The sequence below is a fragment of the Lytechinus variegatus genome, chromosome 3 (genome assembly GCF_018143015.1).
Source record: "Lytechinus variegatus isolate NC3 chromosome 3, Lvar_3.0, whole genome shotgun sequence".
Lineage (NCBI taxonomy): Eukaryota > Metazoa > Echinodermata > Echinoidea > Temnopleuroida > Toxopneustidae > Lytechinus > Lytechinus variegatus.
The window spans coordinates 32,607,446-32,679,534 of NC_054742.1; the positions used below are offsets into that span (position 1 = coordinate 32,607,446).

The window sequence follows — 72,089 nt, forward strand, 5'->3', positions numbered from 1 at the left end:
ACTTTCTTATTTCACATCCGATTTTGATGAAACTTTCAGTGTTATGCTTGATGGATTTTTCTCCTTTTAATTTTATTCAAATCAACTTTTTTGTTGGGGTGGACTTGTCCTTTAAACTTCGATCTTAAGGGCTACCCACCCCGATTCCCTGAAGGTCTTGGGGAATACACCACGAAAAGGTTTGAATACCAATTAAGGGAAAGAAAAAAAGTCACGAAGGAAAAGAAAAAGTTATTAAATATCACATAAAAATCTATTTAAAAAATCGATTTCGCCTCTAAAAAGGACATTTTTTTTGCTCGTAGATTTAAAAAAAAAATCAAATTCTGCCCTTCACACCTTTAGACTCGTAAACTCAGAGGTCCCTGCCCCTTCAACCAAAAGGGGGAAAAAAAACCCTCAGTCACAGTGGACAACATTTGTGTCCGTCATTCCCCACATAATTATGAACACGATCGACACCCACGCGCCTCGCTCGCACTCACTCCTTCCAGAATCCCATCTCCATCTCAATACTTTCTAAAGGGATATTAAACGTCTGGATAGTAATGGTTTGATCCTTGTGATAACTTTCCGACTTTACTCTGCCTCCTCTTTAGGAAGTGACACAAATAAATTAAGTTTTGTTTGTACTTGCATTTAACCCTATAAAATATAGAAAGGGTGAAATAAATGATATTCAATCGCGATCATTTCTAACATGCAGTTAATTTCTGAATATCCTGCATGGTTAAAAATACAATTTTTTTAAATACATAATTTTTTTTTCGCGAAGTGCAGGCTAAAAGTTGTGGATGAAATTATCTTGAATTGGGTAAATTTAAAGGACTATTTGGACATGACACGTATTATGTATTTCTATTAATTAATAATGAGAGCGCAAAGCGAAAGCTGGAATTTGGACAGATGGACATTGTAAACAATGATTTAACATGTCTCATTAATTAAACAAAATTGTAGCGCAATGCACGAGTCCGGGGGGGGGGGAGTCAAATGTATTTCATGTGTGACTAAATTATTTCTAAGCACCCCCGAAAAGAGTTTTTCTCTGTGTGAAAAATAACGTACCCCTAAACAAGTTTATCCGCGGGCTTCATTTACACATTTCGACCCCTAAACAAGCTGTCGCCAGAATATGACCCCCTATACCGAACACTTTTAAAAAAACGAGGAGGAAAAAGCCAGGGGGGAAAGGCTTGAGGGAAAAAATATACCCTAAACACGTTTGGCTAGTCTTAAAATATACTTTGTAAAAAAAAAACCATATCCGGTACGTTTGACCCTAGTCTGCTATGCAGACTCTGTGAATGGCTCGTGTGGGGGGGATCGCGCGCTGCAGCCTGTAAGGGTGAGCGAAATTAAATGAAATACTGATTTGATTTTTTTAAGGGGGCAAGTGTCCCCAAGCCCCCCCCCCCATCTTTATGCCAGTGGCAATATGCCTCCGTGCATTGGCGGCGGAAGCCAAAAATTTTAGGGGGGACCATCAAAATTTTTTTGACAAGCAAAAAAAAAGGGTTATCAACCAAAAATTTTAGGGAGGGAGACGCAGGAAACAAAATTGACAAGTAAAAAAAAAGTTATCAAAAAAAAAAGTAGGAGGGGACACGTCACCCGTCCCCCCGCCTATGCCTCCGTGCCCCCACCCTAAGTTTCTGGCCACTGCTGTTATTTTCTGTTTCTCCAGTCTACATCCCAATGTCTTGTGAGCTTCTGCCATGCATGGGGGGGGGGTACTCGACCCAAAAAAGTAGTAGGTATATGTGCGGCTCATTGTAGCAGATCAATACGGCCGGAACGGCGTAACGGACAATATGCGTAGCTTTGGAGCGAATTTTTTTTCTCGATAAGAAGAAAATGCTATGCTTTGGAGCGGCTTTCTTTGATTTTTTTTCTCCGAATAAGACAAAAATGCTATGCCTTGGAACGGAGAATTGAGCGCAAAAATGGGGGTCCCCTCTGTGGCACATACCCTCGAGTGCCCCCCTCCCACCGGGAGGGAGGGAGGGGGTTGTAAGATATAGATCTTCTTGGGGAATTTTTTTTTGAAGGAATTGATACTGAACAAAATAGTGAGCAAACAAACACATCACCATAGGCGGCGGAACTTCGCGGGGGGGGGGACAGGTCCCCAAAAAAATTTGAGGTGGGCTTCCGCCGCCAATGCACATCACCCCGGAAAAGGTAGAAGAGAAAAGGATGCGGGGTAGGGCCAGCGGCAGCGGCGCACCTAGGATTTTCCAAAAGGGGGCAAATTTTGTTGAGGATATATTTCGTCCGCTAAAATATTTGAGAAGCAAAAAAAAAAATCAAGCTAGATAAAAAAAGGGGCGTCTGTCTGTTTTTATTGCATTTTTACATTACACTTTTGTTTCTCAAAAGGGGGGCCCCGTCCCCTGGATCAGTTGTGACTTGTCAGGGGGCAAACAACTCATGGGGGGGAGTCTGCCCCCCCCCCCTTTGGTACGCTAGTGGGTAGGGGTACGGGGGTGGGGCTGAGGATATTTCGCACGGCGCGGCCCGAGCTAGCACTTGCGAGTGCAGTGAAATATCGGGTATCGGGTTGGCAATCATGTCGGCGACTACCGGAACAATCCCTCGACCGAGGTAAATAATATTGAGTAATTAATTAATTGAATTTACGAAGGTTGCTTTCTGGAAGATGTTGTGATGAGTGATGTATTCGAATAACTTTACTTAAAACTGGTATAAACTGTGAGAACGTGCTGTGCATTTAAGTTGAACGTTAGTACGTAGTTCAGTCCCACATGTATTATTCCGTGTGGGGCTTAACAATCATAGTAGGCCATAGACATAGTCGTAGCCCGGGGGGGGGGGGCACTCGACCAAAAAAGTGGTAGGGGTGTGCCGCGGGCGAGACAAAAAACGGGGGCCTTGAAGCGGGCTTAATGTAAAAAGGAGAGTCCTTGGAACGGGCTTCTGAACTACAATTTTGTGAAAACGGGGGTCTTTGGAACGGATCGCCAGCGTGTGAGCTGAGTACGTGAGTATGCACCTAGCCTCCGCCGGGTGCGCTCACGCAGAGACGATGGTCTGACAGCGCTCGGCGGCCACTTTTCACCAAAATTGCAGCAGATCAATGCGACCGGAACGGCGTAACGAAAAATATGCGAAGCTTTGGAGCGGATTTCTTCTTTTTTCTCGATAAGAACAAAATGCTATGCCTTGGAGCGGCTTTCTTTGTTTTTTTTTCTCAATAAGACAAAAATGCTATGCCTTGGAACGAAAATTTGGGTGTGAAAATGGGGGTCCCCTCCGCGGCACATACCTACTATGCACTATATACTGAGTGCCCCCCCCCCCCCCCCGGGGTCAGACTTATAGACATAGGCAGGCCAATTATAAACTTAGACCAAAAGCTTCAGTCTCTGTATTTTGGTTGTTTTGCTGAACTGCGTTGGCTCCACTCACCAGTACATAGACTGAAGAGTTGTTGGCCTGTACATACAGACAACGTAGCAGTAACGTTAGATCTAACATTAGGCGGAAACCCACTTGTTCACTGCTACCACCCTGCCTGTGGGGAATCTACTGGTAGGACTATGGTATGCCGATGTTGTACAGAGCACACACTTTAAAAAATCATTAAAATATCGCTTTTGTGACCAAAATTACTAATTTCCATACAGTTGCAATTTATTTTTCATTAGTAACTTGGGAATAATTTTTGTATTCACCAGAGTGCTTTTTTTGTACGCCCTCTATTGGTGGAAAGTAATATGGCAAGAAAATTTTCATTTTTTGATCTCTATTTTTAACTAAGAAAAAAATAATTTAAAAAATCAAATTTAATTAAGAGTCAAGTTGTATGAATAATAGGTGTATTGGAAACTGTCAGTGTAAAAAAATCAAGCATTTGCCCCAAAGAAAAAGAGAAAATAAGCCAAACATTGCCACCCTTATTTTGCCACACATGGAGATATAAGTGAGAACAAGGTTATATCATAACCTTGTTCTTGAATGAGTGCGGAAACCTTATTTTCGGATTGTTTGTTTTTACATAAAATGTCACATAAAAAAAGTACATCAAATTTCCCCAAAAATATAGAAAATTCAAAAATATAACTTAGACCGCAGTTACCGCTAATTCATTTCAAATGTTGATAAAAACATAGTCGTTACTTTCGTTGGTCAACGTAAGTTGTAATCTTGGATTACGTCATCATACCAGTCACTATTATGATATAACCTTGTTCTCAGTTACATCTCCATGTGTAGCAAAATAAAGGGTAGCAATTTTGGCTTATTTTCTCTTCTATGGGACAAATGCTTGATTTTCTTACACTGTTAGTTTCCAATACATCTATTCAACATAATAAAATAATTTTTTCTTAAATTAAAAATAAAGATTGAAAAATAAAAATTTTCTTGCCATATTACTTTCCACCAATAGAGGGTGTACACAAAAATATGCCCCAAATTAAAGTTTTTGAGCGCTCTGGTAAATACAAAAATTATTCCCAAGTTACTAATGAAAAATAAATTGCAACTGTATCAAAATTAGTAATTTTGGTCACAAAAGTGATATTTTAATGATTTTTTTTTAAAGTGTGTGCTATGTACAGCATTGGCATACCATAGTCCTACCTGTAGATTCCCCACAGGCAGGATGGTTGCAGTGAACAAGTGCACTATATCGTGATTTGTGCCGCTGCTTGTAAATGTGCATGTGTTTGGAACTTGTTGCTCCCATTGATTGGCCAGGATATTGAAAATTCTAATCGGAAAGCCTTGATAAAAGCACAACTCGTTGGAGGTAGAGGGCAGCAACATATGGCTGCCATTTTTTCCTCTAATAAATAGATCATCGAATAAATCAGAGGTAACATATATTTTCAACATTTTCTTGCAATATGTATAGTTTTATAAAGGAAGATTCTAACGATAATAGTTGGATTTCGTTCAAGATAATATAATGTAGGCATGTGACCAAAAAATAAAAATCATGGAATTACATTGTAACCTAGTCCATTGGAAAGGGCTGAAAAAAACCCATTTAAAATGGTATATTAACCATTACTCTGGGCCAAATAGTAAGAGAGTTATGATTTTGAATATTAAAAATATCTGATTTAATTATCGCCATTGTCTTACCGTTGCAACCATTCAAATGGCTTGCAAATGTGTCACCGACCGTGACCAAAAAAATGTTTTTTACAAAATTATACAAATTATTCATTTTACTCTATAAAACAGTAAAAACAGGTGATGAGAAAGGATATCAATATTTGTCTTAATTGATCAATGTATTAAATATTTAATTAGTAATAATTAATTAGTAAATTGATGTTAATTGTTCATAAACTCATTACCGAACATATACAAACTTATATAATTTCCTTATTGTTTGGAATTTTTACCGGAACTTCTGCAACAACACATCTTCTAAATTAAACTTTCAGAATGATAAAACGTTGAATACTTACAGAAAGATCTCAGTATTGTAGTATTTGATAAATGTATCGATTAGTAATTATCAATTAGCAAATTAATTAGTTATCTATTCAAATCTCACTGCTGCCAAAAAAAAAAATCCTGATTTGTTATATTTAAGTTTGCCTAAATAACTGATAAATGACATCCCAATTATCTTACAACAAAAGAATGAATATTCATCAAAGGATGTAATAACTAATAATATAAATATAAACAAGTAGACTCTTGATCTCAAAAGCAAATAATAATTCAATCAATGCGATGCACAAACTGCTAGCATAACCCCTCTGAGCCAGTGCACCCATGCCAGGGCTCCCGGCAACACTGCACTCATCATGATGGTTGCATAGCACGCAACTCTTGCGGCAGTTTGCTATTTCTGACAATCAATTTTTAGGAAGTAAAAAGTGAATGATGGGATGTTTAGATTCAATTTATATTCACCACACACCAAGAAAAATATATGAACAAGCTGTTAAAATAGGTGTAAAAACTGTCAAAACTTACCTTCAGGGCCGGTCACGATGGTAAAGACAACATTAGACTTTCACATAAGTCAAATCCAACTTCCATGCGTCCGATCTTCAAAATTTGACATCGAGGCAAAGGGGATTTTTCTCAGCTACGTCATCAGTGAAAATAAGCCAAATTGGCGAGAAACCGCCAAATCTAGACCCATTTAAATGCACCCCTTACAGAGCAACCCAAACTCGTTCTGAAACCGCTGCCGGTGCTGCGGTATTGAGATCACATCGCACGATACTCACATACCTATATAATGTAATTTAGAATTTAAATAAAAAATCATAAAGATGAGCAAGCAAATGCTTTTGCTATTAAGTTCAAGCAATCGCTAACTGACTGCTAGTATTTCCTTGACAATTAAGCTATTGCTAAAAAGTGTATGCATAAAGGGCACATTTTTCTTGTGCGTTTAAGAAGCTTGAGCGTTTGCTTCATCAGGGCGTTTGCGCTTTGAGAGAACTTGATGGTGTACAGTAGCCTACATGAATGTGTTTTCTTCGTAGTAGGTGCAAACCAACTGTCAAATACATAAATTTATTTGAAAGAAACAAGTTAGTTTGACGCCATGTCCAAGGAAAAGATGTTTAATGAAAGAAGCAGTAATTTGCACACTTCCCCCTCCTTTGCCTTCGAGTCCTGCCTTTTCTGTGAGTTGTGTTCTCACCAGCATGATGTGGTCTGCTAGCAATTACTTTCTGAAGGCAAGAACAGGGTTTAAACAAAAGCATGGGGTTATTTATGGGTACAAAATAAAGCAATGCTGAGGCATGATCTTTTCCTTGGCTAACACTTACTTGTGGTTAAAGCAAATGCTTACCAGCAATTGCTACTTTTTTTGCATCTGACCCAATGTCTGGAAATTGAAGTACCGTACATAGATCTATAGCAGTACAGTGTTTGGGGAAAATGAGAATCCTTCTAATTCTTGTGGCTACGCTTCCTACATAAAAATGGCTGTGTGTTTGATTCAACCTGAATATATTTTGAGTGTTACATTTAAAAATGAATGATTTATTTTGATTTTTTTTAGTATTAAGATTGGAGCAGGAGCGGTAGTGTGTGTAGAAGCAGAACTGAGAGGAGATATTACTATTGGTGAGCACTGCAACATACAATATACCTTATTGTTATAATTTTGAACCTTATACAAGTATGTTAAATGAATAATTTGGGAAAATCTAAATAGTTATTAAAACGTATATCTTCCTAAAGATTTAAGAAATCAAAAGGTTTGAATGGGCATCATGACATACTTGAATATTATGAAAAAAAATTAGAGGAATATTTGTACAGCACTGTTTATAAATTTATTACATTTTGAAACGATACTAGTTCTAATCGCTAGAGGGTATTCATTTGTCTCGCAATCTACTATGGTCAACAAGGAAATTCGTGATCACTCTCGAAAAAAGTGTTCACTAGCTTACAAGTTCACGAGCTTTCGAGTGCCGCTGCAACTCTTTATCAAGTGAACTTGTAAGCTAGTGAACACTTTTTGCGAGAGTGATCACGAATTTCCTAGAAAGCCAGTGAACACTTTTTGCGAGAGTGATCACAAATTTCCTTGTTGACCATAGTAGATTGCGAGACAAATGAATACCCTCTAGCGATTATTTCAATCCGCAATAATGAACCTATTTAGTATTATTGATATTAGTTCTTATGTGTAAATTGAATTTGCACCTTTCGGGCTGCCATTACTTAATCTGATTTCCTGTTGAAAATTTGAGAGGAAACTTATCCAGCTTTAATATCCAACACCAGCCAAAGATCAACTGGAGATACCTATCAACCCCCCAAAAAAACAAGAAAAAATAAATCCTCCATACTTATAGTGCAAGCCAATGCCTCGATGGCTTAATACTACCGGTACTAATTGCTATTCATATATTGTAGAAATAGCATGCAATATTCCTGCCTACTTATCTTCTGATTATTGGAATCACTAATTTTTACTGGCTAAACTTTTAACTACTTTATTATCCAGTTATATTTTTGCCTCCGAAGAAGATTCTGCTAGGATCGAAAGCTTAGGCCCCTTTTGACTCTCTAGTTATATTTTTCAATATTAAGTCCTTGTAATTGATTCAAGTCAACTCTAAGTGTCGATGATAGAATAACATTTTTTTTATATTGAGTAATTAGACCAATTCTTTCATATTTTATGGGGTTTATTATTCTTTTTACTGTCCAGGTCCAAGAACTGTTATCCATCCCCGAGCCAGGATAATTGCAGAAGCAGGCCCTATTGTCATAGGAGAGAGCAATTTAGTAGAAGACCAAGTAGTCATCATCAATAGGTGAATCATCTTTTGAAAAAAAGAAAGGAAGAAATTTCTGTGCTGTATCTTCAAAAAGGGTTTAGTAAAGTATTTTTGTAATGAATTGTAAAAAAAAATAATCATAGAACCATTTGAAGGTGAATCCAAATATGTCATGTGGCAAGCTATCGTAATTGTAAAAAAAAAAAAAAAAAAAATAGAAACATGTTAACCTTCACATTGAGATGCAGGAGAAGAAGTTTGAATAGATGAATATTCAGTTTTATGAGTTAACACTCTTCATCTTTTGGGTGTCATCTGTTCCTCATGTTCTATCCCCAAAATACTTAAAAGTGACACTGAAATAAAACAGCTTTAATAATGCAAGCCTGAAGAAATGTTCATGTGGCAACTTATTGTAATCATAAAGGTGTAAAAGTGATCTCTGAACTTTTCTGAAGTTGCTACATGTATGAATGGTTTGAAGAAGTCTTTGGTAAGGAATCGCAAGAGAAGAAAATCACCAAATGGCTGTAAACATACCGTGGTACTCAAAAAGTTAGTGAACCCTACCTGAAAATGAGCATAATTAAAGTGATCAAATTCTGCTATGTTTAAGATATTCAGTTGTGAAGTCAGGCGATAAAATATTACATGCAATAAAGTTTTTTTCTCTGGGCTTTCCTAGCATTGTTGTTGTTGTCTACATTCAACACTCAGCATGAAGGACTGTATTTTGTGATGGGATTCACTAATTTATGAACACGACTGTATACATGTATACGATTTAGTATCAGTTTCCATAAATACATTTGATCAATCTTTTTCATCAATCAATGCATTTATTTCTGTAGTGGTTACATTGCAGGTTCATACCCAGTGGGTGGGGGCATTGAGGGGCAGCACCCTCTACAGATAATTCAACAAAACCTTTTTTTCTGATTCATTAATTATTATACTTTTCCAGTTTTCCCCTGCATCCTTTCAGTAGCCCACTTTGTCCGCTTACCACGACCATGATGATTCAAACATTTCTCATCAGCAAATATTGAGCTTCAGGAATAATCTTTTTTAGTTTTTATAAAGTAATATACATGTGCTTGAAAGTGTCCGCATTTCACAGGGGAGCACATTCCCTCCCCATTACCTGCACCATACATTTCCAAATGTCTTCCACTACTTTGCCCCTCACTAATTATCTGATAATTTTATTTTTTTGCAAGCAGATGCAAGAGTAAACTTGGTGTATTAGTGTGATATAAGCCATTTCTGTTCTTTTAAATTTTGTGAGAGGGTTAATAATATCCCCCCATTGCTCCCATCCCTGTGCAGCCATCTTCTCTTTTTCTTTGGGCATTCAATATAGCTTTCTTTTTTAAAACACTAGTCAATCAGTCTTTTAGTATACACAAAACATATATTGAATTGGTGTATTGGTAGCCCATGCTGCATCTTCCACTTGGTCAAAACTCCTGCACTTCATGTTGAGGGTAAAGTTTTCTTTCAAGTCACTTATATTGTTTCCATGACATTTGCTCTGCTGTAAATTCCACACACTAATGAAATGATCAAATTCAACACAGGATTTAACAATATACCCAATCCTAAATCTAACATAAAACCCTATTGCAACCCAACCCTAACCCTACATGTTAGACAAAATAAAGCCCGGAGCAATTGTTGCCCGAGCAACTGTTGTGTCACCCTTAAATCACACAAAATTAAATTTAGTGAGAGTCAATAAAGGAACCATAGAGAGCAGTTCTTTTGCCTGAAATTTAAAGGGGTACTCCAGGCTGAAAATATATGAATTGAACAGATAAAAGAAAAATAAGACAACAAATACTGAAAATTCCATCAAAATCAAACGAGGAATAGCAACATTATGATGTTTTAAAGATTTTCATAATTTCAGTGAAACAGTTCTATGTATGTGTTCATTAAAAGACAATGATCAAATTGATGATATCATATCCCCACTTGTTTTTTTTTTGTATTTTTTTTGTAGGAAATTATGTTTACTCAGATTTGTCCTCCAAGAATTAAAAAAAAAATGGATTGACAACTGATTCAATGCATCAGATATTCATTGCTGCAACTTAGTTTTCTTATATGGGAGACATATCATACCCACATGTATGAAAATATGACATAACTATGACTTATGTAATAACATAAGAAAAAGGAAAGTGAGGGCATGATGTTATCAGCCCACCTTATGAATATTCATGACAAGGTGCATTTAACTTTTTTCATTAAAAAATTAAGCTCAATAACTTTATTGCATTTTGCTTTAGTGAATAATTATTTTAAGCCCAGAGTACCCCTAATAGTGGAGAGAACACAACATCCATCCCTGCATATCCCTAGGCATTTTGCACACTAAGCATGCTCACTACTTCCCCTTTAAAAGGGATATCCTCACTATGAACATGTTGAGTGAATAAGTACTGTGATCAGTACTTTCAATGTTTTTTTTTTCCCATTACTATTATCAATGCAATTTTTATTTTTGCTTGTCTATTTCAGAAAGCAGCCAGGGCAAGAGGCACCTGTCACCATGACGATAGGAGCAAACAATGTCTTTGAAGTCGGCTCACGTATCCTCAATCTTAAAGATTTTTTTAAATATTGCCATTTAATCCTACTCCCCTGTAATTAACGATATGAAACCTCATTGAGAACAATGAAATTAACCTGTTTTCTCACTAGATTGTTGATTCCATTTAATAGTTTTTGTAATGGTTAATTTCTCTGTTGAAACAGATATCATCGAAAGATGGTACATGGGTTTGCATGATTATGAGACTTGAACTCCCTCCCTCTGTAGATTTATTTTGTTTAAATATTTCAATGACAAAGAATCTGAAACCAACAATGATACCTATTCATGTATTTCAATAATAGAAAATACCTAAGAAATTATAATTATTTTCAAGTAAAATAATGCATGAGCTGACCCCAGCTGACTAGCTTTAATACTTCATATATCGACGTATTATCTTGGTATGTTTGGCATAAATTGACTATTTGTTTATATTCCTTAATGCATACATTTATTTTAACAGGGTCTGAAGCAATTCGTGTTGGTAACAATAATGTTGTAGAATCAAAAGGTATGTTACAGACATTTTTTTCATTTGAAACACTTATATAGGAAGAGGGAGACATTTAACCAGTAAGAGCTGCATGTTAGATGTGAAGTAGTGTGGAAAAAGAGTAAATGAAAAATTAAAAGGCAGAAATACACTCTCACTCTGACAGATGATTGAAGTACCTCTTTGTTTTTTTTGCCATATGCTTGTATTCAAATTTGTTTGTGTACACCCCTCAATATTTTATGTGATTAATTTGCATTTCAAAAAGTTTCTCTGACATTTCATAATTTGTTTTCTTTAAAGTCTTGCACAAAAGACAAAATTCGCCAGAATCGGGACCATGTTTCCAAAGTTACACAATTTTCAAGAAAGTGTCAAGCCAAAAATGCTCAAAAACACATGTGATTTCATTACCAAATGTGTTTTCAGCTAAAATTCATAATTGTGTGATTAATTTTGTTTTTACTGGTCAAACTTCTTTAGATTTATGCACTTAATGCTTGTAATAATGTCACCGATAAAAGTCATTAGAAAAGTTGATAGATTCAATTTCAATTCAATTCAATTTCAATTTATTTTCTCATAAAAATCCATACAAAAACACAACATATACAAAGCATCGTATTAACAAAATAGAAAAACAACAACAACAAATAGAAATAAACATTGGATTGAATATGAGAGGGACAGCAAGAAAGGAACGAGCCTTGTGATTAGCTGACCCTATAACATAATAATCATACAAAGACTTTAATAACAAAGAAAAAAAATCACTAAACTACAACATAAAGGGGGGGGGGTTGCCTAATATGCCTAAATTAAATTTATACAAACAAACTTTATGAATAACTATTTAAAATAATTTGCCTTGATTTTGACTTAAAAACATTTAATGAAACTGATTGCCTGATATCTACAGAAACAGAATTCCAGAGTTGTGGTCCTTGAAATAAAATTGAGTTTTTAAAAGATGAGAGTCTTGGCTTAGGTAGATGAAAATCCTTTGCATTTCTTGTGTTGTATCCATGGAAATCACTATTGAACTTAAAAAATGTTTTGATATAATCTGGCAAGAGGTTATTGTTACATAAATACATAAATATAAGAATTTGAAATGCATGAATATCATAAAATTTTAATACATTCAATTCGACAAATAGAGGATTCGTATGGGCAAGATAAGGAGCATGAGACATAATTCTTATTGCACGTTTTTGTAAAATATATAATCTATAAATGTGAATGCTACTTGCACTTCCCTAGGCTAGAATACCATAATTGAGGTATGGATATATAATAGCATAATACATCAGTTTTAATATCTCCTTGGGAAATGATCTTAATCTATACATAATCCCTATATTTTTGGCAAGCTTATTGCACAGATTATCAATATGATTTTTCCATGTAAACTTATTATCTATTGTTATTCCTAAAAATTTTACTGACGATACACACTTAATATCTGTATTGCACATTCTAATTGAAAGACTATCTGGTAAACATAAATTACTAAATATCATATAATTGGTTTTGGCAAGATTAATTATCATTCTGTTTGCATAAAACCACTCAGATATTAATTCAAGTTCAGAATTGAATAAATTGTGTAAAACATGATAGTTTGTGTGAGATAAAAACAGACTAGTGTCGTCAGCAAACATAATACAATGTAACAAGTTGGATACTTTACTAAGATCATTAATAAAGAGGAGAAACAACAGCGGTCCTAAAATAGAACCTTGAGGAACCCCACATGAGATAATCTGAAGCTGTGATTTGCATTTGGATATTTCAACATATTGTTTTCTGTTAGATAGATAACTTTTAAATAATTTAAGTACATTACCTCTTATGCCATACAATTCGAGTTTTTTCAATAAAATAGCGTGATCAACTGTATCGAAAGCCTTTTTCAAATCTAAAAACATTGCTATCAAATATTTCTTATCATCAAGTGCGTTGGTAACAGTATGGACAAAATCAATAAGAGCCGAAGATGTTGAATGACCAGCACGAAAACCGTATTGATGGAGAGATAATATATTGCACTTGTTAATAAAATCAAATAATCTATTATATATACACTTTTCTAAAATCTTAGAAAAAATTGGCAAGACTGATATGGGTCTGTAATTTGAAACGTTTTCACTTGGACCATTTTTATATACAGGAACAACACGAGCAATCTTTAATTCATCGGGAAATATACCGAGATCTAAATATTGATTGAATATTGCACAAAGGGGTTGACATAAAATATGTATTGATTTTTTTATAACCTTGATACTTATATCATCATACCCAGGACTGCAATCACTTTTTATGTTTGACACAATATCAATTATCTCAGTACAAGTGATTGGTTTGAAAAAACAAGTCCTTGGATTTCTATCCAAATATCTACAAAAATTCAAATTTAAATTATTACCCTGATCAACAGGAAAATTCATTTCAGTTACAATATTGATAAAATATTCATTGAATACATTACAAATATCAGAGGTATCATATAATACTTGATTATTACATTTCAAAAAATCAATATTGCAATTTTTATTTGCACGACCCATTGCACAATTAACAGTATTCCAAGTTTTTTTCATATTTCCTTTGGAATTTGCAAAACTTTCCAAGAAATAATGTTTTTTAGCTTCTTTAATCATATTACTGACTTTATTTCTACATTTTCTGTACACTTCTTTTCGATATGGTGATGGATTTTTTAGATAAAGTCGATATAAACGACATTTTTTCTTTGACAACTTTCGAATATCAAAATTAATCCATGGTTTATTCTTTTTAGGTTTTTTCTTCAAATATTCCAAGGGGAAACATGAATTATATACATTTAAAAACTTACCTAAAAATTGCACGTAATTTGCATTTGGATTATTATTGTGGCAAGACCAAATGACCATTAGAAGAGATCTTAAAAACACTTAATACTATTGTCATTGATTATTCGAAGCGGTTTATCCAAATTTTGCTGTGTGTTGATGTCGTTCCAGCTAATAGAGTATACAGGTAAATGATCACTGATGTCAGTTATTAGTATTCCCGATTCAACTTTGTCTGCATGTATATCATTGGTGATTATATTATCAAGTAAAGAGATTGTGTCATCCGTGATTCTGGTAGGATGGTCAATCAATGGATACATATGATGTGATAATAATAAATTAATGAAATTATCAACATATTGCACTTTACCCACATTTAATAAATTGATATTGTAATCACCTAATAAATAAACTATTTTATTTTCATTATTTACAATACTTAAAACATTTGAGCATCTCTCAAAAAAATCATCAATTGACTGATCTGGGGGCCTATAGATTGAACCAACAATAATACCAGAATTATTATTGACGATTTCCACAAATACACTTTCGATACAACTATCATTGTGTTCTACGTCGGAGCGTCTTATGTATTGCACACTATTATTTACAAAAATTCCAACTCCTCCCCCTCTTCTTGATAAACGGCTAACACCTTCAAAACTATATCCATCTATATTACACAAAGGGTGTATAGTGTGCTCCCGGAACCAGGTTTCCGTGACACAAATTACTGTAGGTTTAAGTTTCACACTGTTTAAAAATAAAATTATATTATCAAAATTATTGAGTAGACTTCTTGAATTCAAGTGGATACATGAAAAGGGATTTGTAGATTTTGCTCTACTCTCAATGTATGTGTTAAACTCATCAGGAGTGAAATATTTCTTACAAGGAGAAAATTCAAAATTATCAAGCGATAGAAATTCATGCAAGATGTTTAAGTCATGGTTGCAATTGTTTAGGCATTCTCTAAAAAAATTACACGTAGACATTTAACAACAACAAACAAAAAAATAAATAAAAAACATCAATATTCATAAAAGTACATTAGAATGTGAAAAAAGGCAATAGATGAAAAGGTAAAAGACATGTAAAACATAAGAAATTACAAAAACAATAGAAATTAATTTTGATAACCTTTTTTTTATAAGTGAATTTGTTAAGAACCATTGAAAAACTATCTAGGAAAAAAAATCAGTGCATTTGGGCATTCATGAAGATGAAAATAAACTATTTAACTCTTTTATGCATTTCCCATTCAATTTGTATGTGATGTCTCATGTACAAGGCAATTGTCCCATACTTGAGCACTTATGAATTAGTTATAAAATAAAAGTAATTAGATTTCAACACCTCGTTTTGTTTTTCAGAATCCAACTTGGTAATATAAAGAATTAGAACATCTAAAAATATGATTGGTCAATGTTTGATATTCAAAGAAAAACAAAAAAGTACTCAAATCCTTACGTAACGGGCACATGGTTCAAGAAAACAGTATAATTTGCATGATTAATGAGCTGAACTTGTCTTATCATATTGCAAATTAAACCAGACCTTAGTGGGTCCATATCTATAAAGGAATTAGTTTATAAAATATTTGAAACTGACTTTAGGTGAAGTGTCCCATACATAAGGTGCTATTTCAAATTATGCAAATGAAGCATCCATTTTTGCATGAATTTGCATAACTCCGCATTACTGGAAGTAGATTTTTTAAAACTCTTTGACTACAATATAACAATTGTTTTTACATGAAGTCAAGATGAATTTTGTTTACCTTGGACTTGCCCTACATAATCACCATGGTTACCACTATCATTATCATCACTAACCATCAACACTACCCATACTTAATCTGTCTTCATCATCTTTAATACTTAAATCATCATCATCGTCGTCATTATTATCTTTACCTCTACCACACCAACATTATTATCATCACCATTACCACCCACCGCCATCATCATCATTGCTCTACTATTACAGTTATGAAATAAACAAGCCTTTTGTTTATGGATCAATATTTCACTGGGTGAATAAGATTTTCTTCCATTAATAATTCTCTTATTTACAAGTTTGAATTTTTTCATGTGTAACACAACCATTGCTTAATATACAAAATTGATAGTGTACATATAACCTTCTCAGCGAATACAGTTTATACACAGACTCTGTTTCCCAAAACTTGATATTGGTAATAAACATGATGTAAAATTGTTCTTGAAAACTCAGTACCAACATATTGGTTTCTTCAATAATGGCATGTAATAAACTTGCCATTGTTAACAAAATTTCTTGAAACTTCAATCTGTTGCTTTTATGAGAACCCACATACTTGTGTTATATTTTGCAGCTTTTATTGGGAGAGATACCGAGATGAGCAATGGTTGTGTTATAGGAGCCTTCTGCAATATCACCAGCCATGAGAGACTACCAGAACACACTGTCATCTTTGGTGATGACTGCAGAAGAAGATTACAGGCTGATAAACCACAGGTATGATGGGTATGGTGGATGAATATTAGATAGGATGATACATTTAATCGGTTTAAAAGGAATAGGATTTGGAGAGGCAGGAAATTGAGATTTAGAAAATTGAAGAATTTGAAAGAAAAAAAACAATAATCTCTTCATCTTCAAAATTGGGTCTCATACATATTTCCATTAATATTTATTTGGGAGAATGGTAAAAGAAAATCTTCATTTTCAAATTTGTAGCATTTCTTTTTTACCCCTGTAGAATTTCCATTAATATTTATTTGGGAGAATGGTGAAAGAAAATCTTTAATTCTCAAGTTTGTAGCATTTCTTTTTAACTCAATAGAATTAGACGTGTGCTGAAAGAAGAAAATGAGTATGCAAATGTATAGATTGCAATGCTAACATTTTCCTTTTCCTCTTATTTTATATTTTGATTCTTATTTATATGTGTGCAAGCTTTGGGGAGCACTTTGACAAGCACAATTCTCTTTCAGATCATTGACAAAATAAAATGGTGGGAAAGCTACAACATTTTTATCTTGTATATATGCCAGGTTCCAGGTTTTGACAATTCAGTTCATGGTGAAATCATGGCTCTATCAGACCAGACAACATCTTGCTGTCATGACAATTGTGTCAATATTAACAAGATTTTGATGGAATAATTTCAATGATCAATATGGTTAATTGCCAAACATGGTTGCATCAGTTTACATGTAGTCATACTTTTCACACTGAGATTCTTGAGATCAACCTCAGTCATGATGAAAACCATCCTCTGTTTGGCTACAAGTCCCATCAGTGTTCATGCAAATAAGTGAGCTAATTCTAAGTCACGCCAGTGAAATACCCAAATTTACCATTGATGTACCATTGATAACTACATGATATATTTGACTTGTCTGAAGTCTGTTTGCTGAGCATGATCGTTGCATTAACTGCTCTAAATGTGAAGGGTCAAAAATAAACCAAAACAAAGAAATTCCATGATCAACTCCAATGGGTATATTAGGATTATCTTTTACGTGTAGTTCTGCAGGCTTATATTAATCACTCGGATTGCGTGCGCGTGTGAAATCACTTGGGTTTTGGATTTTGGGCATTTTTGGGGGGTCTTCAATTGGACATTGTCGGCAAGTCCGCAAGTGCCTTAAGTAAAATGTACTGGACTACTGTTTTAACATAACAAACAAGCAAATCAGCCATGTGGCTCAACTAACTTAGAATAGATCCAGATGTCTACTGTGTCTTATACGAGGACTCCGAGTGGGAACTTGCCATATCTGCCACATCGATATTATATCGTATCATTTCTATGCATATGCGGACATGCCTGCATGCAATGGCACCAAGGCGGGACTTGGCCGCAGTCAGACATGAGGTTATCGGTAGCATGGAGCAAGCTTACGTGAGTCGAGCAGAGGTAGATCCAACGTTACAGTGCCAGTCAGTCCGCAGCCCGTCCGAAAGTATTTTATTCAGCAGCCTGCATAGCCATCCGTGGTTTAATGCATATACGTAATGAGCTGTGAAGACAAATTTTCTGATCGGCGTTTTAAAATTTGGCTCTTAGAATTGTCCATTTCTCATAAAATTGGTCTTATATTTTATTGATAAAAGGGCCATATCATGTTTTAAGTAACTGGAGACCTAAAAGTTTCCCTTCCTAAATTCTCTTGTGTACCTTTGTGTACCTTTGCAAGTTGCAATAATGATTCCAATTAAACATGTAGGTAGAAATTACCAGTGCTGTAAGACTTTCCAACTCTAATGGGGGCTTGTGCTTCAGTTAGAACTATGGTCAAAAGCAGCAAATATTTTCTAATATGTTTTCTGAACTTTTGTTTAACTTAAACTGTGGTGTAAACTTTGTTTTTAGGGAAGCCAATTATGAAATAAATCTCTACTTGTACGTTAGGCCAACAAACTCTGACATTAAAATCATCACTGATACTTGGCTAAAATTGTATGAAATATGATTAAATACACAGTTAAATCAACATTTCTTACAAACAAGTGTAGTAAATTATAGAGGATCTCAATGTCATTGGAATTGTCTCAATTTTCAAGGTTTATTTGCTTTGCTTGAAGTGTTCATAGCTCAACTGGTATCCCAGCATTCAAGTCAAATGTGCTCAAAGATAAAGATGTAACCCATTTCTGCTATCTGCTAGTCCCTGATTGAAACTTTGATCATCAAGTGGTTCTCCACGCAAAGACTTGTATGGTGCACATTCAGACCCATCTTTTGAGGGTTTGCACAGCAGACTAGCTAGCTACTGCCAGTAGAGGCAATACAATGAATTACATTATATCCTACATAAATTAGATTCTGTATGCAGATTGGTTTAAATAGCATCATGTTACCAAACATATTCTCACTATTTTGCGATGTAGAAAATGAAACGCCCACTGAAGAAAATGTGCTATTCCGTGACGTCAGTGATGGAATAATAGACTATTCCATCATTGATGTCACAAATGCCGCAAGCACTAATACACGTTCCTTGCATTGAGCGCAGCGCGTAGCTAAGCGCTTCAGGAAAAGTAGGTCAGTCAGCGCAGCTGGTTTGGTTCAGATTTAAAAAAAGATGAACTGAAGAACTAGATTATCAAGATCTATTGCTCTATCTTATTAAAGTAGGATATAAAACAAATATACCAGGCCTTTATTCATTATAAAGGGAATTTTTCATCCTCAGTTGTACTGGCCAAATCGAGTTCAACCTGGGATGAATAATTCCCGCTGTACTTACTCAAGGCCTGGTATATTTGTATACTATACTGGCTCATCGTACCTAAATGTCAGCCACATGCTTTACTTGGTTTCAATTTCCCTCTCTCTATCTCTCTGACCTTGTTACACTTTTATTCTGGACAATTTCCCCAGACTTGTCTCCTTGATAATAATAATATCTCATATTTACCCTGGATAGCCACTTCAGCTCTTATGAAGCTTTGGGCCATGCATAACATAATGTTTTATTATTACCCATCTTCTAATATGCTGAGTGCCTAGCTTTATAGCAGAAGGTGACATTCCTATTTTCAAAAGTCTTCAAATTACTTGGCCAAGGATAGAACCCACGACCTCCCATGCATGAGGCAGATGCTCTACCACTGAGCTGCTATACGCTCTACTGAAAATATTGAATTGTCAATTCTTTATTTTCAATTTACTTTTAAATACTCTTTACATTTCGGCAGTATTATAGTTATTATACGTATGGAAGTGAAGGGTTTTCTTATTTTTTGCTGTACATGTAGTTGATTTTTTAAACACATTTGTCAATCTTTTTTTGTAAATATCAAATGTAAATTCTAGCTGTGATAACAATGTCAAAATAAGTTATATTTTTTCATACTCACATATTCAACTACTTTACTTGTCTTGTAATAAACATGTGAATATAATAAATAACAACATTGATAGTTCTCTACCTATATATAAGAATGATGAAAAATATTAATTTTTCTTTCTTAGCACAGAAGAAAGCTTTGCTGACATTAAGGCCTGGAAAAGAATATTAGCAAGAGATAGCAGTCTTATTCTAGGTAATAAATCTTTAAAAAAGCACCCGGGAAACTAGTGTTATGATATACATGTAGCTTGACGTATCTTGTTATCCTGACTAATCTATTTTTGAATAATTACTTATAAAACCCTGGGTTTGGTTTTAAGAAGCAAACAAGAGGATTTTAAGCACTTTTTTACACCACTTATGTTTTTTCCAAAACCAAAGTGTCTGTATATGAATGATTTAGTTGAGTGCTGGCTTATAATGGCTATATTTTTTTTGTAGGAATTTATGATGTGCCGTCAAACAAAATTTTAATGTGCAGAGAAACATCAGTACCGTACTTTGTTCAATACTGCCATCTTGTGGTCATTATGTGTACATTGAATAATCACTTTTCACTATGGAATATTCACTGTTCATATCACATGTGTGAAAGTCTAAGAGTTTTGCCTTATCTGTATGTAGCCTACTGTTTCACCAAATAATCTTCCTCTCTTCAATTTCTTTCCCCACATCATATTTTAAAAATTGGATAGTGACAAAATATTAGAGCTATTTGCATTTCTTTGTTTGATTAAGGCAGAAGATAATTAGATAACTGCCATGTATGTCCATATATTTCTCTGGTTTTCCTTAACAAAGTGATGAAAGTCTAATAATCCCCCCTTTTTTGTATCACATCATAGTCAATATTACTTTAATTATGGTAATGTAGAATCTAACATTGACAAGTCAAAATATGAATTTATGAAATTAAAAAGAATCAAACAGATGATGAGATTAGATCTTCATATGATTATTGATGAAAATTGGTAACAAAATGAAAATCACAATTTCATCAAAATGTTTCAAAGGTCCCTAGAAAATAAAACCTCAGCACATTCATGCATTACTCTGATTGTTTTGTACTATTTTATTTTTTTAAGATGATGGGAATATAATAATGTGTGTTGAGTATGAATGAATATTTTGCTCAGTGTTGTATTCCTTGTCCGATATTTCTATTTAGATCCATTGTTTGTTATATATATATTTTTTTAACATGTCCCTCAGATATTGAATATATTAGTATGAGAATCGTCTTTATTTTTTTATAGTACTAACATCGCAAAAGAGTCTTTTGATATAAAGTAGTTTAAAATGCTTGTAGAATGTCTATATTTCAGAACTCCTCAATACAGAAATTTGCAGGATTGCATTTCCTTAGAAGCAGATCGACTGAAATATCTACAGAAATAGTGGTAATATTCATTTTGATAGTTTAAGGCACGAGTCTCTCATTTGATTCTCATTATGCATTCAAATGGAAAGTGAAGTTGTGAAATGCAACTATGCGTCAATGATTTGAGTTGATTGTGGTAAGGCAACTTGATGTTATGAAAGAATTCTTTTTAACTGTGCCAGATGTAAATGAACATCAAAGTAATGAAAATGGTTTGATTTGAAGTACTCATGGCTGAAGCGATGAAATCTTTATATTTCTTTCCATGACCTTGCATGAGTGATCATGCCTTGTAGAGTGGTGGGTTTTATCCTGTGCATTGTGGATTTGAGGGCCATAATTTTTTCCCTATTAATAATACTCTGTATGATGAGTGCTGAGAAATAATTCTTTGTTTATTTGCTTCCTTTTACGTCTAATACCAGTTCATGTTTCTGTTAAATTTATGGGAGGATAAAAACACCAAAGCTTAATGACTTACACGTCCATTAATAGATGTTTGATGAAAGAATTTTTGCATGAGAAAGTTATTTTGATTTGTTTTTCATATATATGATATAAGTTTTAGACTTTAATTTCAATATCTTTGAAGAGACTTCAGTTTGCTTCTTTTTGCAATATTTTTGAGAGATTGTGATATGTAGAACCCCCCCCCAAAAAAAAAGATAGAGGTGATTATTTGAAAAAAAATGATTATGAAGGCAAGAAAACTGCAAACTACAGTGCGTATCAATAAAAACAGGACAGATTTGAAAAATCTAAGAAAAAATTGTTTCACATTATGTCTATAATTTTGGTGTTAATTGGTGTCATTAGTACTGTCCAGATTAGAAATTATGCACTATAAAATACATTATATGAAAATTGCTTGTTCTTTAATGAAAGGCTGTGAGAATATTATTCTTTCAGATCTAGCAGTAGGGTTAAATTGAACTTTGTTTATAAATGCATATGAGAGTGATGATCTGATTTTATAGATGTAAAAAATTGAGTTTGCCATACATTTCAGATCTGGCAATGACAGAAACAGAGAGTTTGAATGCTTGCAGTTCAGAATACATATTCCATGAGTTTGCTTTTATGGCCTAAATTCCACATATTTTTAAAACTTCACTTCCCTTCACTGTGTATAAAATAATCTTTAAATTTATTAGATTTGATTACTTCTCCACACATTCCCCTTCATTTGATAGTGCTCTTTGTGTAGGTAGTCAATATTTGAACAGACTCCTCCCCCTGCCAGTTTGGTTATTTGTGTTTGAAGGGTGCAATCACCCAAGTTCAGTTTCCCCCAGATAAATTTTACTTGAATGAATGACTACATTTAGGACTATGAGCATGATAGAGACTTTTGTAGTATGATTGAGTTTGATAGTAAAATCATTCTGCTATGACTTGAATTCTTACAAGCAAATGAAATGTGATAAAATATTTTCTAATGGAAATCTTTGCACACCGAAGTATTTTTGAGACACCTCAGTAGGAGCATGCAGAGCAATCGTAGCAAAATTTCTGCTTTTTTAATGAGGAGGTATGGAGAGTTGCTGTTAACAGTTTTATTTTTAAGTTTTGTCTCATAGGCTGAATAATGAAGCCATTCATTGGAGATTGCTAATGAGAAGATTTCAAATTCGTCCTGATATAAGTAGCATGTAATGTTCATTAACATTCTAAATGAACAGTTTTCACAGACCACTTTTATGTGTGTGCTGTGTGTGTTTGTACGTATATTTGATAATTAACTGTAAGAAATGATTTGTTATTGATTATTATTTCAGTGGTTGAAAATTAAACCCTTTGTTTGGTAAATGATCGTAAATCCCCCAGCCCCCCTCCCCCAATAATCTATTCGGTTATTTTATTTTTTATATCAACATGGGGCCTATATGCCCTAATCAATGAATGTAAAAAAACCCCTGATACACTAGTATAATTTGGTCTCATTGTTGAATCCCTACCAAAGCTTTCAAATTGGTTTTTAGCTCTGAACATTTTTATTTTGTGAAGTCAAGCAACCTTCAATGTTTCTTGACATTTTATTTCAATCAAACTTTCTGCTCATTTACTTTCATTTTATTATCATTTTTTCTTTATCAACCAGTGAAACTGCACTTCAAATTTCAAGGATTTTACATGTAAAATAAACCCATATTGTTTGTGAATAGTGACCAACCGAACTTTGGTTTTATTTTAATCCTAAGGATTTATTTGTAAATCACAGAGTATTTGAATTCATATCTTTTCTATATTCAAATTCACAAGGTTTGAATCTAAATAAAATGTTCAGCAAGTCACTATTACATGTAGGCCTAAAAATGTTGTGTTGGATGTGATTTCCTATAGTTAAATATTTCATATTTTTCTGAAAACTATTTTCAGTATTCCTGTACTACTTTAATCTCCATTTATTTTCATCTAACTTCAAAATTTCCCCAACATTGTAATTTAAAAAATGTACCAAATGTAAATATATTTCCATTATTCCCTAGAGTGAATCATGTAGACATTACTTCAAAATCATGAATAAGGCATTATCAGTACATCCAGGTTTCCTTTTCATAGAACAGAATCCACAACAAAATGAGCACATTGTCTTGTCAAGGAAAATCACATGTAGCTGTCTGTCACACTGACAATGATGCTTAACTGATTAAAAGAGATGGGTATTTGTTCTATTCTTTTACATACTATATTTCCTGGTGCTTGGTTTATTGTTCTTCTAGGACTCGGTAGTGAAAGTACTTTATATGAGGCATGAGGAGTGTCACACATCTTCATTGTAAATTTGATGAATTATGTCATTCACTTCCTCATTTGCAGATTCTGAAGAGCAAATAAAATAGGTGTGTAACATGCAACGCAATAATGATGTTTATTGCAGGTCTCAAACAAAGAAAACTCCAGCATTCTTGTATGTCTAAGAAGGCATGCCAAGTTTGTCTATCTCATTTTACAGTCTTGTGAATGCTGGCAAACTGTTCATACTTCATCATCAACATCATTGTTTTTCCAGTTTTATGTAGAAAATATTTCGTATATCTTTCTTTTTACTGGCCTTTTCTGTATATTCATTATTATTTTCTTTATTGCAACTTAATTTAGGTCAAATTAGCCACATTTTATAGTTAATGACTTTGGCATGACAGATTTAGGATGGAGATAGGAATCCCTCAATCACTTTAGTTCAAATTACTTAATGATCCCGTTATTTATCATCAGTTGATAACTTAACTTTCTTTTTGTTTGGTATGACCTTTATGATCATTTCAAATTCATACTCTTCTGATCTAATAAGAAAAAAATGTTGCCTCAGTGAATTTTCAAAATGTCAGTAAAAGACAATATAAAAATCTTCTATGTCTTCACACATGTCTTGGACACACATTAGATGTAGATGATGCTCAATTATATTTTTCATCAAGCTTCAGAGTGACATTCTTACAAGGGTTATTGTGTGCCATCATCTGCACAAAACAAAGTTTACATTGTATTAGTGTTGAAAAGGACAGCTTTGTATGATTACTAGCTTATAATGCTCTAGAGTAATCTTCTTCTTTCAGTGGTAGGAAACCATGAATTTTACCTAACTATGGCTTCATGAGTCCTCATAATATGATACATACTGTATACTAAACTTGAAATAGACAAAGAATCCCTTATTGAAATAATGGACAAAACACTGTCATCAAGCAGGAGGTATTATTAATTTCCAGGACAAGTCCACCCCAACACAAAGTTGATTTTGATATAAAGAGTAACGTCCAACAAGCATAACACTGAAAATTTCATCAAAATCAGATGTAAAATAAGACAGTTATGACATTTTTAAAGTTTTGCTTAATTTCACAAAACAGTGGGCTGGTATGCAAATGGGAGACTATGATGTCATCCACTCACCATTTCTTTTGTATTTTATGATATGAAATATTCTAATTTTCTTCTCATTGTCAAGTGATACAACAATTAATTCCTCCCTGAACATATGGAATTAGCATCGTTTAATGCTATATGGTTCGGTCAAGTTGGTCCTTATTGTAAAATCTATAAAAAATGAAATATTGTATAATTCAAAAAAAAAAAGAAATAGTGAGTGATGGACACCATAGACTGACTCACCTAGTTGTTTGATGAAATTTTCAGCACAATGCTAATTTGATTTTTCCCTTTTTATTCAAGTTAGCGTTTTTCCTGGGGTGGACTTGACCTTTTAAGAAATAACTGTTCACAGTGCCCATTTTTTAGCTCATCCGGCCCGAAGGGCAAGATGAGCTTATGCCGTGGCGTCCGTCATCCATCCACAATTTAAAAATGCTACTACTTCGCCATTTCAAGTCTAATTTCAATTCTGTTTGCTTTACATGATAGCATTAGGTGGGAGATTCAAAACTTCTACACAGAATTTTGAAATTCATTGAATATATGCTAATTTATGCGCATTTTTCAAAATTCACAAAAAATACATCTTCTTTATTTGTTGACCGATTTTGAATTTTTTGCTTCCATCTGGTACAGCTTCATGAGGTTCACCAAACTTCAACACAGAATTTTGAAATTTTGACTAGAACAATTTTTATGCTAATTTATGCGAAATTAATTTATGCTTCTTTATTTGTTCACCAAATTTGATTTTTTTTTCTTCCATCTGGTAGAGCTTCATGAGGTTCACCAATCTTCACAGAATTTTGAAATTTGGGCTAGAACAATTTTTATGCTAATTTATGCGAAATTAATTTATGCATATTTTTAACAATTCACATAAAGTGCTTTTTCTTCTTTACATGTTGACCAATTTTGAATTTTTTTCTTCCATCTGGTAGAGCTTCATGAGGTTCACCAATTTTCTTCACAGAATTTTGAAATTTAGACTGAACAATTTTTATGCTTAGTTATGGGAAATTCATTTATTCATATTTTAAAAATTCACATAATATGCTTTTTTGTCTCACCTGCGAAGCAAAGTGAGACTATAGGCGCCGCTTTTCCGACGGCGGCGGCGTCAACATCAAATCTTAACCTGAGGTTAAGTTTTTGAAATGACGTCATAACTTAGAAAGTATATGGACCTAGTTAATAAAACTTGGCCATAAGGTTAATCAAGTATTACTGAACATCCTATTAGAGTTTCATGTCACATGACCAAGGTCAAAGGTCATTTAGGGTCAATGAACTTCGGCCAAATTGGGGATATCTGTTGAATTCCCATCATAACTTTGAAAGTTTATGGATCTGATTCATGAAACTTGGACATAATAGTAATCAAGCATCACTGAAAATTTTGTGCAAGTTTCAGGTCTCATGATTAAGGTCAAAGGTCATTTAGGGTCAATGAACTTTGGCCGAATCGGGGGTATCTGTTGAATTACCATCATAACTTTGAAAGTTTATTGGTCTAGTTCATTAAACTTGGACATTAGAGTAATCAAGTATCACTGAACATCCTGTGCGCGTTTCAGGTCACATGACCAAGGTCAAAGGTCAATGAACTTTGGCCGAATTGGGTGTATCTGTTGAATTACCATCCTAACTTTGAAAGTTTATGGATCTGATTCATGAAACTTGTACATAAGAGTAATCAAGTATCACTGAACATCCTGTTCGAGTTTCAGGTCACATGATCAAGGTCAAAGGTCATGTAAGGTCAATGAACTTTGGCCATGTTGGGGTTTTTCGTTGAATAACCATCATATCTCTGTAAGTTTATTGGTCTAGTTCATAAAAAGTGGACATAAGAGTAACCATGTATCACTGAACATCTTGTGCGAGTTAGAGTAGTATTCAAAGTCAGCACTGCTGCTATATTGAACCGCGTGATGCAGGTGAGACGGCCAGAGGCATTCCACTTGTCTTTAATTGTTGACCGATTTTTACTTTTTTCTTCCATAGAGCTTTATGAGGTCCACCAAACTTCTCACAAAATTACAAAGAAATGTTTTTTTCTTCATTTGTTAATCAATTTCAATTTTGTTTGCTTTATATAATAGCTTGAGGTGGTGATACAAAATTTCAACATAGAATTTTGAATCTCATTAAATATGCTAATTCATTCATATATTTTCAAAACTCACAAAAAATACTTATTTATTTGTTGATTGACTTTGGTTATTTTTGTTCCATCTGAGAGCTACATTAGGTTCACCAAGGTTCTACACAGAGTTAAGAAACTCTGACAAGATAATAATTCATACTTAATTCATACTTAATTCATATGAAATTTATTCATAGATCACAAAAAATGCTTCTATGTCATTTCTGCATCAATTTCAATTCTATATCATCAATTTATGTCACCAATATAATTCACTACAGTGTCAACTGGGCTGAAATGAAAATTGTGTTAAATTGTGTTGTGAGATGCCAGATGAGCTCCACATCATTAATGTGCTAGTTTATAACCAGCATTTATTTTTAATGTATTCATCATTACAATGATGTCTTTGGTTTATTTCATTTATTACCTTGCAAGATAATATGTGCATGGAATTCTTTTAAGCATACTGTAATCCTTTCTTAAATCCTCTAGTGTAGTACATGATGTCTATTTTTCCATTCTAGGACTATTATGTACACTCTACCTTTCATTTTTTTTTTTCAATTTGAAAATTTATAGAATTCCTCATGTTGAATAGGAGTATTTTTCTCAACTGTTTGAAATGACAAACTCAAGTTATTGAGTGGTAATAAATGCATAATCCATTTATTCTTTTATTTTTATTTTCTTTATGAAGGCCTATATTTAGAATTTTATTAAAATTTGGGGGAAAGCAGGGCGGTAGGTGCAGGTGCACCCCGTGAAGTTTGAAAATATAATAAGCACCATGGACAATGCCTTAAAGATAAATTCCAGTTTTGGTAATGATCTCAAATTCTCAAAATGACTTTTTACAGAATCTTATATAATGACCACCCAAGTGTCTGTTTGTATGAATAAAAAATATGTGCCAAAGGATTCTGGAAGAATTTGTGCAGTTGCTGAGAAATCAGCAAATAAGTGCGGATTCGGTCACTTCTGTCGGGTCTTTATTCCAGCAATAATAATACACTGTCCCACGTGTGCCTATCTGTGTTGGTGATCTTCAGTGCAAACATTTTTCAGCGTAGATTTCAAGATTTCACAAAGTTCAGTTTATGTAACTGTACCAGATCTAGTTACATGATGATATGCTGACAATTAAGCCTGGTTTTACAGACTTTGTCATGAAATCAGTGTTTACTGCAACTACTGGCATTTCTCTTTAATTCACTTCCGATAAGTTTGATAAGTTTGCACGGGTCCCTTCAAAATCCGACTCTGGATCCAGGTTTTTGCATTCCACATGGAAATGCCTATCAAAGTCTAATTAGGATTGCTTCATATGCGCCTGGACCTTCATTAGCTTTCTTATGGCTTCAAAACTTCAAAATTATTGTATCCCCCGAACAGAGTTCGGAGGATATGGATTTGGCCTTGTCTCGTCTGCCACAGAGATTTCCTTGTGAGCACTCTATCAGCTGCATTTCTTGTCCGATCAACTTCAAATTTGGTATGAAGGTCAAGTAGGGTATAGCAAAGCCACCTATCGATTTTGGTGTGGGCGGAGGTCATAAGTTAAGGTCAAAGGTCATGTAAAGATCAACATTAAAGTTTACATGCAAGATTCTCGTATGACACCTAACTCCGCAACGGTAAGTCACTTTTCAACCAAACTTGGTTGGTAGACGGACTAGGGGTACCTGCATGTTATGCTGCAGTCAGAGGTCACATTGTAAAGTCAAAGGTAATTTTCATGTCAACGTTAAAGTTTACGTGCAAGACTCTCTTATGACACCTAACTCTGCAACTGTAAGTCACTTTTCAACCAAACTTGGATGGTAGATGGATTTGGGATACCTCCATGTTATGCTGCAGTTGGAGGTCACATGATAAGTTCAAAGGTTTTCAGGTCAATGTTAAAATTTTCATACAAGACTCTTATGACACCTAACTCCACAACTGTAAGTAGCTTTTCAACCAAACTTGGATGGTAGATGGACTAAGGAGACCTGCATGTTATGCTGCAGTCAGACTGTTTGGTCAAAGGTCATTTTCAGGTTAACGTTGAAGTTCACGTGCAAAACTCTCTTTCTCCACAACCATAAGTCACTTTTCAACCACACATGGATGGTAGATGGGCTTGGGGGAACTGCATGCTAGGGTCATTGTTGCCATAATAGTTGTATTTATTTGTCAAATTTTTGTGTGACCTCTATGGATGACGCGGTGGGTTCGGGGGATACATGTGCTCGGCTGCGCGACCCGCCGAGCATCTCTTGTTTATATCTCATTTATTTTGTATGTTATCCATCAAACTGGTAAACCCAGGATATGAATACATAGAATAAGAGACATTTTGATATTTGCTTTGATGTGAAAGTTTGAGTGTAGGTTTTTATGGTGTTTCATAAAGTTATTAAGTTATACACTACATTTTCTTATGACTAATGACTCTTTCTTGCATGGATTCTGAATCAAATTCTCAATAATTTGTATCCCATTATGTAAAGTAAATGCCTGTATTGCTTTATATACTACATGCTCAAAATGATGATCTTCTTAAAGGCTGTCAGTGTCTTAGCCATGGTACTGTAAAGGGGCAGTAATGTGAAACATACTTGAGTATCATCTAACAAATTACATTAGTCATGGATGTATGTAATACATTTTTTCCTATTAAATATTGCATTTTTTTCCTATTAAATATTGCATTTCTCCAGCAGTTTGGTGTTAGGTTAAAACCTAGCTCCTTTTTTAAGTGATGTTCTATTTTTATTGAGAATAGCTGTTTAAGCAACTACATATTAGTTATCAGATATAACAAAGCTACTGACATAGATTATATCTTGGAATTTTCAGCCCATTTTATGCCGGAGGTGTCTTATATGAATAAGATAAATGTACACAAATAGTTTATTTTGATCAGGCACCCAATAAAATTGAATTTTTATGTAAATCTGGTAAATTCGTCAGAGATTTTATGAACTGGCCTTCTGTTTTGGGGAAAAATTAGCAGCTTCTAAAATGCATTAATGTGCTTCATTTCAAATATTGAGGAAATAGAATGTATGCTTTAAATTAGTATAAATGAATGATCTGATTTCTTTCAAAGCGTGAAGTTATGAGGGTCTGAAAACATTCAAACTTTAAACGCGATTATCTCGAAATCATGTTTTGGAGACCAGCCGAGGTTTGAGCAAGTTCATAAAATTACTGATGAATTTATGCAATAAAACACATTTTTGGTCTATACCCTTCACACTACAACTGTTTTGGGACACATGCATTAATATAATCTAGTACTGAATTGGAAAAGGGACATGTACCTTTGGGGGATTTACCAAAACTAAAGATATGCTTTTTAGTCTCATCTTTGTAGATTAATATTCTCACTTTTTATAATCATTTTTATGGAACATATTTTTTAATATTTGATTACAGATACAAGAAATGCACTCCCATCATGTTAAGAAATGCAAATGTTTTTTTATATCTTATATAAGCAGCTTTTAAAAAAGACATTCCCCTATATATGCTTCATAAAGCTATAGATTCATAAAGTTCCTACTACAATTGTCTTTTAAGTTGTAAAATCGGAAGCACAATTTCTGTGGTAATTTCAACGGAGAATAGTGGTATTTCAGTTTGTTATTTGCAAATAATGAAATATTTCTGTGATTTTGATTAGTCCATAGCTGTTCGAACCGAACCTCTGTGATTGTTCAATAATTTGTTGGCGGTCATCCGAACCGTCGTATCACACATATGACGATGCAAACCTATTTCAGAGAAAATCGACTTCAAAGTTTTACCATAATTTTCACACTTAGTTCCCCAACCTTACAACATATTAATTGCTAGAAAGATACATGGTTGGAAAGACCAAAGACAATTGCTTGACAATGGTATCATTATTTTTACACAAACCAAGGATTTAGATCCTTGCTTGTAATTTTGTTTTGAGCGGTATAGATTTCCCCTGAACAAAAATGCCATATAGAATACCGCGATTTCAGTGATGTCTAAAAATTTAGTTATGAATAGAGTCGGACTTGTACTTTCATTTTCTGCAAAAAACTCAAAATCAATTTGTTAAAAACCAAAATTGACTGACGATGGTTCGGATGACCGCCGACGAATTATATTGTATTGAATGGCTCAGAATGGATTACCGGTACCAGAAATATTCCAAGAGTTCGGGAAAATATTGGCCATTACGAGTGTATACTGCACTATAATTTTGTCATCTATCCCATCCTCCCCCCAAGAGATCAATTTGATTTAACAAGTCATATCACTTACATGTATCACATTATGTCATTATCACTTCATACGATCTAGTTCATTATGACATCATTGAGTGTAGTTGTGCTCTGTGCTGCGCATCACATTGCTTTCATTGTTGTATGCATTGTATATTTCATGCATTCGTCCACATACCCTAGACTTTGGAATATGCTCTCATATTCAATAGCAAATTTTGTACAGGAGCCTATAGGATATTCGTTGGATTTTGGTCCTTTTTTTAATAGGGATATGCTCTGATTCTGGACGGGCAATTGATGCAGACAGAAATATACGTTTTAATGCTTTTTGCTAAATGTTCAATTTCAATTCATTTCATTCAAAATTAAGAACATTTACAAGGTAAAAATATATACAATAAAATAGCATGTGGAGACAGCTTGGAAGAATATTGAGTTCTTATTAAATGCTGCCACCAAATACATGTACAAACATTTAAAACTGAGTTATTTACAAGAACATTTGAAATAAATACTACAGACAAGACAAGATACAGATAAAGATAAACTTGAACATTTAACAACAAAACCTTACAAACCCAAAACAGACACAACATAATGTTATCAAGTATTATTGAACATCCTGCCTTGGTTTCAGGTCTCATGACTAAGGTCAAAAGTCATTTAGGGTCGATGAACTTTGGCCATGTTGGGGGTATTATTGAAGTGGCATAATAACTAAGAAAGTTTATGGATCGAGTTCATGAAACATATAGACATAAGGGTAATCAAGTATAAATTATTGTTGTGCACACATCTTAGATTATATGATCATTGTCAAAGGTCATTTTGGGTCAATGGACATAGTATTTTATTATCATAAGAATGTTTTCTTTGGTGAATAATTCAATAGCTGTTTTCAAAGTCAGCACTGCTGCTTTATCGAATCATGTAATGCAGGCGAGACTGCCAGAGGCGTTCCACTTGTTGAATACCCGGGGGGGGGGGGGGGGGGGGGGGGGGGGTTGGCCACTTACATTGACGAGTAGATACCATGCGTGACCAAAAAAAACATGTAAAAAGGATGTCTTTTTCAAGATAGGGCATGTTACGTACGTAACGTGATAAGGGTGTCAAAAACACAAAAATATTGAAAAAGGGTATCTATTTCGCTCGGAAAATTTAAATATTTCCTACGTGTTTAGGGTCAAATATGCAGGGATGATGAAACAAAATCAAAATGTTTTATAAAGGATGTCCTTTTTGCCCCAACACTACGTGTTTAGAGTCAGATTTGCGTGAGGTGTAGAAGGTGGGGCTTTACTAAACCAAAATAATGGTTTGTAAAGGTAAAACCGATGACCAACAGACCCGTGTCATAACAATATTGCTGTACTTGTTTAGGGGTTAATTTCAGGGAATACTTACCAAGAGTATCGTTTTGTTTCCAATACTTGTTAAGGGGTGCTTTTCAGAATATGGAAAATACATTGCCGTACTTGTTTAGGGGCTCAATTCTGGGAATACTTGCCAATAGTTTTTGTATCCAGTACTTGTTAAGGGTAGGATTTCACACGCCAATACTTGTTAAGGGGTGCATTTTCATATAGAAAATACTTGTTTAGGGTGCTTTTCAAGACCCCATGGTCGCGCATGGTATCCACTCGTCAATGGAAGTGGCACCTCCGGGTGAATATTAAATACATACAGCTGCATGTATCCATCTTTGCGTAACACATATGGTTTACTTTGCTTTGTATGTAAATTTATAAACTACATGCTAACCAGACTTAAGCCAGGTAGGGCATGGACTTAGATCTAAAAAAATGGCAATTGAATGGCAAAGATTGTCAAGCATTTTACTAAGCAAAATACTGAGTGAAACTCTTAAATTGTGGCTAAAGTATGGAATTGAATATTGGCCTTGATGTTCAAGCTTAGTTCCCATGTACATGTATTGAGCTGAATAGTATAGTGTTCCATCTCAAGGTTTGCATCCATATTGGTAAGATGAAAATGGAATCCTTGGGCAGTGATGTTTTTACCATGATGAGTTTGAGCTTCCACAACTTTGGATGATCTGCAAAATTTGCAGCAATGCCAAATGATTTCCTTGACTCTATCTAGACTCACTCTTTTGACATGCAATAAGACATTATCATCCACATAGTCATACTGTGTAGAGGTCATTGTCAGGTGGACACTGATGTGTTGAAAAAAGTGGGAGGTAGAAAATAACCTTGCAAGACTCCATTAATTAAATAGCTGCTGATATGGACTGCCCTGGCCTGGCCTGACTGGCCTTTTTCAGAATGAATCAACTGTTTTAGCATGGACCCATGGTTTTAGGTAATGCTGATTATGAACTGCACAATTGATGGCCCCATTGTACATGTATTTATCAGGAGAACAGAAACAAATAAATTCAACTGGCAATTCTGGGACAAAAGTTGTCAACAAAATACCTGTATACTGATATTTGGATCTGTAAACTAGAATAAAAGTTACAAAGATTCTTTTCATTTACTCATTGTGTTCATGATGTAGTCAGAAACATACATTTATGGGCAGGGCATTGAATGGGTCAGCTATCTTGGTACACTCATCCTTTGACATTCAGTGGACATCTTGCATGTAATGCAGGTAAAGAGCAGATAGGGATTCATAATAGATGCCTGCTTATCATGGTTATCCATATAAGATGAAATCACTGTGATAATGTAGGAGATTATCATCAGAAATGAACAGCATCATATCCCTGAGGATCATGAACTGTACCTATGAACAGTACTTTCAAAAATGTGTTGTTCATAATTCTTCTCTTCTCGTTTCTGAGATGGTCATGTGTATTTCATAGGTTGGTCACATCGGCCTGTATTCTGATGTCGGGTTTAACTTAAACTCAGGTTTAAAGTTGTGGTTTAAGTATGGATAGCCAATTGTTACATAAATCAATATCAGTAGAGATATGTATATCAGCTCGTTTGGCTCTCAAATTATTCTTAATTGTGTAGGAAGTATAAATAGATGATTTTCTTCACCATCGCTGAATCAGGAAAGAGCACAGTAAATATAAGAAACATACAACCTTTAAAAATTTTGACACTTTTGGCTTCCCATAATATTAGCACAGAGTTAAATAGACCATGGTCTAAATTAAACCTGACTTCAGAATACAGGCATTTGACTACTGTACTTTATTTGTATTCAGTTGATGCTGAGGGCCATTATAATGCATTGTGAAAGCCCCAAGCTCCATAGAGACAATTTTTACCTCAGTATTTTTTGTCTTTTCACTAGATGCTTATTTGTATACTTAAAGGTTATGATAGTACCTTCATGTTGGGAGTGGAACTGGTGCAATTTTAGAATTTTTAACAGAGTTGTACTTCCTTTTTTACCCCTTCATTACTTTAACATGTGTCTGAAGTAGTGATGCTTTGAGTTTCACTGTACTTGTTCGATAATCATCCATATCATGTTAGAGAAAAAAGTTGTTTGTTCTTTTCTTGTCATTTTTTTTTTCATTAATACTTGTTTATCTATCAATTTCATGTTCAGGAAAAATATTTCTGTTGTAAAATTCAAGCTACTGTTTCTTTTTGTTCATGTTTATAGCCATCTCATTTTTCTTCCTCATTTTCCAATATCCATATATCATACCAGGTCTTAGCATTAGTTATGATACCCTTTATATCACCATAGATCTTTTAGATGAAGTCTGATTTACATATAGATATTTTTTTCATCTTTCTCCTGTCTTTTTAATTTTGTCTTCACTTTTTTCGAAACATTGTAAATTGCACATGCTGTTCTAATGGAATATTACTCTGTAAGTATTCAAAGGCAAGTCCATCTCTCTTAATCCCGTCACAGGCTTACCATTGAATATTTCATTTCTCTCTGCATCAACGTCTCAAAATATAATCTATTTATTCATGAAAATGCCATACTGAGGCTCCTGATTTCTCTGTAATTTTCCTCTTATCCTCCCACTCAAGAGAAACCTATTTTGTTTTGCCGTGCACTCAGAGCAGTGGAATAGTTGTGCAGTTTACAAATCTGTTTCAAGTATTTATTGAGCTGTCTCTATGTTGTTGTTTGTTCTTTTGCTCCTTTTTTTTGTTTGTTGCTGGCATTTTTTGTTTGTAGTCTTGTTTGGCTGTAGACCTGTTTCTTAATTTCAGTTGCTATGCTTGAGACTTCTTGGTCACCATAATATTCAGAATTTCTTTATATATACATGTAATTTCTATCAGTCTGATATTGCTCATGATTTAGTCCATTATGATTTAATTTTTTTAAAGCTACATTTTGCCCAAGAAAGCTATGTGAAAGCATTTTTTGGCAATCCAGAATATACTATAAATGTTTTGCACTTAACAAAACATGTTCTGCCAATGTTTAATTCTTGTTTCATGTTGTTCTAGTTTATATCATGTGTCACAAACACTATTACATTTTTTTTATATATATGATAATTATATACATTATCAAATTAGAATGTTTTCAATTTGCATGCCTATTTTTTCACTTTTCAAATTGCTTCTTTGGATTGTTATGTTCATTTTACAATTTATGTAATATAATATTTGTAGTTTCACCTAAATTGGAACATTATCTATTTAGTAATGGAATTGACAATTTTTAACGCAAATTGATGTAAGCATGATTTTTCATTGAGTTATTTTTGTCAGAACTTGAATAAGGCAATTGGCTAATTGAAAATTACATCTTGGAATACAGCAAATTTTATTTTCCATTGCCTAGTATTAAACATATATTTTCCATTGTTTCAAACCAAAGAAATGAAAAGAATTAATAAATTATTCAATGTTTAACAAAATATATTATAAAAGACATGTGAGGTGGATTCCATTGCTGATATTCAAAACAGCATACTTTTAAGAACAGACATAATTTTCCTTAATTGACAAATAATATGGAGCTCCTGCATCCTAAAGTATGGATCCAGCTTCCTTTTACGATTAGAATGGCCTGCAGTCTATTTTACAATTATGTTATTGAAGACACATCTGTATATTAAGGGTAGCATTTAAAGCCTGTCTTTAGTTTTGGTAATCCCCCTCCCCCCCCAAAAAAAAAGGTGCATGTCACTATCCACTATATTTTGCATGTGCCCTAAAGTTGTTGTGGCGTGAAGGATGTAAACTAAAAATGGCTTTTTTCAAAATAAATTTTCCTGGTTTTACATCACATGTCCAATAAAAATGAAATATCTGTGTATTTTTGTCATAAAATACTTTCTCAAGCATGGAATGGACAGAACATTTCAGGGTGTAATGGTTGTCAGTAGCCTTCTAATATTCAGTTGTTAAATCTGTAGAGGAATTGCTCATATGGCAATTTTGAAATAAAATTAAAACATTATGGAGAGAGGGCGCTAGATTTAATTTAAATCCTAATGACCATGATATACAACCATATTTAAAGTCTAATTGGTAAAAAATGCATTCTTTGACTTAATAGTTAGGTGGTATTCAAGTATGGTTCTTATAACTACACCTTGACCAATGCTAATGACAGACTTTAAGAAGATCATCATTTTGAGTATGTAGTGTAAGCTATGTACATGTAGTGGCTGAGCTTTACAAATTCATCATATTATGATCATTCAGTTTGAGTTAAGTAGTTTCAGTAATGGAATAGTAATCATCATCATCCTTCTCATCTCCTCCTCCTCCTCATCATCACCATCTCTGTATCAACAATTAAATGTTTTAAAAAAATCAAAAACACAAGATGTAAGAACATTCAATCTTCATAAACTAATGTAAGATTTTCATTTTCATTGGCAGAGGACAACTTTCTCAAAACTCAAATTTATGATAGCCCTTGTATAGAAACTATATCAAATATGAGGATCGATGCCATCTATAAGTACAATTTCAATTTATTGTCAAGAGGGATAACGTTTTAAAAATGAAATCGTGTTTATTTTTATTATTGTTTTTTTAATAAATGTCTTTCCTGTTGAAAGACCTTGTTGATCAGTAGTTAGTTTTGTCTCTTAAGTAATTTTTTTCTTTACCTCAAAGCCCACTTTATTCTAAGTGCCTCACCCCTTGATGATCTTCAGCATATTTTTCATTTCATTTACTTTCATCTGTTTTATGGATTCATTATCATTTTCCTATTATTATAATTTGTCTGCTTTTTAAGATGTTGAAAACTTTGAATTTCACATGAATGAAACGCTGTGCTTCAGAATATATGAGCAAATATGGCAGTTTCATGGCAAGAAAATTGTTGGAATTTGTGTATACATCATAAGAGCTGCAGTTGGTTTTTAAGCTTTTTTAATTCTTCAGTTACATTTTAGTTTGAATTTTTATCTGCTTCTATCTGCTTCTGATCAGGGAAAAACAAATACACAGGGGCATGGCGATGTTGCCCTTGAAAAGGTCAAACAAGCCCTGGAAACTGCAAAAAAGTACCAGGCTGGAAAATCCCCATTCATTACAGTGTTAAAGCCTACCTAATGTTGCAATTCGGGACGAAAGTTGTGAAAAGTAGCCTCCGGAAATTGTTTTTTTTACCTGCTTCTAATAATAATATAATAATAACATAGGGTATTTACATTGCACACATATCCACCTTGTTAGGTGCTCAAGGCGCATGTATATTACCCGGCTAAGCTAGGCGTTCATAGCGCACACAGCTTTTTAAGGAATTACTTCCTACCGGTACCCATTTACCTCACCTGGGTTGAGTGCAGCACATTGTGGATCAGTTTTTGTTGAAGGAAATTACGCCATGGCTGGGATTCAAACCCATGACCCACTGTTTCAAAGTCCGAAGACTAATCCACTGGGCCACAACGCTCCACAGCTTGCAGCTTGTACTGTTGACTACATCTAATTCTCATACTATTTATAACATAAATGCATGTACTGTGACTAAGTACTTTCTTCTATGAATGCTATACAGTGCATTCAAAAAAATACTAAACTGAGAAGATCTATCATAATAACCTCATCACAAATATAATAGACAAATGACCTATTATAGTAACGCCTCAGTCACATTTTTCCCTCTACGGATGCCGTACAGCGAGTCAAAAACAGCCGTTTTATCTAATTTTCACTCAAATCACCCATATGTAGCTGGTACAAAAAATGTTAAAACGGCTGTTTTCGACTCGCCATATGCCAGCCATAGAGGAACTGTGACTGAGATATTGAGCTTAGAATCTACTCTTTCACTTCATATAAATCAGAAAATTCCTGCATGAGTAACATAAAGCAGTTTGAAGAAAAGATACCCAAAAGTCACTTGTTGGTGTTGGTCGGTGTATTAATTTCAAAAAGAAAATAACATGTCTACAAATTTAAACATACTCATAAATTTCATACCTCAGACACAGATAACAAAGTTTTGTATAATAATGATTGAATTCCAATGATTTATCAAATGAAGATGTAATACAGGCTTGGAGTGGACATACTCAACACCCTGTTTTGTTGATGATCGGCCATGCATAAAGCTTTGCTTTATGTTTGTTTATGTATGTTCATTTCATTTTATCCTGTGCGTATTTGAATTGTTTCCCTTTTTATCAATAAAAGGTGATTTTATAAAAAAAATTTTTTTGTGCAATAGCTACATTGGAGAATCTGTGAAAACGTGTCTATATAAAAGGATATTCAAGTATGATTACAAAAAGACAGAATTTGTTATTTCTTTACTGTTTTCTGTAATCAAGGTATCAAATTAAAGAGCAGATATTGAACTGTTTATACATGTGATTTAATTTTGGAAATTCAGATACGGTCTACCAAGTTACTCTTTGATATGGTTCGGGATTGATTTATGATAGTGTCAGTAATTCTCAGCTTCATTTTTTGGAGGACGTGCTGTACATTAAATTCTAGAAATAGAGGTAACCCCCTTTTTAAGTTATACATTAAATCATAATAGAAAAAAATGAAACTGTGAATCTGTATTTAATTCTTGGTGATGTAATTAAATAAACATAAACTATGAGTCATCCCTTTCTCAAAGTTTGGTGTATCCCTTTTCTTAAATACACCTTAAGTCTTAACCAATTATTCTTTATGACTATATTTTGCTTCTCTTTGCAGCCCCCATTCTTATTGTTTTATGTGTCAAAATAAGAAAATGAAAATGAACTTTATGTGGTAAGATATTTTTATCAGACAACTGCTTGTTAAAGCTGATTAAAAATCCTGGTTTCCTTTTGCTGGGATGCACTGTACTCCTACATCCACTTGTAGCACCAATAGCACTACAACTGTTACTACTACCTAGACCATTGTCTTCTACTACTCCTATTGCTTCTGTTACTACTACTACTACTACTACTACTACTTCTACTACTACTACTTCTACTACTACTACTTCAACTACTACTACATGTACTTCTACTACTAGTAATTCTATGATGACTACTACTACTAATGCTAGTGTCACTTTTACTGACGTTTTGTTTTCATATGCATTATAATGGCCTTTGTACATTACCCGTGTACCTTACTCTTGAGTACTGTGCTGATTTCAAACATGGATGGATCTTGATGTGGATGCCAATTATTGTAACAGCAGGTAGTAATTGCCAGTCATCCTACAATTAGGCCTATATGGCATTTTGTTTGGATACAAGAAAGTCCTTACCCTGCTTTGAAACATGGCAATAAAGATCTCCATGTAGAAAATACCAAGGACTTCTCTCATATGGAAGCAACAATGTTTCAAATGTTACTTGAGCATAATTAATTTTTTTTTCTTTTTTTTAGGTGTCTCGACACAAATTAACATGGATGTGGTTTGAGAGTATCCATGTATCCATGGCCAATTTTGCTTAAGTATGCATGAATAATGTTTAGGTAAACATTTTATGATAATGATAGTGATATAGAGAAAAAACAGTAATCTTTATCTTTCATAGGAATATTAATTTGTTCATGAATGCAGCTCATATACTTGTATTTCAAATAAAACTGCCATCATCATTAACCAGCAGATTAAATCTACTGACAAGGGAATCATGATAACAAGCAATATGTAGAGAGGCTCACTTGTTGCCCTTGATTACAATTACAAATTTCTGTTAAATTGTTAAAAAATTCACAATAAGTAATTTCATGTATATTCAAATTAATTTTCTATATAACATGTGTTACAACTAGATCAATTTCATTTTCATACATGCAGGTCTGTTTGAAATTCTAGTTTTTATATTTTTTGACAAATTTCACTGGCATCGATGAATGCTACTCCACAAAACCCCTCACTTCAACTTTAAGTTCTTGGAGACCTGTGGAATACAAGACTAAATCCCTATAAAAATCAAACATTTGACACACGAGAGATGTTCTAGAGACGTCCTAGTAATATCATATTATCTTTTGGACCCTTTACTAAGACTCTTTCATAATGCTAAATATTTGATCTCTTACAAGACATTATGAAAATGCTACCATTATGCTGAGACTTGATGTAAAACTAAATGTAAACTAATGGAACATTATGGCTTGCTTGGGAAGTTTGATATTAAAAATTCAAAATTCTGGCTTGCACCCAGTAAATAAGATGGTAGGCCTATACTCTATCTGAAAAAATAGTCTTAAAAATCTTGGAACCAGCGGGACGAGCAATTAGTAGATGAGAATTTCAAATCCCACTGGTTCCAAGATTTTTTTCTGGCTTACCTTTCAGATCGAGTATACCATCTTATTTACTAGGTACATGCCAGAAATTTTCAGTAGGTGTAAACTCGTCTCCAGTACCCCTTCAGAAAAAAAATAATGTTACAGGTAGGTGTTTATTTGTATTTACATGTATGTCAACATTACGTGTGCTCAGCATTTTAGAGAAAGTAGATTTGAAAAAAGGTGTGAACATTGGATGTATCCTATCATGCAATGCTTCTAGTCACTTAGTTCATTTCAACTTTATCATGATGCATATAAGTGCTGTAGGTTTCAAAACATTCTGGGCATCAAAACTTAGACTATTGATAAAACATTTAATATTTTTCGAACATTTGGATGCCCTTCAATCTATTCAGATGATCTTAGCGTAGACAAAGGGTAATAAATTATGATGCTTAGTAATGGTGGTTTTACTCTCATATGTGCTATGGATTTCAGTTTCTAATGCAAACCTCTTATGTTTTCATGTAAGTGCAATTTCCCCTGTGTTTACTCTCTTTACTTCCTTATCGTATATGTATATCTAAGAAAGTGTAATATAGGGGGTATAGCCATTGTATTTAACTGCAGTTGGGGTCTTTGTCTTTCACAAAAAACTAGTCCATCTGAATAATTGCATGTTGAGGGATCCATTGGTGTGAAGTCCTCTATGATGCACAAGATCGGGCAAAGTGCTTGTTAATTGTTGTGCAGGGAGTAATTCTACACCCTGAACTGCCTAATCCTCAAGGAGACGTTTTTTGCAAAACTTTTTAAATGTGCTTGGATGATTGCACTTATTATGTAAATATATTCATACTTAAAAAAAGAGTGATGCAAAGCATTCACACTGTTTTGTGGAATTATAGGTGATTTTATTTAAATTGTTCACAATGAATAAGAGAGGGAGAAAGAGATGAGTGCCTTTGATGTGTACATAAAATGTTTTTGTGAAGCTGTAATGATGGTAAAAATTAAATGCATTTGTCATTTTTGCCATTAAAAGAAGAAAATTGTGCTCATCAATGGACTGATAGGCTGTTTATTCTTATGTAGTGCTTTACTTTTGAACGGAATGGATAATTTGAAAAATAATTTCCTCTCGAGATGGTACTGTATGAATTTATGAAAATGTTCTACTAGAAGAAATTCCCGTGAGCTAATCTTTATGTTTTGAGAATGATGATTTTGCATTGATGAATATGAAAATATAAAATGGTATCTTTTACATTGTGATTTGGATTTTTTTCATTAATGAAAGAGAGGTTTACAGTATAGAAACATAGCCAACAATACATACATAATATTTGCACTGGTGACAATTGCTCCACTCTAAAAACACCAAAGGTGAAAAGGATGCAAAATATCCTAGGAGTTAAAGAGTTTTCCACCCTTATTAAAACCCTTTCATTACTTGGCCCTTTTAAAGGATTAATTAACCCTTTCCATTCTTTTCTTTTAATGTCACAGGGATCCCAGCAACCCTTTTGAGTGCAAAGTTGGTGGGATATTTGGTATGAACAGAAATTTTACAGAGACCAGAAGCTTTTGGCATGAAGACATACACAAATTTTGACATTTTTTTAAAGAAAAAAAATAACCACAATATAGACAAGTTATCATGAGATCAATGTACAATATATTTTTATCATTCAATATGAAAAATGACAGAATAATGAAATTATTATGACATGATGTTACTCATATTACTTTAGTAATTATGTTATCATTTGTTTGTTTGCTAAACTCAGGACATTTATTTTTCCATATCTTGCTCAGCAAAAGTGATAATTTTCTGGTCATTTGTAAGCACAGTAAATATATTTGGTGAGCTTTGTCACATCATCAAGTCTAAACCAAACAAGAAACATAACATTATTTACATTATTCTGAACCAAAAAATTGTATCACAACCGTACATAGTCGAAACCTATGAGTTCAGATGAATAAACTCAGGAACAGATGTACAAAAAATCAGCTTATAATGTCAGTTTATGTACAACTGGGCAATCAAATTAACTTTAATTTAAACATCTTGGACTGAAAGCAACCATAAGACCCAAATTTATTGTTTTTTTGAAATCTATTGTCTTAAACCATGGTTTACATACTTACAATGAATTTAATCCTTTAATGGCACCTTACTGCTTACATGACAAGAGAAAAAGCCCCAAACTGAAAGAGGTTTTTATTGATGGGTTACTAGGCTCATGCTATAATTTTCTAGCTGTTTATAGAAATTGATAACAGTTGGATCATTTATAAAAAGTAATAGGCTTATCAATGCTGTAACCAATAGTGCATTAATTATTGGACTTTTTCTCCATATACATTACATGTATTCACATGATAAAGCATAAACAATGCCGAAAATCTGCATAAATTACATTCAGAAAATGGATTGACAGCAGAAATACCTTCATTAATTCTGTTCAGGGAGGTTGATTCAGATGTAATTTTTGTATAGATGATTCTGTAGCTCATAAAACAGTTCCGCTCTCTTTGAGATTGTAAATGTTTGAAATAATTTCTTTTTTGCAAGCTTGAGTTACTTGTCATCTGTTAGTGAGTCTGCCCTGATGAGGTTTTGAATGAGTCCTTTACTATTTCCTGGTTCTCTCCAGCAGTCAGTCTTACGATACAGTGAAGATGTTGATCCTTTACTTGTTTCGGGTACCTTATGGACATGTTCAATAAGGATTTCCAATCTCTTGTCTCCATTCATTGGATTTTAATTACCCTCCCCCCCCCTTTACACACTCTCCCCCTCTATCTTACTAATTTTTCTGTCTTTCTCTCATGTCTTCATTGTCAGATCATATCTTACCACTTGACCATTCACTGTCTTTTCTTTGTCTCTGTGTGTGTCGATAAGTCTGTTGTATCTCATGTCAGCATTGTCAGATCATATCTCACCACTTGACCATTCACTGTCTTTTCTTTGTCTCTCTGTGTGTCGATAAGTCTTTTGTATCCATCTTTATCAACTCATGCCTCATTTTTCTTTATGCTTCATCTCTTTCTCCCTTCACTGCCTTCTACAGATCTACCCTATCTCTCTTTATGCAGCTGTATGTGTGCAGTATCAAGCTTGTATCTTTATCCAAGGTGACAACACTGTCTTACCGTCTTTCTTGTATTTTTGCAGGCTCAGACGCTCCAGCTTGATTTTCTGATGAAGATTCTGCCCAATTACCACCATCTCAAGAAGTCCACCAAGACCAAACCAGTAGAGAAGTCTTGAAGATCAAGATACTTGATTATCAAAAGATGACCATTGACTGATCCTATGTGTATGCGAGATTTTGCCAATGGTCTGTGACATATATTTCAGTCACACATAATGCAGTCCAGGGGAGCGTTTCATCAACATTTTTGTCCGACATGTTGTCAGATCTGACATCTTTCCTTGATTTTGATTGGCTGATAAGCAATGTTACTATGGTAACTGTCGGATAAAATGGGACTTGTCGGATTATAACGTCTGACAAGTCCTTTCATGAAATGCTCCCCAGACCTTTGGGCTCAAGATTTGAAACATGAAGCCCCATATCCTACATAGGCCCTATTCACAAAGGTGGGCCAACCTCAACCTGTGGGTCATTGAAAAAATCCTCTTTGAAATGTGTAACAGGTTGTAATAAAACCTGGGTTAAATGTTAAATTTATCCCACCATTATGGAATTAGGTCATATCGTTACAGACCTTGCGTACAATCATTAAAGGAAAATGAAACCTTTGGAATAAGATAGCTTGTGAAAAAACAGAAAAATCAAAGAAACAGATCAATGAAAGTTTGAGAAGAATTGAATAAATAATAAGAAAGTTATGAGCATATGAAGTTTAGATCATTATTGTAACGTAGATCCTACCATTGGCAATGCGACAAACAATTTTGCCATTACTTTTGTATATATTTCACTTAAACTGCCTCTTTATCACATCTATCAGTAGATCATGTATTATCACCTGTATCTGACATCTGAGCTGGTAATTTAAAAACCGAATTGCTCTAGATTTTCTGAATATTGGGAAGGGATTGGTATATTGTTTGTATTTTGCTTTTTCCCTTTGCGCATATTGACTTTGCATCAAACCCTGCATGCAGAGACAACGCAAAATATACCTTTGTATTTTCCCTGGTCTCACATCCGGGCATTTAAAATATTTGCTTGGTCTTCTTTCAGGGGAACATGAAATATATTGCCCTTAAAAGAACCATATTGCCCTTGTCTAAAGATTCAGGCTAATATGATTCTTTTGTGGGCAATATATGCGATGATTCCTCCAAGACCAGTCAATATTTATATAATTCTTTCTATAGGAGGGCATGTAATGCTGCAGTCACATTTCTCCTAAGCCGAAAACAGCCGTTTTAACATTTTTTTCTACCAGCTACATTTAGGTGGTTTGGATAAAAATGACTAAAACGGCTGTTTTGACTCAACGTACGGCCACTGTAGGGAAAATGTGACTGCAGCATGATACAGATTTCCATAGAATACGAAAAAGGGTTAGTTTGTATAACCATAAGAAAGAGTAAAAAGAGACACTTTGGGGACATTTTATAGTTCTATCAAAGGGAAAGTCGTTCATGGGTGCATCACGCATCTTTGTCGCATCGCGATTGAGAGGATCTCCATAGCATTAGTGATCACATTATTCAAATGCTCAAAACTTTCTCATTATTTGTCAGACTTTTCAAACCTTCTTTGATTTTTCTGTTTCCATACATGTCCATGAGTTCTAAAGGTTTCATTTCCCTTTGGAGCACCACTCCCATTGAACACTTGAGGGCAAGTCCGCAGAGGACATCCAATAGTCAACTCCTCACAGGACAACTTACCAGTGGTTTGTGTTTGCTTGCTTCACTATCATATTGTGTAAAACCAACATGGATTAACTCACTTGGTCTACTTTCAATTTGGTCCGATTGCCTCTTGTTCCAAACAGCACATGGTCTTATACTCACTTATGTCATTCAGTATGATGCCCAGAGAGTATAATGTCCACTTCGTATTCTTACATCATCACGATTTGTCAAATAAAAATTAGTTCATAAACAGGTGATCCTATCATATAGACTTAGTGGTTTTAGACCATGTTTGTTACGGGTATAGCATAATGTGCTAAATGTTAAGTAGACCAAATGGTTAGCAGACACACTGGATGTAGAAGAACTAGGATTAAAGCATGTAGAAAAGACACAAAGGGAAAGTCACAGAAGTTGGTGTAGACCACGTGGCAGTTTTTTTTTGCCAGTCTCTGGGGAGTTGTACTCCCAGAAGAGTGACCCTTGAGGATTCCCAACACAGATTACTGTATTTTCAAAATGCAACATTTGCTTTGGACAAGGGCCATACATGTAGACCATACCATGCAATGGGAGAAAACATTCATACTGTGCAGGAACTGGGTAAAAGGCCATATTTTTGATAGACCTAAGATTAATTGTCCTATGTTATTTACACTTGCCATGTCCACTTTCTTTCATTGGCTTACAGAAAGAAACTCTCCTGTAAACAAAAACTGTTAACATTCTTGTATATGTAATATAATGTGTATAGAATGTATATATGCAACAAAATGTGCTGTTTGAGACTACTATTTAAAACTTCCATAATTATTGTATGTACAAGTAGGCCTATATGATATTCATTAAAAAGATAATTCATGTGGATATATAACCATCTTTAATAAATTGGGGCTGATAATTCGTAATGTTATTCATCCTTCAAATTATGCATTTGTTTAAATGGTTGGTTTGCTAGATGCACTATTTCTTTTGATTCATTTTGATTATATGCAGCAATGGAATTACAGATCTGTTAAAAAAACTTGGAGTGATTTCACTCTTTATTTTCATTTGTTATATTGACTTCTTAACTTAAACAGGTATTGATAATCATGGTTTTAAATTACTTCTTTTCACAATGCATGTATGGAAAGAGTCAGTTTATTAATCACAGGTTTAATATTGTTTAACTCCATTATGGTTTCAACTTCTTGTAATATTATGAATTAGAATTCTGTCTACTAATTTTGTAGAGCTCTTATAGAATGGAAATTCTGTAAAGTATATTTTCAATATTTTTCAATAATTCCTTTTGTCAATAATTCTTTTTCTAGACAGATCTTCAATTAGACTTGTACTGATATTTGCCCTGTGATGTAAGCAATGTGACGCTCACTCTGAGGGTTGTGCAATATTTGGTCTAACTCATGTAGAGCATGGCTGTGCTATTATATGTCATGTATAAAGCAAGAATACATTCTTACTCGCTTTCTTGGAGTAATCAGCTCTAAACATTGCAGATCAAATGATTATTCTTAACATTAAGCATTTTAATTCAAAGTTTCTTATTTATCAAAATTTGATCAGGGTTATAGGACATCCAGTCCCACTTTGTTAAAACACCAGGGAGACTTTAGCACAAGAATGTGATCCAGTCATTTGTAAAGCTATGATTGGGTGTATGGTATAAACATCTTTGTGAAACTGTCCCCAAGTTCTTTCCACAACTATATGCTTGATGGATACGATTGGTCTCACTTGGGTTCTGTCCCAGCATAGCTTAGTGCAAAGTAGGCCATTATTGGGCTCATTAGGTAGTTTCTGTTTCAAGTCCACAATTAAAAAGATAGCTTAATTATGGTAATAAAAATAAATGACTAGTGTGAAAAGAGCAAAATGAGAAAAACAAAGTGATGAAAGTTTGGTAGAAATTAGAATATGGAAAGAAAGCAATGGCTGTTAAATAACAATGATTGCTTTAAGACAATTTAAATCACAAATTGGCAATTTCGATAGTAACTTATGACAGTGGTAAGGACAACTCACATATTTGTCATGTACTTAATATTCAGGTAATTTGTGTGTTTTCTTCTAATCACCTTTTCCCTATGGAAGGTTATAAAAATGTAGCATAGATATAACATATATCCTTATAAAACAAAATATTGTTTTGTGTAAAAATGTTGTAACGGGTTACATTTTGTCATTTTCGGTATTGGGGTGAATTTGGGAGGTTTCTCTACCCGCCATCACACCACTGATCTGATATTACTTGCGCTGTCAAATTTGAAATCCCATAAATGTAGTGATTATAGATGTCTGAAATCGAAAAAAACCTCTTTCAATTTTCTTTTTTTTTCATCCGGTTTTGTTCAAATTGCATGGCTATGATTTTCTGTCATTTTAATGTTTATATTGTTTTCATTTGGGTTGGACTCCCCTTTAAGAAGAATAGACCATTATTGAGGGGAAAAAACATTTCCAATTCTGGTGTAGAACTGTATTTTAAGAAAATTTGATGATTTTGCTAGTTTCACGAGTATATTTACAATGGGAAGTATATTTCAAGAGAAATAAAACTCTTATCCATGTGTTGATCTTGATAAAAATAGCTAGATTTCTAATTCTAGACAATTCATCACAATACGAGCAAGTATTTTCTTACCAATTTATTCATCAGTTCTAGTTAAGATGTATTTGTTTGATGTATTTGTTTGATGTATTTTTTTTCGTTCGTTTGATGTAGATTACACAATTGTTGGTATTTTGTGTAGAAATCTTGTAAACATGTGAGAATCTAAAATGCAAATAGACTGTATCATATAATGAAATAAACTATCAATACGACGGTACTGCTCTTACAGACTGATTCTCTTTGAAGCGTTTAATAGAAGAATTAACATATAGCATTTCTCCCTCATTAGATTTATTTCACGGTCCGTGAAAATATCCAACTTCGTTCTCTGACTTTTTATCGCCTCCTTTCCCTTCATCTTTCTCAATGGAAAATGAGAGAGTAATGTATGACCTGAAGTTGAGCTAAATGATTGTTACGTCCAGTTTTGCCAAAGTGATTTTAAAATTGGGAAGAGTTCGGAAGAGTTTATGGATCAACCATAATGAAATATTATAACGTCTGATTTCTAAGAAAGGATATATTCACTCCTTGGGATTATATATATTCCTGTTTGATCTATTATTATTGTTTTAGAATGGTAAATATAGGGTCGTGAAGTGATACGAGAGAGAGGAAGAAATGAAGGAAGGTGAAGGAGTAGACAGAGGAGGCAGACGAAAGAGGATAAAGAAGAGATAGAAAGAGGGAACAACGACCGACTTTTTAAAACAGTAGGCAATTGACAATACAATATTTTGTTTGAATCTGAAAACTGAATCACCATCGCTTGTCATCAGACCTTACATGAAGTACAGTAATCGGTTACTAGGCAACGATGTGGAGAAAAGTTGTACGTTTTAGAAGAGGTTTGATCTGGAGATATGGCAAAATTATTTGTGTTTATTGTCTATTATTACCAACTTGATATTGTATGAATGGTAAAGACTGATTTATTTGCCCGGTTTATTTGGCTTCAGCCCCCCCACTTTTTTCCATAACCAAGTACAAAACTGTAATACGATTGTGATCTTTGGCATTGTCAGCACCCCCCCCCCCTCGACTTTGAAAACTGCTTTGTGGCCCCTGTATTGTGACGTATCATACATAGGGGTGGTTTTTTTTGGTAGTATCTTCTACAACTTGTTAGATCATGTTAAAATTTGAAAATGTTGATGGCTCCCCCGCTTATAGGCCCTCCCCCATTTAAAATTCTTGATCCACCACTGATCTGTCCATACATTCAACTGATCCTGAGAAATTGTTAGGAAAAGAATACATTTATGCAGTACCATGAAAATGGTTAAAGTTCGGAAAGTGTTTGGTGATAAAAATGATGGATGATAAAAACAACAGCAATTAAAGACACATTTGAAACCAAATTTTCACTTTAAAAATATTCACTTTATTACCCTTTAAAATGAGTCTGTGACATTGAAAATATCAGTTTTCCCACTTTGATGCATGCTCACTCATCCATAAATAAACAAATCAATTTCATTTTTGCACAGAATTCTGCTCATAGGTGGATAAACATTACTGCCAAACGACATTGCTAAAGACAGCCTTGAAAAAAGTTCCACCATATTGAATAAGGGGTTACGTATGCTTAAACATATGCACCCATAATGTACACAAGTCTATGAGAGAGGAAGTCAAAATTTTAACAAATATGAAATGAGGGTTTGTTTCATGGACGGTTTTTGTTACTTCTGCCAACAGTTATTTCATGAAACTTCGCACATGGCTTCAGAGTAACACTATCCAAAAGGTGCGCACACCAAAATAACCATTCGATACGCTACAGAGTGGGGCCAAGGCCTTGAAGTTTCTTCTCATTTGCATAATTTGTTTAATATTGTGTGCTCACTAATGCATTAAACATCGGAATTTTCATAAAATTCAAATCAAATGAACTGTGCAAGGAGTTTTGTGACAGATATCCATAGTTACAAATTGCATTTTTTCCAATAACGTAAAAAAGAGCTAATCACATTCCACATGTTCATTCAAGCGTAAATGTTTAATTAAACGCCTTTGAATCATTGAAGCATGTTAATTGGTCTTGAACAAAACGAAAAAGTTGAGACAAGATCATTTTCAGTTACCAAAATGAAGCAATACTTGCCTACGATATTTGGAAACGCATTTTTTGTTTCCAATAAATGTTCATTGAACCGTGAAACGATGACTATTGTTGAAGATAGTCTTCCCCAAAGTAACTGTCATCATATTTTAGTATTTTTATCGATAGAAATGTGTAAAAGTCCATTTATAGCAAATTTGGACTGAGTTTATTCAACCGTGAAATTTAGCTAAAAAAGTTGTATCGTCTTTTAGAAAGTACCTTTTACAAGCCTTCTGACTATTTTTCATGATGAGAATGCCCAATTAGTTCCAATAAAATGGAATCAAAGTCATTATATTTTGCTTGTGACTTTTGAAAAGTGACATTTTTGCCTTCTGACTGTGCTCACTGAAGCATAACGTAAGATACGTCCACAACATTTACTCAGAGGGTAGCTTATAAAATTACCTACACGCTCATGTAAAAATATACCAAAAACTCGCATTGGTTTGGAAATTATTGATGTTTGTTTAGGAGGGGGACTTACTTTTTTTGTTGTGTATATATGGCTGCATAGGTAGATTCCTGTATGGGGGCCAGTGGAAAACATCTAAATTTGCACCTATAATCAAAATTAAAAGTATGTTACTTTTAATCTTCTTTAGCTTTTGTATATTCTATCTACAAGTAACATTTTGATCATCACTCGAAGGAAATGCGTGTTTATGATCTTTACTCATCTTCGCACACTTGTTTCATCTAAATAATGCAAAATGTAATTTAAAATTCAATAACCGATATGTGTTTTACCTATTGAATTCTACTCTATTCAAATTCATATCATTTTCATTTTCACGAGTTACATGACGTTTCTATATTTTCTCTCCACATACACATAGGATGCATATTCACAGGAAGAGCGCAAGATAGGTATACAAAATTTTAGAAACTTAAATTTGTTGATATGTCATTGGAGTTTCACAATGTCTTCCAGAGTATCACACTTTCGCTAAAATATAACGTAAAAAATACTGTTTTCTCGCTTTTTAATTCTTTTGTTGCTTTTCAATATGAAATATGTCCTCGAGCTATTTCATCAAAGATTACCCTGACTATAGGGTGTCATTTTATCAATGTGGATAAATTGGCTTTGGGGTGCGTTTGGGAATTACTAATTAGCGATTTTTTCCCGTCCAATTTTCCTTTTTTCCCCTCTCTTTTCTTAGATTTATTCTCATTAGCAATACGACAAGGCCTCCCTTGGTATCTAGGCAACCCATCACATTAATAACCACATAAGTGGTTGTACTCCCGTTTCTTGAATCTTCAAGTATACTATACTGTCGACATAACAATACCTATTTAACGTCTTTGAATCATTGTAAATATCATATCGCCTTCTTACATCTTTGATTCCATTGACAGGATTTTCAGGGATTTTAAGAATCAATATCATTGAATCATTCCGCTGTACCTATTCTCATCATTCTCCGATCGATTTTTTTTCAATCAAAATCCAACATGCTATTGTTGGACTGTCATTCAATGTAACTCACTCCTACCGGAGATATGACATTAATGCTGTAAAGAGTATCAAAATTTCACAATCTTCTTCTGAAAAACTATTATATCTAATAAAATATGACTTTTGACTTGTTAATTTCAGGATTAGTCATGTATATTTAATTTGATATACATGTACTTGACACGCTAACGAAATAAAAATTACGAGTATGATAAATGGAAAAGAAGGAAGAAAAATCTGCATGCAGACTGGAAAATTGGGGCCGGCTACCTTGACGATTAGAGAGGAAGAGAGAAAGGGAAGAGTAGTGTTTCGATTAATATGCAGATTGTCTGCAATGATGGAAAATGGTTTGAATTAGAATCTGAATTGAATGAGAGAGCAATGATTATGCAATCTTGTGGATTTTTATGTTGATAACACAAAAATTATATACCGACGTTGTCGGTTTCAGTTTTGCTTCCCATAAACTTTTTTTTACAAAGAATAGGAAGATGCCACGAGTAATCTTTAAGTTTTTTAATAAGGAGTGGATCTGCTGATTCCCACTTCCCCCAAAAGATCTAACCAGAAAGCTAAAAAGAGTTTTACATAACCACTATCTTCTCTCTCTCTCTTCCCCTCTTACTCTGTCTCTGTGTCTTTATGCTTTATCCCACACTCTCGAATTTGTCTATATAATATACATCTTCTTAAGATACATGTTTTTTTTTCAATCAAAAGTATAATGATATTAATTACAAAATGTTTATTGAATTTGCTAATGTTTCAACCACCACTGCAAAAGGATATTTTATTTTAGTTTTTATCTATATGCTGTAACCCCCCCCCTCTCTCTCTCTCTCTCTCTTGCACTCTTAAAGATTATTTGTAAGCTTTCTTGAACGGTAAGGTGCATAAGGTACACGTGGAGAAGCCGCCGCTGTGTATACATGTAGTGGTTCTGATTTCTCGCCTTGTTATAGAGGGTCGTGTGGTCGAATCCAACTACGGTCTCGCGTCCTTTGACAAGGCGTTAGTCCACACTTTGCCACTCTCGACCCAGGTACTATGGGTACCCGATGGGATGTGAAAGTCGTATAGCTTTCCAGTACTGCGTGCGCCTCACCGGCGACCGATTGGAATACTCCCCACCCAGGAAGTGGAAAATGTGCACACATTGTGTGCGGGGATGACTGATTGAATTCGATGACAGGGGTAATGATATCTGTAAAGCGCTAGGACGCGTCGTTCCGCTGTATTAAGCGTTGTATAAAGGCGAATTGTAATTATTACATACTATATGCATAAAATAATCATTAAAAAATGGATGATATCTCACTTTCTTGTTAGAACTCCATGGGAGCAGATAATCAACAATTTTTTTTTCATCTTTGGAGAAAGCCAAGGAGCTGTGTAACATTAGAGATAGCTTGAAATAGATGATCAAAATTGCCATTGATAATGAAATGTATTTTATCTTTACTTGGTTGATATTTCTTATACTTTATGAGACGAGAAATACCACCGATTTCATGAAGAGTGTTACAAGCCGCATATTCGTTCTTTTTAAGATTCTTTTTTAATATTCAGGAGATTTCTCCTCATCGTTTTGGAGAAGAGGAATAGAGTAGAGAGATATGGTTTATAAGCTGTTGAATTAGCATATAGATGACATGCTTAATAATCATTATTGCCCAGATAGAGATTATTATCCCAGGAATAAGACGAAGCCGTACAGTGGAAAATGTAGGGCGAAAGAATATAATGCAGAATGCATATTGAACCATGTCGTATGGACATTGCTAACGGGTAGAGTAAAGAGTGACATTAAACATGGAAGTCGAACAGTTTTGTGACAACGATTATGATTCTTATGATGTTGGTGATAATGGTGGTGTTGAGGATGTTTTCCCCATTTTTCAGCGCTGTTGAATAATACAATGTATCTTACGAATAAAAGTTGCATTAGAAAAAATAATATTGGCTAATTATTATAGTAATAGCAATACTAATACTACAGCTATTAATATTAATACAAATAATAATGATGATGATAATAATGAAAATAATAATAATAATGATGATAATAATAATAATAATTAAAACAATGATAATATTGGGCAATTGTGTAGCTTCATCTATCAATAATCTTTTTTCAGGCGCAATTCTATCAAAATAACATGAATAAAATATCAACAGTCCAATTTTTGACACCTGGGATACTCCACTAAATGGAAGTGTTAATACTGTCATCATTCAAAGGGATAATCCTGAAACACTGACACTGACATTCCTTGTACTCCTATGTCAAAATATATATTTAAAAGGATAAGTGGTGATTTACAATATACAATGCCTTATGTAAATTTACAAACACACATAAAAAAATATGTTCCTTGTAGATGATGGTGATGATAATGGTGATGATCATGGTATGATGGTGATGGTGATGATGATGATGATGGTGATGATGATAATGATGATGATGATGGTGATGATAATGATGGTGATAATGATGGTGATGATGATGATGATGGTGATGATGATAATGATGGTAGTGATGATGGTGGTGATGATGATGATGGTGGTGATGATAATGATGATGGTGATGATGATGATGGTGATGATGATGATGGTGATCATGTTACGGTTGGTGGTGATTGGTGGTGGCTATGGTTAGTCCTGGGGAGTGTTTCATCAACATTTTCATCCGACAAGTTGTCAGATCTGACATCTTTCTCTGATGTTGATTGGCTGAGAGGTACTGTTTCTATGGTAACTGTCGGATAAAATGGGACTTGTCGGATGAAACGTCCGACAAGTCCTTTCATGAAACGCCCCCCTGGTTCAGGTTATAACAACGATGCTCGTGGTGAAACTAATTCGGACTCGGCAGATCGGACAAACTATGTGTGATAAAATATCATAGTTTTATTAATGAATATTTGCTTGTAGGTTGTTATGTTTACAGCGATTAATGTCACACTATTTGTATGAAATTAAACCATACGAAGTAGAAAGAGGAACAGGAAAAGGGAATAAGGGTAATGTTTGCTATCGTAATGTAGATGGTATGGTTAAGCAGGGTAGAAAGTTGCTCAAGCTATTGTGATGAGCTCTATATAAGAAACCGTCGTTGTCCGTCCGTGAGTAAGAAAGGACATACGGCTTTATGAGGTCCTTTCCGAAGAATTTGATTATAGTCCAGGATAGAAGAGGCATAACCTTGTTTTTGTTATATATCCAATATTTTTTATGCTTTCTTGTCAATTCGAGGGTGCTGATTACGAATCTGAATGATGCCACTCGTGTAACCTTGAGCATTTTCCGCAAACTGGCAAAATCCAATATGGCCGCCAAATTATGCAAATTACCCATGAAAATCCTATAATTGTCCACACATAAACTATGAAATGCATGAAATCGTGTGGCAGGAATGAAATACTCTCTGAAAAATAATTTTTGACAAAATATTTATTTTCCTGATATTCAAAATGGCCGCCATATTCCATTGTATACACTGTTATGTACAATATGAATAGGGAAAACTAATTTTCACAAAAAATTGCACTAAACCGCACAAAATCGCGATGTATGAATGAAGTAACGTATGCAAATCATCATTGATAACGAGATATTATGTGATATATAGGAACATTTCTTTATTTCGATATCTAAAATAGTCGCCACTGGCCCAAACAGTATTGCATACAATGGCAATGGGGGCCAAAAAAAATCACAAGAGTGATCACTAAAATGCATATTGTCAAGATTAAATGAGTGAAATACTGACTAAAAACATAATTCTCAACGGAAATTTAGTATGCCATGTATGTGATGAATGTTTCATTTTGATATTCAAAATGGCTGCAAGAGGCCCTTAAAGTATTATGCACAATGAGAAAGAGGAGCAAAGCAATCACAAGAGAGAGCACTATAATATGTGATAAATTAATGGGATACCGTCTAAAAACATATTTTCTAACGAAATATATCATTTGGTTTTAAGTTTGTGTTAAATACTGTATTTTGATTTTCAAAATGGCCGCCATAGACATTGACATAATTATGTACAATGCAAAGTGGGAAACCAATATTCACAGGAGTGAGCACCATAGGCACGTAATAGTGATCTATGAGTAAAATATTGTCTGAAAGCATAATTTCTATTAAGATATATCATTTATTCTGTCAGTTAGGTGATAAATACTGTTATTGGAAAGTCAGAATGGCCGCTACAAGCCCTTATGGTATTATGCACAATGTGAATTCGAACAAATTATTTCAACAGAATTTGGCTTTGCTTGGCCAAATGGTGATGTATGATTGAAATATTGTCTGAAAACATGATTTATAACAAATTTGTATCATATCTTATGTAATTTAGGTGATAAATACCGTATTTCAACTTTCAAAATGGCTGCCATATGCCCTTTTTGTGAACATTATTAGTCTCCACTCAAAATGTATATTATACGACAAGGGCCTATAATTATGGGCCATTTTGAATTTTAAAATGCAGTATTTATCACCTTAAATAAGGATCTTTGGCTGCCCAGAAAGACAAGGGGAAAACACCGACATCATCGTTTTAAAAGTTGCAAATGAACATCTCCAGGTAGATCTCAAGATCGAGGACATTGAACGCTCCCACAGGGTGGGTCAGAGGAAAGAGCATCCCAACAGAGATCATCCAAGAGGCATCATAGTCAAATTTAAATCCTATCGGAAGCGCCAGGAGTTCATCTCAAAGCGACGCAAGCTGAAAGGTCAGAAAATGTCCATCGTTGAGGACCTCACAGCTAGAAATAAAAAACTGCTCAATAAGACGAGACAAAATGACAAAGTGGACAAAACATGGAGTAAAGACGGACGCATATTTGCCGTGTTGAAAGGAAAAGAGAATCAAACAAAACTAATCCATAACATTGATGTTCTAAAGAAGTTATAGTTCACATCTTGCAAGTAATGGACAAACTGACTAAAACTGAACAGACTTAATCTCGATTTCATTGCATTAATCCTGGTGGAATTTTCCCATTCTGGACTTTAATATCTTATTTGAAGATTGTTGTATTTGTGTCTGTATTTCCTGTATGTACATGTATATTCATGTGTATATTGTCAACATGTTTCATTATCTCTACTATATCATCTGATTGATAGAACTCGTAAGTCCCTTTTTCTTTACGTTTTTACATGTTTGTTCTTTTTTGTATGTAATGTATTTTTGGAGGAGATCAACTTTTTATTCAATTATACCTTTCAATATCAAATCTGGAGAAATGTGTTTCCTTTTAAATATATATACACTTTTATGGAATTTCATTCATAGCTGTTATACTATTTTACACTTAGTCTATTGTTAGTACTCTTCATGATATAGATCCTGATATAAATGTATTAAATCCTTCCTATTCATGCAATTGTTATACCACAAATGAGTTCAATTTGCAATTAAATATACACTGTTAGAAAAAATAAAAGAAGTTCCTGCAGCAGAGTCTCGAGAACACCTGTAATCTTACCGAATTGCGTAATCTTACAGGAAATTGGTAAAAAACCCGTGATTTTACAGAAAATAAACAGAAGATTTTGTACAAAGCAATAACAGAATCATTCTGTAAATTCATAAAACAAGAATTTTTCTGCGATTTAACAGAACAGGTCTGTTTAAAAAGGGGAAAAGGGTGTTTTATTCAAGGAAATTTGTAAGATTCCATACATCAAATACCAATTTCCTGTAAGATTACGTAATTCGGTAAGATTACAGGTGTTCTCGAGACTCTGCTGCAGGAACTTCTTTTATTTTTTCTAACAGTGTACACTCTGGTTTCAGCATAATACATTTTAATGCTCGAAGTTACAAAAGAATTTTGACGAAATTACAGACTTTTTATCATTATTAACACACTCTTTTTCTGTTATTGTCATTTCAGAAACTTGGATTTCTAAAACTCCACTTATTCCCTTTAAAATAGAGGGATATACTTTTATTCATTTAGGTAGGCATATCGGACGTGGAGGTGGGGTTGGTTTATTTATATGTGATAACATCAAGTTCAAAATTTGTAATGATATAATTCAAACAGATGAAGAAAAAGACTGTTGCGAAGCATTATTTATTGATTTAAGTGAAAATAATATTAACTTTAGAGTTGGTGTCATGTATAAAAAACCAAGCTGTAATAATGATGTGTTTTTAAACTTTTACAACAGATTAGTTTGTGAGATTTCATGTTCGCGTAAGAAACTCTATATTTTAGGAGACCTTAATATTGATTTATGTAAATATCCTTTGGAACATGATGCCTGTACTTTCTTGAACATCAATTCATCTTTTGGTTTATTCCCTGTTATCAACTCTCCTACTCGTATAACTTCAAACAGTGCAACACTTATTGATAATGTTTTTACAAATGTCATAGATTCTAAACTTGATTCTGGTTCTTTAAGTGTTGATATTACTGACCATTTACCTATTTTTCTCATAACAAATATACAATTATCTAAGAATAAGAAAAAGAATCAAAATATATCTCGTAAGTTGTCACTCGAAGGAATCAATAAGTTAAATCATGAGCTTTATAACTTAAACTGGTCCCCTGTTTATATATCTAATGATGTGAATGAAGCTTATAATATATTTCTATCCATGTTCATTGATATGTTAGATAAGTGTTTACCTATTAAGACACATAAAGTTCGTAATATAAAGATTCGGAAACCATGGATAACCCCAAAACTTATGAGATATATCAAACGCAAACACAAGTTATACAAACAATTTCTAAAAAATTAAACATCTTCCAGTGAAGTTAAATACAAAAGGCATCGTAACAAAGTTAATAATTTATTGCGCAATGCCAAGAAAATGTATTATTCTAATAAGTTAAGTCAAATTAAAAACAATGTTAAAGGAACATGGTCAATTATCAACAATATACTAAAAAAATCAGAAAAAAATACTTCAGACTATTTCATTTGTGATGAGAAAGAAATCAATGATCCACATAATATTGCCAAAGAGTTTAATTCCTATTTTGCTAACTGTTGTTCAATAGCACTGGAATCAACGTCTCCTGTTAATAGTGAATGTAACATCACTATTGATAATTATCTTGCTGATAGCTGTCCAAAGTCAATATTTTTTAAGCCTATTACAGAATCTGGAATTGCTGAAATTTGTAAATCATTAAAAAACAGTTATTCATATGACTTTAATTATTTAAATGTTAATATTATGAAGCAAATTATATACTCCATTGTGAAGCCTTTGGTACATATTTTTAACATGTCTATTGAAACTGGTGATGTTCCACTCAAATTGAAAATTGCAAAAATAGTGCCCATTTATAAAAAGGGAGATTGTCATGTTTTCAACAATTATCGTCCAATCTATATTCTACCCTGGTTTTCTAAGTTGATTGAGAAATGTATTTATAATTGAGTGTACTCTTTTCTTTGTAGCCACAATATTATCACTAACAGCCAATATGGATTCAGAAAAAATCATTCTACTTCCCATGCAATTATAGACATTCAAGATAAAATTATTTCATCTATTAATAATAATAAGTTTGGGTTTGGGATATTTCTGGATTTGTCAAAAGCATTTGACATTGTGCATCACAATATCTTGTTATATAAATTGAATCACTATGGTTTACGGGGCACAGTTTTGAAATGGTTTACTAGCTACTTAGATAATCGCTACCATTATACATATTTTGCAAATTGTTCTTCAGATAATACTTTGATTAAATATGGCGTGCCACAAGGGTCCATTCTCGGCCCTGTTATTTTTATTGTACATTAATGATATCACCAAATCCTCAAAAAAATTTGAATATATACTTTACGCTGATGATACAACTCTGTTTTATACACAACCAAACACAGAAAATTTACAAGAAAATATTGAATCTGAACTCCGCAAAGTTATCACATGGTATGAGACTAATCGATTGATAATCAACTTCAATAAAACATATTTTGTTCCATTCCACAATAAATATAGCAATGTGAGTAATGAAGTAGAAAAATATTGTCATATCCATTGACTCAAAACCTTTAAAAAAGTCAGATGATGTTAATTTTCTTGGTATTTATGTTGATAAAAATTTGCAATGGAAGGTACATTTAGACTATATAAACAACAAAATATCAAAGTGCGTTGGTATTTTATTTAAACTCAGACATTATTTACCCCTATCTGCTCTGCTTACTTTATATAATTCCTTAATATTACCTTATTTAATATATTGTATACCACTTTGGGGCAATTGCAATCAATCAAAGCTAAACACACTATTTGAACTACAAAAAAAAGCAGTCCGGACTTGCACAGGAAGTCATTATCTTGCACATTCTGCACCATTATTTAAAAAATTAAATATATTGAATGTTTATGACTTATACATTTATTATACTGCCGTTCTTGGATTCTTTTTTTTCAAAATGTTTTACCACCGAATGTTTTACAGATGTTTCAGGTAAATAGCAATGTTCACAATTACAACACTCGAATAAACAATGATTTTCATTTATTTAAAATTTCCTCAACCTTCACAAAAAAATCATTCCGTTTTAGTTTTCCCACTGTTTGGAATTCCATTCCTCGTAACATACGATCATACACAAATCTAAATTTATTTAAAAGATGTCTTAAAAAATCCCTTTTGTCCAAGTATTAATCAATTTGCTCTCCCTATTTTTTTTACATGTTTTTGATGTCATCCTATATTATTATAATGATCTAGATACGCCTGTGTAATATGTATTATAATTTCTTTTGAGAACTTATTCTCACAAGGCCACTGTGCTTTTCTTCTCAAGTTCTCTTTCATTCAATTATGATATTTAATCAAGGCAATGTTTTGTTTATTTATGAAATGATTTACTCTGTATTATTGTATGCATTTTTAATTTGTTTGCATTGTACATATGTTTTTTTTTAAACCTATTTGAATTTGAATGAATAAAGAATTGAATTATTTATTTTATTTAAAAAAATATTATGATATATCTCGTTAGAAACCATGGTTTTACACAATATTTAACCCTTTTCACAATTCACAATTATATGCGATATTTAGAGTCAAGCAAAGCCAAATGTCTCAAAATTATATGTCCCATGTTACAATGTACGCAATACCCTATGGCAGCGATTTTGGAATTCAAAGTACATGTATTTAGTTAGAAATCATGTTTAAGACAATATTTTTACTCGTATATCACAGTTATATGCATTTTATAATTCTAACTCTTGTGAAAATTTGTTTCTCCATTCGCATTGTGCATGATAAGTATAGGGCCTATGGCAGCCATTTTTAACATGTTGAATGTAAAAAATACAGTATTTATCACATAAGTGGCATATTAACAATGTTTTTAGTCAGTATATTCCACTCGTTTATCTTAATAATATGCATTTTAGTGCTCACTCTTGTCATTTTTTGGCCCCGGCCATTGCCATTGTACATACATGTAATACACCTTGGACCAGTGGCGGCTATGTTACATATCAAAATACAGCAATGTCCCCATATATGACATAATAAATGATATATCTCGTTATTAATGATGATTTGAATATATTACTTTGTTCATACATCGCGATTTTGTGCGGTTTAGTGCTAATTTTTGTGAAAATTAGTTTTCCCTATATTCATATTTTACATAACAGAGTATACAATGGCATATGGCGGCCATTTTGAATATCAGGAAAATAAATATTTTGTAAAAAGTTATTTTTTCAGAGAGTATTTCATTCCTGCCACACGATTTCATGCATTTCATAGTTAATGTGTGGACAATTTTATGATCTTCATGGGTAATTTGCATATTTGGCGGCCATATTGGATTTTGCCAATTTGCGGAAAATGCTCAAGGTTGCACGAATGGCATCATCCCAGATTCGTAATCAGCACCCTCGTATTAACAAGAAACCATAAAAAAATATTGTATATATAAAAAACAAGGTTTGGTCAAGTTTCTATTGGGCCTATCCTGGACTGTTACACGAGTAATGCCTAATTACAGAGCACTGTCAATTTGCAAGGTGCACTTTCGTGAAAGGTTTTTTTTTTATTTCCAGGGTATTATTAGTGAGAATTCCCAGGTCTTTTATATTGTTGGTTCATTATGATACATCCTTTATAAAGGCAACTCTTCTTAAAGTCACAATCACCCTAAATATGATTTTTTTTAAATTTATGACAAATGTTTATGTACAAACAATATCTATTTCATACTCTATATCTATGAATAATTCTATGTCAAAAGGTTGATGGACGGACGATATCATTGATCAGCGACAGGAATGACGATGATTCTAATCTTCTACCACTGGATAGTCACAGACAGACTGACGGAAAATATTCCCTTTTTCCTCTTTCAATATCATGGAAGCATATAACCTATAATAATCGGTGCTTAAAAGCATCTCAAGACGGTAAAATCCTAAGAAACATAAACAAGGATCTGAAGGAGGCCCCATGGTGACATGAATTATTTTGGTTAATGAAAGATACCGTACCAAACAAAGTTTCCCCTTTTCCATAGCCGTCATAACGAGCATCACATGTATTATTCATTTCACTCTATTATAATGCACCATGTACATGATGTATGAATATTATTCCTTCGCAACTGGGGTCGTAATACAGCTAATACAAATCGAATACATATTTCCTCCTATTTTTTCCTTCCATACCTCCCCTGCCTTCCGTCTCATGCGCCATTAAAATATCTTCCACGGAGACTTTTAATGATCCTTTTGTACCCTTTTAGGAATCGATTTAGCCAGTTTCCTCACGCTACCTATGGATTAAGAAGGATAAAAACCTGATGCATTTTCTCCTCCTTGCGCGACGCAAGTAGGACATAAATTGGCAAGCAATTTCTAGATTTGCATTTCTTAAAAAATAAAGATAAAAAATATGGCGATTTTCGTTCCTATCTATCTGTATCTGTCCTTTCCCTCTATCTTTCTTTCTTTGCTCATTTTCTCCTATATTCTTTATATTTGTCTTTCCCCATTCTCTCTATATTTCCTTCTCTGTCTCACTGCTCATCTCCACACAATATTGGCCAAATTATTCTTGTTGTACCCTTCTCCTTTTCTCAGAGTCTCTAGTACCTCCAACTCCCCACCCTTGCATCCCTCTCCCCAGATTTTTCCGAATCATCCGCCTCTTTTTCTCTCAATACTTGTTTCTCTTGTTTTCGCCTGAGGGGTGTGGATTGAAGGCTTTTCCTCTGTCTATCTCGTTACATACATATTCTATTATGTTGATGGTGTATCGGGGAAGATTAAGATTCCTCATCACCGAGTATTTTCTTTCTTCCAATAGATGAGTTAAAAATGACATTTAAGGGTGGGAGATAGATGCGTACGTCTTAACGCGGTAGATCTGCCAGGCTCAGTGTCCTAAGAATTTACAAGGAAAAATATCGCTGTTATATCTCCCTTTTCTACATCTATCTTTAATTCCATGCCTGTATAATTTTTTTCCCTTCAGTTGAAATATGGATATAATTACTTCAGCTCCAAAGCAAATCTGGTTCGATATGATTGATGGATGAAGATAAGAGAGGAAGAGCAAAACTGACGAGAAAATTTACACAAGAGCTGTATTTTTCCATCCTGTAAGAAATCGAAACTGCAAAATAAGAGGTGTAACGTTACTTTGATAATTATTGCCTTACATTGTATCGTTTTTCGTTATCAGCATCATTAACATTATCGTTATTAGTATTTTATAGATAGTAATTCTTTATCATTATCAATGTATGTCATCATCATCATCATAACCAATTTTAAATAACCGCATAGTGAATTTAGCTCCTTTTGGAACAAAACTCAAATTTGCAATCAATTTTACCAGCCTTTCATTTTTTTCAAATGCGATATGTTGCATTTGATTCCCACGTCTAAGATACACATATTTGTATTAAAAAATCAATTTAAGTCAAAAGTGGATTTAGCTCCTTTTGGAATCAAGCTCTTCATATGTTAGATACCAAATATCTTATGTCGTTGATTAAGTTATTGGAATTCATTAACTTGAATGTCTCCGATGTAAGGGATGTCCATTGATACATCTCTAATTGGAACAGATATGAAGAAAGAGAAGGTGAAAGAAACATTTCAAGAATGTCCATGGATGTGGCGTATCGGAAAACCTTGCCAGGAGCGGGAAATATTTTTGACAACTTAAAAAAAGTGGAAGGATGTCAAAGGTCACTGCCATTCCCGGAAGCACTTTCCCCTCAAAGATTTCTGAGAGATGTATCAAATCTTTATCATAGAGATTTAAAACAAACCAGAGTGACATAATACGCGGTAAATGAATTAGCATCATCTCCATGCACATTCATGGGCTTTATTAATTTTTGACAGACACTCTGTCAAGTTTAATTGCAATTGGACTTGAACTCACCGAAAAGGGAGATACTTAGTTTCAACCATTCAATCAACATCGACTGACCCATCCCTTTATCTCTCTCTTCTCTTTCTTTCTCCCCCTCTCTACCTCTCCCTGTTCCTTTCTCTCATATTTTGTTATGTATACTTTTATCTCCTATATGTCTTTCCCCCATTTCATTTTACTTCCCTCGATTCTTTTTTCCCTTGTAATTTAACATCACCCTTCATGATGCTTGATTTAAATGGGAGAGATATTGTTTCTTCTCATTTTTCTTTCAAGCTTTTCTCCCTTATACAGTGCGTATCAAAAAAAAGTTTACACTTTGAAAAAGCCCTGGGAATTAAAAAATATACAACATGTGGATAATTTTTCACATCTAATCTCGGGTTTGTGTCTCATCTATCTAATGAAAGTAAAAGTTTTGACAGAATGTTACACTTGAGTGAGCACTGTCCATTTTTGTAAAGCTCGCAGAAATCTGTTTGCGCAGAAATGCTCGTTTTCACGCTGTGTCAAAGGGAAAGGGCGAAATCAAACTTACCCTGCGAAATATTTCTCATACATTCCCCTTGCACTTTTAGTCGATTGGAATAAAACGGATACATTCCAGCATTTTGTAACAATTTTGCCACCCAAATTGAAATTTCAACCACAACCTTTACCCGTTTGTCTGCTAGCTGGTTCTGAGGATATAACTGAATCTGAACAAAACTTTATATCAGACATCTCCAGCATTTTTCACAAAGTTTGTATCATTAAAGTGGGTTTACATTTCATTTTTAATTTGATACTTGTTTCCTCCACACTTTTCCAAGCTTGACAATGATTAATAAAATGAAAATGAGGCATTTTATGTAAATCACAGCTCAGTGTAAAGCAAATATCATCAAGATGGCCTCGGTGTGTGGGGGAGTGGGGTGAGGCGCAATGCACTCTTCGAGGTGTTTTGGGCAAGGAAACAAGTTTAAAAAGGAAAAGATATCATCAAATCAATTTACTAGCTAATTCCACGTGTTCTTCATGATTAAGGTCCACTTTTATTCGCATAACTATTTCCAAGTTCTGCGCAAATCATTTTTCACTAACTTTTCAAAAGTAAGTGGTGCTCACTCAAGCGGAAATATTTTTCGACAGTTATATCGTCATTTGCTTAAATGGATCTGTACCAATGTTAAAATGTGGAAAAATCTTTAGGATATTACAAATATATAATTTTACAGGATTTTTTCAAAGTGTAAACTTTTTTTTGATATGCACTGTATACGTTACACCTGTATTTTTGCGAATACCACCGCCACCACTGCTCATCATCATCGTCGTCATCATCATATTCATCATCAACATCACCATCGTTTTGTTTGTCGTCGTCACCATAATATATTATTTTTTCACCTTAATACTGTCGTTTTGCTGACATAGGAGGTGCTCTTGTTCATTTTTTTTCTCCAGTCTTCCTTTTCTTTATCTTATTTTTCATCATAATTTTCACCATTTTCTTCGTAATCATCATCATCATCATCATCATCGCCACCTACTTCTACTACCACTACTACTTCTACTACTACTACTACTACTACTACTACTACTATACTACTACTAGTACTACTACTATTACCATTGGCGGCGGAAGCCAAAATTTTTAGGAGGGGACAACCAAAAAAATTTTTGACAAGCCCAAAAAAAAAAAAGGTTCTCAACGCAAAAATTTTAGGGGGGGCGTAGGAAAATAAATTGACAAGCAAAAAAAAAAAAAAAAAAAAAAAAAAGTTCATCAAAACCAAATCTAGGGGGGGGACCGTCCCCCCTCCTCAAATTTAGGGGGGACACGTCCCCCCGTCCCCCCCGCTTCCGCCGCCTATGACTACTACTATACTACTACTACTAGTACTACTACTATACTACTACTACTACTGCTACTGCTGCTGCTGCTGCTGCCGCTGCTTCATTTTCCTCTTCCTCCTGTATTTCATTTCTTCTCTAACCTTCTCTATTTGATTATCACAAATAACATTTCGCTTTATTTCATGACACAAACAAATGGCAAATAGTCTACCCTTTCATCCGCCTTTTATCTTGACAACTCCAAATAGAAATAAAGGCAAACAATAATGTGTATGCACAATTATGTTTAGTTCCATTTTGCCCCCCCCTCCCTCCTCTCTCTCTATTTCTCAATGTCTTTCTTGCTTCTCTTCTCTTCTTTCTTCTCTTGTATTCACTCTCAATTTTGTCCTTACCCTTTCTCTTTCTTCATCTCCTTGCTCAAGACAAGAAGCCATTTAAATGCATTCACCAAGAGAGAACAGTATACGCCACGTAACAAACATGCGCAGTCGGTGGCTCTTAACCGTCTTTACGTCTCTCTCCCTACCAAAGAGGCGCCACCAGCAATGAAAGTACACGCCCACTGCCATGGCGTAACTCCCCTGAAAGAAACATAACCGCGAAGCTTTAGAATCGTTGGCAATCACTCTCACAACTTACAACCACCAACCACCATCTTAACGAGCTGTCACGTTTAACGTACCTTCACTGCGGACACAACACCTAGCACTTTGGCAACCGATCTTCTTTAGAAAAATATCAAATCTTACAATTCGAATTTTACGTCCTTTTTAACAATCATATACTATTTTAAAGTATAGACCTATTGTGTCATCGTCTTTGCTTCCATTTTCCTAGTCATCGAAGCATCATCTAGAGGCTAGTTTTTCCCTTGGCCAGGCAGGAAAACAACTCAAACTTCACTTTCTCCACCCTCAATTTCACGCTTGTTTACAGGTGAGAACTATATTCTAAATTTACAATTATCTTACCAGTTCATATAATATTGACGCCAAAAGCTATTTCTCATCATGTTCTACTCTACTAGTATTGAAATTAATTTTTTGGCAGTGAATACATCTAAAATTCTATTTTGAAGATTGTAATAAGATACTCAGTAAATAAAGACAAGAAAATGAAAATGAGGTCGATAATGACCTGATGATAAAATAAAAATGAAGATCTGTCTATCATCTATCATGAAAAACAGAATGCTGTATGTGCTTACCTCTAAATCTGAACGGAGGGTGCAGCTATTGTCTTTGATTTTATGATGGTAATAGTACGTCTAGATGCTGAAGACTGTGCACAGTGGCGGCGACTGTTAAACCTGCAGCCCCTACCTAGGCTGCCTTGCCTCTGGTCTTTGCAGGCTTTTAACCGTCGATTTTTTTTTCATTTTTTCGATCAATGTTGTTTGCAAATAAAGTAGACATGAAAAAAAATCGATTGAATCTATTGAAATACGGCAACCACTTGAAGATGACTTGTCTTTTTAACTTAAGAACATAGACTCCTTTTTTTTTATTAATGATTACGATTGATTTAATTATGTGTAAGTTTTTACTGCGTAAAAGAAAGAGACAGTGACTAAGTAAGAACTGCCACAGCGTACAGAGAACGCAGCGAGAACTTTAATTGACGTGGTGGCATCTGCATGAACTTCGTGGACATAATATCAAAAGTCCACGTATCTTGAGCGCGTTTGAATAGAGTACAGCGTTAGAAAATTTATCCTCAAAATTAAAAGAAGTTACTGCAGCAGAGTATAGAACACCTGTAATCTTACCGGATTGTGTAATCTTACAAATTTCCTTGAATAAAACACCTTTCCCCTTTTTAAACAGACCTGTTCTGTTAAATTTTCTGAATTTACAGAATGATTCTGTTGCTTTCTCAAAATCTTCTATTTTTTCTGTAAAATCAGGGTTTTTTAACAGTGTATAGTCACAGTATAACAAATATCTTTATACATCGTCATCGACGTAGTATATAGGCCTCGCGGACACAAAAGAACGTAGCAACAACTCATTTTATGCCCAGTGAACTGCAACTGCAGTCTACACACACATATTCAGACATCACTACGTTCAAACGATGTTCGTAGCGGAACCGTTTCGATGCGGCATGCGCGAACAATAAACTTTGTAGGGACACCACTAAAAACGTGACATACAGTGAACACATTTCGACAAACAACGGAGTTGGCGCGATTTATTCTTATTTCAGTTACGCGTATAGAGGGAACTTCATTCGGTTTATAGGAGCACCCCAAAAAACGTTTACCCAATACTGGGTAAAATGGGAACACATCATGGTTGTGTAAAAAAAGATATTTTTAACTTTTTACGCAATGCTGCGGTAAAATAGCCGAATATGGGTGTAAAGAAAAATACCCAGAAAAAAAGCATGTTCCCTTTCTACCCCAAATTGGTTAAATTTTACTCACAAATTTTAGAGTGAGATATACCTACTACAGGCTTATCTTTTTTGATAAATCCCTCGTTTTAATTTTGGCACTATGGTTTTATGTAATTTGTATGATTATCACTATGTAAGAACATTTTATTTATATCACAACGATCATCTTTTTAATTATTGAATTATGATTGATTGATTGATTGATTGATTTTATTCGTCAAGAATATCACAAGATATTACAATGAAATTGAAGAATACCTTGACAGGATAGCCCATGAAAGCCGAAAGGCTTATTTCCAATGGGGTCCTATAGTTAGTATAAAACATTAACATATTGTAACAAAACTGGAATATGGTAACAAAAATAATAAAATACATACATACATATCCATCAGTCAAATAATAAGCAAACATCTGAAGCAAACAACAATCCTCTTAATACGTAAAACAAGATTATATTTTAACATGCCCTAATGTATACATTATCTAAAATAGTAGAAACCAACAGTACAAAATGTGTGATTTCTAATGGTAATATTGCTCCCGAGTAGCTTCCAGTTTTAGGTGCTTCTTTAATGCACTCTTAAACTGAGAAAATATTTTAACTGCTTTTACTTTATTGGGAAGAGCATTCCAAGATTGGATGCCATTAAAGTAAAAAGTGTTCCCTATATGTCCTTCACGTTTTGGCAATATAAAAATTAAAATCACTATTTCGAGTACCGTACCTATGGATATTTGATACAAACCTTTTGTTAATTCTACTTCTAAGAAATACATGGTTGTCTTCTTTATTTCGTCCTTTGATTATTTCAACTGACGCATAACAAATACGCCTTATGAAAAGATGTGTCTTAGACCCCCCCCCCCGATAACTATAGATATTCTCATCATAAATGAGTTAGGCGTAATATGTTTTAAAAATTGCAAATAATTGTGAATTTTAGATTCTCTTATTTCATGTGATATAACTAACTGATGATTTCCCATTCGCGCATGAGAGGGGTAAGAGCAGTTTGAAGAAAGGATATCACCCAAAAGTATTTTTTAGACGGTATCTGTATATCAAAAATAAATTCTCATGCCTATAATGTTTCATAATATGCCCTTTGATACCCCAATCAAAGATAATGACCGAAGAATTGCACAAGTTTTTTAATGATACTTGCGTTTCCGTAATTTAATGAAACAATGCACCTTTGAAATTCAATTCAATAAAAATAATAATCGAGACCATATATGAATAATGGTTGCAATGGCATAGTTAACTAAATAATTTTTATGCATGGCTGATCGTCAAACAAAGCATACTAATAAGTCTGACATTTAGCCTTTAAAATGTCTTCGTTTTATAATATTATGGATAGTGTAAATTTTGTCATTTTTTGCAAAGAGATATGAATATACTCCATTTTCTTTTCGTGATTAGTTTTTTTTAGTAGACGAATGAATAACATATATCAACATTTGGCAGGTTTGGGTTTCAGTGCATTTTCATGCAGCTTTGGAAATATAGCTGCATCCAACCCACTTAAAAAACAGTTAAAGTCCATTTTCTGCTTTCACCAATGGTAATTTCTTGCTGAGTAAACTATGTTTATTTATACAACTGCATGCTCATTTTCAGTTCAAGTAAGTTTCTATGAAGGTAAACTCAGGTTATCATAATTAATAAGTCTTTATCATGTCTGGTGAAGTTATGATCGGCTTTGATAAGTGTTTAATATGAATAAGAAAAATTCATCTTTTCTAATGTCAAAGGATTAAGATTCAAATTCTTTAGCGTCAAATTCAAATCTTTAAGGTTGAATCTATTGGCTCGTCTCTAATCACAGCCAATGGGGACTATTTCATAAAGACTTTTATAACTTTACCATTACCTTGGAACCGTGTTTGTGATTGGCTTCCCTAATCCTGTTACCATGGAAGCTGCAATGAATGCCAAAGTTATGATTGTAACTCTTTATGAAACCGATCCCACGGTCCCGCTGCATATAAAAAACTTACTTTTATGGTAATTTTGCCATCCAATTGTAACTACATGGAATCATTGATTTTGATTGGCTGATGAGCATTATTGTCATGGTAGTTACCATTGGATATCAAAGTTACCAGATTCTATTTTTTAAGCCTATGATGTTTAGTGTTGGGGATGTGTCATAATGTCAGCTTGGGTTTAATGGATTGTTTTCAAGTTGTAATAAAGGTATCCAATCACTTAATGGTTTGACCGACAATTATTGATATTTAACATCCATTACCATTATTTGATTCCTGGATCCCATAGACTAGGATTGAATGGGCTTTACAAAATTTAATCGAAATTGACCTGGGATAAGTCTAAAATAATATATATATATATATATACATATATATATATTGAACAAATTATTGTGATTTTTCTTCAATATTTATATTAATAAAGTTGTGCGAATACACTTTTGTAAATATAAAACAAAATGAATTTGTATGATGTATTTCAAAACTGATTAAAATCTTCCTAACAAAGATGCCATTTTTAATAGGTAAAGTCTATAATTAATTGAATATATTTGTAAATAATTGGCATACAATCGTAATGAGATATAATTTATAATTTTAATTGGTAAAAAAGAAGTCAAAATTTCAATTATTCAATTCCAAAATAAAACAATTGAAATTATTGCGTATTTTACATTCGGTATCATAACTGAGAGAGAGAGAAAAAACAACAACAATAGTCCTATAGTCTGTCCGAATAGCATATCTAGGCTTTGCATTATGACATCCGGGGAAGATATCCAGTTCGCCCCCCCCCCCATCGCTTCTAGACTGCGTTATAACCTCCATTATGATAAGCAAGGGTGAAGTGTTTGACCAAGGGGTGAAATCCTAATTGAATTTGACCAATACATTTTCTTGAGCATTTTGTCCATGAAACAAAACATATTTTAAAGGATTTTAAATATTGTGAGTAAAATAGGTAACCTGGAAACTCAATGTATAATTTTTACAAGAAAAACAATAGAAAATATTCCGTATAATATTAAAAATCTCATGCCCCCTTGATACGGCACTGGACTGTCTAAAATATTTGGTGGAATG

The 72,089-nt window shown here is 33.8% G+C and overlaps 1 protein-coding gene across 1 annotated transcript; it reads left to right on the forward strand.

Annotated features, from left to right (window-relative positions):
- Nucleotides 1-2,500: 2,500 nt before the first annotated feature.
- On the forward strand, nucleotides 2,501-44,767 carry LOC121410805 (dynactin subunit 6-like). The gene is made up of 7 exons (XM_041603118.1): nucleotides 2,501-2,607; nucleotides 7,013-7,077; nucleotides 8,177-8,282; nucleotides 10,773-10,843; nucleotides 11,312-11,359; nucleotides 16,544-16,686; nucleotides 44,491-44,767. The coding sequence occupies exons 1-7, from the start codon at nucleotides 2,573-2,575 to the stop codon at nucleotides 44,584-44,586; spliced, it is 564 nt and encodes a 187-aa protein (XP_041459052.1). The 5' UTR covers nucleotides 2,501-2,572; the 3' UTR covers nucleotides 44,587-44,767.
- The last annotated feature ends 27,322 nt before the right edge of the window (nucleotides 44,768-72,089 follow it).

Excerpts from the sequence above, each read along its gene's own strand:
- LOC121410805 (XM_041603118.1), top strand. The coding sequence starts at position 2,573 with ATGTCGGCGACTACCGGAACAATCCCTCGACCGAG. Across the intron at positions 2,608-7,012 it reads GGAACAATCCCTCGACCGAG|TATTAAGATTGGAGCAGGAG; the intron begins GTAAATAATATT and ends GATTTTTTTTAG. Across the intron at positions 11,360-16,543 it reads TAATGTTGTAGAATCAAAAG|CTTTTATTGGGAGAGATACC; the intron begins GTATGTTACAGA and ends TATATTTTGCAG.